Raw genomic sequence first — 72,089 nt, forward strand, 5'->3', positions numbered from 1 at the left:
GGTCTCTACATTTTTCTTTATAAGATGTCTTGATTTCGAAATGGTTAGAGGGAGCTTATGGAATATGTTGGTGTTGTTTCAGAGATCCTAACGAAGACGAATTTTGAGGATGCAATCTAGTTTAAGTGGGGGAGATTTGTAACATCCTCTTTCAAAAAGTCTCTTATTTAGGGATTTTGAACAATAAATGGATCAAGTAAAGGCCTTGGGCTTCAAGGGAATAGGGTTTAGACCCTATTGGAGATTGATAATATTGGTTATAACATCCAAGCCCCCGGTTTGTGTTTGGGAGTCAAATGGTAAAATGGGAAAAGTGATGTTTCGGACTTCTTTCATGAAATAAGGATTTTAGTTCGGTATGTTTTAAGTCAAAATTAATTAGATAGGATTGTAGGGCTCTTCAATAGCTTTCCGTTCATATAAAGAACGCCGAAAACGGAGTTGAAACGGAGAAGTTATGGTTGTTTGAAATTGAAGTGGAAATGGGGGCTTTTGATTACGCATGGCATAATTTAAAGTTACGCAAGGCATAACGACGGTTTAATGAATTACGCAGGGCGTAATCTGGGCATATCAAAACCCTAAATCTTCAGTTTTGAGCCCTATTTAAGGGCTCTAATTTATGGGAAACCCTCTCATTACCAGCCTCCATCACCTAAGATCATTCCTTGAAAACCCTAACCTCCTCTCACTTCTTTTTTAGTCTTGGCATCATTTATGAGCTTATTTCTCCATTGGAAGGTTGAATCTTGAAGATCAAGGTGGTGGCAAAGTGTATAGAAGAAGAGTTCAAGTATAGATCCAGCAAGATTACATCATTCCTGGACCATTGTGAGTCAAAAGTTTCTAACTTGCTCATTGGTTTCATAGATCTAGTCATTTGTCATATTTGCCACTTTTTGGTCATTTTAGTGCATAAAGTATGGATCTTGAAACTTTGTGACCTTGTTATGGACAAAGTTGGAAACTTTATCCATCTAAACATCATATTGATTCAGATCTGAAGGTTAGAGACTTGGACTTAATGGATTAAGTTAAGAAAGATGCATTTTTGGTCCCTTTGAGACTTAAAGACTAGATCTTGATTGTTTGGGCCATCCTAAAGGATAAAGTTGGAAACTTTATCCATTATTGAGCTATTAGTAACCTGACCTGAGCTTTGAGTGAAATGTATTAATGTAATAAGGACTTAAAAATGGATTTTGGCAACTGCTTGGTTACGCATGGCGTGACCTTGGATTACGCAGCGCGTAGCGTGACCTTGCCCCATTTTCTGTGGGAAAGCTCTAAGCATGGCATAGATCTAGAGTACACATGGTGTACGACCATAAGGTGTTATTGGTAATTTTTGAGCATTAGGTCAATTTGGGTGGGGTCCAGCCTTGGAAGGGTAAAATGGTATTTTACCCTAGAGGGAGTGTATGAAATGGACAGTGTTGTAAAACTCGCCGAGTTGGCCGAGTACTCGTTCGAGTACTCACTACTCGGCCCCTTACCGAGGCGAGTTACAAAATCCGAGTACTCCCCGATCGACCCCTTATTCAAGCGAGCACTGTTGTAAAACTCGGCCAACTCGGTGATTAATATGTATAGTATACTTAATGATTTATTATTTAACACACACATATGTGATTATTACTGCATATATATCTTAAATGTTCAATAATTATTCACGAAGCGGGACCATTGTGTGTTTTTTTAGTTTTTGTGTATTCACATGTATCTAATTTTGTTATATATCTCATTCAACTTATGGTTTTAACTTATGATTTTGACATATATAATTTCCCTAAAAATATTTCTATATGAATTACCAAATCCGAGTACTCCCCGAGTACTCCCGAGTACTCGCTACTTGGTAGTCAGCCGAGTAGGTACCGAATAGCGAGTTCTACAACCATGGAAATGGACCTTTGATTATGGATTATCATCTTAATTGTTAATTAGGGTTGTTTTGGATATGTTCAGTGTGAGGAGCGTTTGTAGCAGCAGTGAGTGTGAGATTTGGTTATCTTCGGATTGAGGTGAGTCTTCTCATTGTACTTGTGGGTCAAAGGCATCAATGCCGACCTACTAGATTATGTTATGTAGAATGTTATTTGTCATTGTGATACTTGCATGGAAGACCCAAGGGGTAGCCCGTGGCATTTGTATGAAAGACCATGGGGGTAGCCCATGGAAATTGTATGAAAGATCATAGGGGGTAGCCTATGGAACTTGGATGTTAGACCGTGGGGGTAGCCAATGGCATTCCAAGGAAAGACCATGGGGTAGCCCATGGAACTTGGTTGTAAGAACTTGGGGGTGTCTCATGACATACCTAGGAAAGACCATGGGAGTAGCCCATGACACTTGGTTGTAAGACTCTGGGCTTAGTCCATGGTATTCCAGGGAAAAGACCACGGGGTAGCCCATGGCAATTATATGTATGGTATGTGGTATTTTGGGGAACTTACTAAGCTTTGTGCTTATGGTTTATGTTTAAAATGTTTTGAGGTACTTCTGGTTCCAAAAGGAACGGTCCGACTTGATCGCACTGCAACCCTTGGAGATGTATTTTGCACTGAAAGTTACGAATTACTCTGATGTTTTGAGAATAATTTTATTCTGATTGTCTTTGAGATAATAAATGAATTGTTTTGACTTATTTAAAAATAAAAATTTTACTCGGTAATGGTTGTTTTGAGTTACAAATATTTACATTTACATATGAATAAGACTAAGGGGCAATTTGATTTGCTGTTAAACAGGTCCGGTGAGAAATTTTGGCTGACTCAGTCCGGGTCAGACTGTTTGATTCAGGTAGAGTCAAATGCAATTGTTGACTCGGTCAGCCAAATTTCTCAAATTTGGTCCACTTAAAAAATGACTTTGACTGGGAAAGTAGACCACTGTAACATACACGTTTAATTATCGTGTTTTGTAATTTTAAAAATGAATAATATTATGAAATATTATGTGAATTTGAGTATTGAGTTCTAACAGATAGTTTTACTTGAATTGAAGTAAAACTATGTTTAGAATCATTTAGAATGTTTTGGAAGTCTTATGAGATTACAAACAAAAGTCAAATATTGAAATTTAACAAAATATAAAATTTGAAATAAGTAAAATTTTACTATTGAAAATAGTAAAGAATCTCGTTAGAAACAATTAGGCGAAAACCTCATCGAAATTCGAGTTATAACGAAGAAGTTATGACTATTTGAAGTTTCGCGACAGAACCGGCACGACGCCGTATGACGTAAAATGTGAGTTTTCGATAAACTACTTTTTAGACCTTATGATCTAAATGAAAGTCATAGTATTCGTTAAACCGAGAATTTTCATAAAAAGAACGTCCAAATCTGACTTCGTATGAGGAAGTTATGATTTTTCCAAGATTCGGTATAGTAGTAGACGGCTAAAAACTCGAAATAAAGATTGAGTGATTCTTAGCCGATACAACTTAAACAAGAATCGAAGATCTCGTTAATAGTAGCACAATGGTAAAAAGACAGACGAAAACGGACATCGGATGAAGAAGTTGTGAATTTTTAACAGACTTTTCCTGTCCCGGCCTGTTAAAAATATCAGTTTAAAAAAAATATAGTCAAAGTTAGCCGACGGAGTCTAAACGAAAGTTGTAAAGTATCATCTCACCTACGCGTGGATATAAAGAACATCAAAAACGGAGCTCGTATGCAAAAGATACGAGTTTTTGAAGTTTGGAAATTTGTAGTACGCCCAGCGTACTCGTGTTCACGGTCCAAGATTGACCATGTCGCCCAAACCCTCGCATACGACACGTATCGTAGATAGATGACACGTCCGTAGCCACGTATCGGCGTACGCCCAGCGTACTCAGCGTACGCCCAGCGTACTGGGATTACGCCCAGCGTACGCGGGGTTTTCAGCCACTATAAATAGAAACTGAAGGCTTCCGAATTTGGTTTACAATTTCAATCTCTCTCACCCTTTTACTCTCTCTCAAACTCTCCTAACACCCTCCGAAGTCCTGGTATCATTCCCGAAACCCGAAGCAAGTCCCGACGCTTCAAAGACCCGAGAAAATAATATTTTCAAGTTGAAACTCTGCCCGCGCAAGGCCCAGTTTTCAACTAAAATCCTCGGTTTCGTCACAGAAAGTCATATTTAAAGTCGAAGTGTTGCCCAAATTAATACTTTAATCCCCAGTTATTTCACGGTGAGTTCAATATAGGGACAATTGTATGTTATGTGTTATATGTTCAATGTGCTTTCCCATGTTATTATGATAATGAGTTATTCCTTTGACCACGAAGTGTATGACATAAGCATCACTTGGGTACTGGTATGTAGCATTTGGCCATGAAGTGTATGACATAAGCATCACTTTGGCATTAGCATAATACAAAGACATGGCTGAAAGCCTGTGTATTCTAGCAAAATGATATTCTGAAATTATATTTTCTGCGCCACTTGGGCTGAAGTCTTATTGATGTATATCAAGTATTGAAATTGTTATGTCTCATTGATTATAAATCTTTGAATCTAATTATTCGTTGATATGGAAGCTTGTCATATGATACTCATTTGCTTTTCTTGTTCTTTGTCCCTCTTTGCTTCTGTCATATTGATATGTATATGGCATAATGTTATATTGTAACTGTTATTGAACTCACTAAGCGTCACCCGCTTATCCCTCTCAATGTTTAAACTATTGCAGGTGATAAGCATCCAGTATAGTTTTGTACTGGTAGAAGATGTAGAATAGATAATATTATAACTTTTGTATTGTATTCCTGGGAAAATATGTAATATATAAAACTTTGTAAAAATCTTAGTAGTCGGTTTGTATCCAGTCTATGTAAATAAACATTCAATGTAAAATATTGTTTTATGAATATGCATGTAGCATGTTTTGGAGTAACAATATTGTGAAGTATGAAAGTTTGGGTCTTTTAGAAAGAGGTTCTTTCAATCATGGTATCAGAGCAATAGTTTAAGTGAACCAAATATCACGGATTGGTATTTAGACTTAAACCGTTGGAAATTCAATATATGAACGGATTCATTAGGAGTATATGGATACAAACCATAGGAAAGATTTAAGTAAAGTATTAGGTAATAATAAACCCTAATATTCTAAAATATTATGTTGCTCCAAATTTTCAGAAGAATGGCTGAACAGGAAGGTAGCCATACACCAAAAGTGGGTGGAGATCCTAAACCTGGTGAAGTAAATACTCCAGTATCCCCTCGAGAGGAGCGACTCTTGGGTAAACTTACTGGTATTATTCGGCAGACTCTCGAAGAACACAAGAAGAATAATGATAAAGGCAAAGAGAAAGACACTGGAGAATCTTCAAAAGGGGAGGTGAAGCGTCCCTCGCTCAAAGATTTCAAGACTAGTGGTGCTACAGAGTTTTCAGGTGCCATTAATCCTATTGTTGTTCTAACTTGGATTCAGAACACAGAGAAAGTATTTCGTATTTCTCATGTGGATAATGAGGACAAGGTCAATTATGCTTCCGCAATGTTCACCGGAGAAGCCTTGGTCTGGTGGGAAGCAACATTTGAAGCTCTTAAAGAGTATGATCAGGAAAATTTATATTGGGGAATGTTCAAAACTCGCTTATTAGAAAATTATTGTCATGTAGATATGAGAAGAAGATTGGAGAAGGAGTTCCTTGAACTTAAACAAGGAGGAATGACCGTGAATGAATATGAAACACAATTCAATCAAAAAGCACGGTTTGCTACAAAGTATATTCCAACTGAAGACGAGAAAATTCAGTTATTCATGGAGGGACTACGATATGAAATCCACGATTTTGTAGCCAATCGGGATGTTCTGTCCTTTGACAAAGCTGTTGAGTATGCTCGAAAGCGCGAGCATGACTTAGAGATACGTGGTGCCACTCTTTCTGTTCCAAAGCATCCACGTATCGATCGAACTGTTCTTGTTTCCTCTATTCCACCAGCCCAATCTATTCGATCTGATTCCGATAAACAAGTGCAATCTCAAAATGCCTCTCGTGGCCGCGATAGGTCACAATCTTTTTCTCTTCAATCGCCATCGTGTCGAAATTGTGGAAAGAATCATCCACGAGAATGCAGACTAGAAAAAGAATCAGTGGTCTGTTTTGGATGTGGAGAAATAGGCCACAAGAAACCTGTTTGCCCAATGAAGGATGTTACATGTTTTGCTTGTGGTATTACTGGCCACAGGAAGCACTTCTGTCCTACTCTTACTAGTCAGGTGACGGGGAGTCAAGCTTTTGTTCAACAACCGGCGAGAAGTTAAGCTCCTATTCAACAACCAAAGAGTACTCCAACTAAAAAGGAGGAGGTGCCAAAAGCTAAGGGCCGTGCATTCCAGATTACCACAAAGGAGGCACGCGAGGACCCGAATGTTGTGACGGGTACATTTCTTGTCAACTCTAGACCTGCTCACATCTTATTTGATTCTGGTGCCTCATATTCTTTTGTGTCTCATGAATTTGTGCATTCTTTTCAAATTGCTTCCTATGCACTCGCGCAACCATTTCACGTAGATACTGCAGGAAGTATATCATTACTTGCTGATAAAATATATAGGAATTGTGTCGTAGAAATTCAAGGTTATAATTTTCTTGCTAACCCGATTCCTATCTCCTTGCCCAACTTTGATATTATTCTCAGCATGGATTGGTTGTCAAAGAACCATGCAGAACTCTTATGCTATGAAAAGATAGTACACATTCCTATTGAAGGGGAGAATCCTATTTATGTCTACGGTGAATAAAGAAACTTAAAAATAATCTCTTTCCTAAAAGCTCGTAAATTCATATCGAAGGGGTGTTCTATCTATCTGGCCTATATCGTCGATATCTCAAAAGAGGAGAAGAAAACGGTAAATGAAGTTCCTGTTGTTAATGAATATCTTGATGGTTTTCCCGATGATTTGCATGGACTTCCTCCGGACAGGCAAGTAGAATTCTGAATTGATCTTGTGCCTGGTGCTGCTCCGATTGCGAAGACTCCTTATCGTCTTGCGCCAGCTGAGATGAAAGAAATGATGATCCAACTGCAAGAATTACTTGACAAAGGCTTTATTCGACCGAGTACCTCTCCTTCGGGTGCTCCAGTGTTGTTTGTCAAGAAGAAGGACGGATCGATGCGAATATGTATTGATTACCGTGAGCTAAATAAGGTGACTATCAAGAACAAGTACCCACTACCTCGCATTGACGATTTATTTGATCAACTTCAGGGTTTTAGCTATTTCTTGAAAATTGATTTGAGATCTGGCTATCATCAGTTGAAAGTACACGAGCAGGATGTACCGAAGACAGCCTTTCGTACTCGTTATGGGCATTATGAATTCCTTGTCATGCCATTCGGTTTGACAAATGCTCCTGCCGTATTCATGGATATGATGAATCGTGTATGCTGTCCAATGCTCGATAAATCTGTCATAGTATTCATTGATGATATTCTAATCTATTCCAAGTCTGAATCTGATCACGCCATTCATATTCATGAAATATTAGAACTTCTTCGAAAGGAGAACTTATATCCTAAATTCTCGAAATATGAATTTTGGCTTCGCCAAGTTCAATTTCTCGGCCATGTGATTTCTGGTGACGGTATATCCATAGATCCTACCAAAATCGAAGCCATTCAGAATTGGGAAGCGCCTCGTAATGCTTCTGAAATTCGCAGTTTCTTGGGTCTCACGGGATATTGTCGGAGATTCATTAAATATTTTTCGCGTATAGCCATACCTCTCACGAGTCTTACACGAAAGGAAGCAAAGTTCGAATGGGGTGAAGTCCAAGAAAAAGCTTTCTCAACTCTAAAAGATCTTTTGACTCATGCTCCGATCTTATCACTTCCAGAAGGTGATAATGATTTTTCTGTATATAGCGATGCTTCAAGGTTAGGACTAGGTTGCGTGTTGATGCAGCGTAGTAAAGTGATAGCCTATGCCTCAAGACAACTGAAAGAGTATGAAAAGAATTATCCCACCCATGACCTCGAACTCGCTGCAGTGGTATTTGCCCTAAAACTTTGGTGACATTATCTTTTTGGTACAAAAGGCCAATTGTTTACCGACCACAAAAATCTCAAGTATATATTCAATCAGTAGACTTTGAATATGAGACAACAACGAGCCATGGAGATGATCAAAGATTATGACTGTGAAATCCTGTATCATCCTGGAAAGGCTAATGTAGTTGCTGATGCACTTAGCCGGAAGGTTTATCATGATAGTGTGTGTTATGTTATTTCCCACACTACCATAAGATTCACTATTCTTGATGAACTAGAGAAATGGCAAGTAGAGGCCTTAAAGCCAGAAAATGTGAAGAAGGAAGGGATGGTACATTATACTGATGTTTTACTTGATGATCCACGAGGATTGAAGGTATTTAAGAATCGACTATGGATTCCAAAGATTGGTGGATTAAGACTGAAGATTTTAGATGAAGCCCATAAGTCTAAGTTGTCAATACATCCTGGTACAAGTAAAATGTACTATGATGTTCGAGCTGATTATTGGTGGCCTGGATTGAAGAGAGACATTGGAAGATACGTGCAGGAATGCTTAGTGTGTTTACAAGTCAAAGCGGAACACCAAAAGTCGTATGGTAGTCAAAAAGGTAGTAATGTCCATATGTGGAAATAGGAGGAGCTGTCCATGGATTTTATTACCAAATTGCCAAAGACTGCTAGATAGCATGATAACATTTGGGTAATTGTCAACCATCTAACTAAAAGCGCCCATTTTCTTGCCATGCGTGAAACAGCCCCAATGGAGAAATATGCACAAGTATATTTAGATGAAATCATTATGAGACATGGCATGCCACTAAAGATTATTTCCGATCGTGATACTCGCTTTACTTCTCATTTATGGGCGAGTATGCAACGTGAATTGGGATCTCGGGTTGCTCTCAGCACAGCCTATCATCCCCAGATAGATGGTCAGACGGAGAGAACAATCCAAACAGTAGAAGATATGCTTCGTGCATGCGTCTTGGAGTTTGATGGTAACTGGGATAAGTATTTACCCCTTGTAGAATTTTCATATAATAACAGTTACCACGCTTCAATCAAAATGCCACCATATGAAGCATTATATGGTCGGAAATGCCGTACTCCATTATGTTGGCGTGATATAGGACAGAAAATCCTTGGAGGCCCTGAAATGATTCAAGACACCACTGATAAGATTCAAATTGTACGAGAAAGAATGAAAGCGGCCCAGGATCGACAGAAGTCCTATGCGGAAAAGAGAAGACGACCCATAGAATTCCAGGTGGGTGATTTCGTAATGCTGAAGATGTTCCCATGGAAGGGCATTATGCGATTTGGGAAGAAAGGAAAACTGAGTCCTAGATTTGTTGGTCCTTTCAAAATTATCCAGAGGGTTGGTAAACAAGCATACCGCTTAGAATTACCTGAATATTTGGCAGGTATTCATGATGTGTTTCATGTGAGTTATCTGCGAAAATGTTTAAGCATATATGATGAAGCGGTCCCGTTATCCGAGGTGAAACTGGATAATAAGTTAACATATGTAGAAGAGCCTGAAGAGATCGTAAACGAAAGAACGACTAATCTACGTAATAAACAAGTGGAGTTGGTGCTTGTCAAGTGGAAACACCATCGAGGCCCAAATTATACTAGCGAAAATAAGAATGAGATAAGAACGAAATATCCCCATTTGTTTAAATCGTTGTAATTTCGGGGACGAAATCCTCAAAAGGATGAGGTATTTTTGTAACATACACGTTTAATTATCGTGTTTTATAATTATAAAAATGAATAATATTATGAAATATTATGTGAATTTGAGTATTGAGTTCTAACAGATAGTTTTTACTTGAATTGAAATAAAACTATGTTTAGAATCATTTAGAATGTTTTGGAAGTCTTATGAGATTCCGAACAAAGTCAAATATTGAAATTTAACAAAAATATAAAATTGTAAATAAGTAAAATCTTACTATTGAAAATAGTAAACAATCTCGTTAGAAACATTTAGGCGAAAACCTCATCGAAATCCGAGTTATAACGAAGAAGTTATGATTATTTGAAGTTTCACGACAGAACCGGCACGACGTCGTATGACGTAAAAAGTGAGTTTTCGATAAACTACTTTTTAGTCCTTATGAACTAAATGAAAGTCGTAGTATTCGTTAAACCGATAATTTTCATAAAAAGAACGTCCAAATCTGACTTCGTATGAGGAAGTTATGATGAAGAAGTTGTGAATTTTTAACGTCATAGTATTCGTCGCAGTAGACGGCTAAAAACTCGAAATAAAGATCGAATGATTTTTAGCCAATACAACTTAAACGAGAATCGAAGATCTCGTTAATAGTATCACAACGGTAAAAAGACAGACGAAAACGGACATCAGATGAAGAAGTTGTGAATTTTTAACGTACTTTTCCTGTCCCGGCCTGTTAAAATATAACTTTAAAAAAAATAAATTCAAAGTTAGCCGACGGAGTCTAAACAAAAGTTGTAGAGTATCATCTCACCTACGCGTGGATATAAAGAACATCAAAAACGGAGCTCGTATGCAAAAGATACGAATTTTTGAAGTTTGGAAATTCGTAGGACGCCTAGCGTACTCGTGTTCACGGTCCAAGATTGGCCACGTCGCCCAAACCCTCGCATACGACACGTATCGTAGATAGATGACACATCCGGAGCAACGTATCAGAGTACGCCCAGCGTACTCGATGTACGCCCATCGTACTCAGCCGCAACACATACGCCCAGCGTACTGGGATTACGCCCAGCGTACGCGGGGTTTTCAGCTACTATAAATAGAAACCGAAGGCTTCCGAATTTGGTTTACAATTTCACTCTCTCTCACCCTTTTATTCTCTCTCAAACTCTCCTAACACCCTCCGAAGTCCTGGTATCATTCCCGACACCCGAAGCAAGTCCCAACGCCTCAAAGACCCAAGAAAATAATATTTTCAAGTTGAAACTCTGCCCGCGCAAGGCCCGGTTTTCAACTAAAATCCCCGGTTTCGTCACAGAAAATCATATTTAAAGTCGAAGTGTTGCCCAAATTAATACTTTAATCCCCAGTTATTTCACGGTGAGTTCAATATAGGGACAACTGTATGTTATGTGTTATATGTTCAATGTGCTTTCCCATGTTATTATGATAATGAGCTATTCCTTTGACCACGAAGTGTATGACATAAGCATCACTTGGGTACTGGTATGTAGCATTTGGCCATGAAGTGTATGACATAAGCATCACTTTGGCATTAGCAGAATACAAAGACAGGGCTGAAAGCCTGTGTATTCTAGCAAAATGATATTCTGAAATTATATTTTCTGCGCCACTTGGGCTGAAGTCTTATTGATGTATATCAAGTATTGAAATTGTTATGTCTCATTGATTATAAATCTTTGAATCTGATTATTCGTTGATATGGAAAGTCTGTCATATGATACTCATTTGCTTTTCTTGTTCTTTGTCCCTCTTTGCTTCTGTCATATTGATATGTATATGGCATAATGTTATATTGTAACTGTTATTGAACTCACTAAGCGTCACCCGCTTATCCCTCTCAATGTTTAAACTATTGCAGGTGATAAGCATTCAGTATAGTTTTGTACTGGTAGAAGATGTAGAATAGATAATGTTATAACTTTTGTATTGTATTCCAGGGAAAATATGTAATATATAAAACTTTGTAAAAATCTTAGTAGTCGGTTTGTATCCAGTCTATGTAAATAAACTATCAATGTAAAATATTGTTTTATGAATATGCATGTAGCATGTTTTGGAGTAATAATATTGTGAAGTATGAAAGTTTGGGTCTTTTAGAAAGAGGTTTTTTCAACCACATTGCCCCTTTGTAACCCGTACACTTCCATCCCTCTTCCTCAGTCGTCGGCCCCCGAAATAAGACCACCCAACATTCCTCAGCCACTCCTTCGTCAGCGCCAGGGATAGCACTCATTCTTCAATCGATTTCAATCTCAGGTCGCCGAATATTGCAGATTGAAATCATCTTGATGTCTTATTTTCCTTCTTCTGTCTGTGTTTTTTCTATAATGCGATATGATTCCAATTTCTAGGATTGATTAAATGACCATTCAAATCAGATTGTTTGGTAAGTTTTCCCTTATCTATCTCTGATTCTCTTTCATGATTCTTCTTTGATTATATGATTCACATTACACAAATCATCCATCGGCTTCAATATGTCGATATTTGTCTCATCAATTCTTCCAAAAAGCTTCATTTCTCTTTCTCTAATGAAGATCATAATGGACCTGATTTTGTTTTTGTTCCGATTCATTTGAGTTAAGATTAAGTACATACAATTTTGGACTGATCGGAGTATTAATTTTATGCAGATTTTTTCAGCATCTAGGATGGATATACCAGACTCATGGGGAACGTTTTTTTCTATGCTTTTCACATTCTTCTTTGCATTAGGTACGTTTTCTTCTTCTTCGTTCTCAATGAATCAAGTGAAAATTGATTGTTGATTTGTTAAAGTACAGTTAGAATTGGGTTATCCATTTTTTAAACATCGTGTACTTAATCTTTGTAACTTCATTATTGACGAATGATTGGCAGATAAATCTTAGTTTTTACCATTGTTTTTGCTCATAATCATTGATATATTGTCAACTTACAATGGGTACTGTTGGGAATAAATCTGAGATGACGAATGCGGAATACCAAGAACAATCAAGAATCAATCACCATCATATGCAAGTAATCTGATAAAGGTTTTTGTGTATATTGATTATCTCATGAACGTACAGAGAAAAACCCTAATTTGGTAAAAAGCTTTCTCCAAAAGCTAACCTAATGATTATTTATAGGGAACAATAAATATATACCATAAATATAAAATCTAAGCCTTAAAATAAAACCAATGCCTTAGAAGAGCTCGATTAAGAACTTCTATTGTAAAGGCACCGTAGGGAATCATAAAATGATTAACCCTAATAAGGCTTCCCTAAATAACCAAATATTCCAAATCAGTTTCAATATCTCAAATACTCAACAATCTCCCCCTAGATGTTGAAACTGATGAAGATCATGATTTCCGATCTTCTTGGCATTTCTCCCCCTAAATTGTGAGACTCATCAGCACATGGGGTCTTCAAAGCGAGATAAATAGAAATAATCTTCCAAATACGAACTCCCCCTTGAATAATCATCACTCCCCCTTGAATCTTCAACAAATGCGATGGAGAGAATCCGGAAAGTTAAGAAGAATCTCCAACAATCTTCAAAACCCGTCAGATTAGATGAAATAAATCCCTTTGAGAATAAACCCAATCTTCAAAAATTAAAACCGAAAAAATAATCCAAAAATTTTGAAAAGAATTTCCGATATGTGTTTAAATCTGTGAAGTCTGTAAACATTTGAAGACTGGAACAGTCAAAACGCTGAAGGTGCAGGGACCAAGAATGTAACTTGAGTCATTTTCTTCATTATAAACGTTGAACGTCATTCTTTGACTTAGGGGGTGTTTGGCTTATCTTTTGAGAGGCCAAAAGTCCTTTTAGGAAAAGATAAAAGGTAAAAGATGTTTGGTAAAAGCATTTTAAAAGCTCCTTTTGGATTTTGGATAGAAGGAAAACTGACTTTTTGGAAAAGTCAGGAAAACCTGACTTTTTGTAACTTTTCCAAAAAGGACTTTTGGCCTCTGAAAGGATAAGTCAAACGCCCCCTTAAAAAGTCAAAATCAAATCATCGCCGATCGAATCATCACTTCCCAGCGTTCCGATGACATCCAAATTCCGAACGATGATTGATGAATTCCAATATCTACACTTGTTAACATCTGGTTTTAGTGTTCTTCATTCTCATGACATCTGATTCTATGAATACGAACAGTGACATACGAGCCTACATCAACGAATGCTTGCAAGATCTGATTCCAATTTCAGTTTCGTTTTTGCTTCTGGATGATTATAGTTTCGCTTTTGTTGGGATCGCTTGCATCCAAGAAAATAGTTAACAACGCCCAAAATTTCAATTTCATGATTTCCGATTTTAATTGCGACACCAAATTTCAGATCGATTTCACATTTTGATTTTGATTTCCGATTTTAGTGTTTTGTGAAGTCGATTCCGAGTCTGCAAATGATCGATTTTGATTTTGAATTGGTTTGCAGAGCGAATCTGATTCCCTGACTTTCGCTTCTTGAGGTGAGATGCAAACCTTCGTTTCTTGATTTTCAGTTCGTTGCTACAATTCCACACGAACCTTCGTTTCCGACTATGAAAGTGAATCCAGATTCGTTCCTCTCGCTCCGATTTCAAATGGACATGGACCGAAAGCGAATCTCAGGTTCGCTTCAAATCAAATTGCATGTTCATTACGTCGATTACACAACCAAAAAGCGAACCCAAGCGAACGTTCGGTACCATTCGTTTCAGGTTGAGACTTTCGCTTATTGTGAGTTTCGTGTCTATAAGTTTCACTTCTATGAATTTTGCTGCCTGACTTTCGCTTCATTACCTTCCTTCCTGACTTTCGCTTTTGTTTGATGGGTTCGTTTCTTATCACTCTGTGAAGCAAACGTTCACTTATTTGACATTCGTGTCTTGATCGTTCTTGACTTTCGTTGCCAATGTTAATTGTTGATTGAGAATTAAAACTCCAAATGCGAACGAAGAGCGACAAAAATGGTGCTGCGTTCAATTGTAAAATTGAAATTTTATATCAAAGTTACGAATTTGGTCCCTAGAGAATCAGCGAAGTAACACATTCAGCCCTTTACATCTTCATTGTTAAGAACCGAAACCTCTATTGACAATAAATCCGAAAGCAACCCCTTTTGTTACAATAAACTGACATTTCCAGCTCACTTTATGCTGTAATGTCAGATTGCAGCCTTCTTTTTGCAGGAAAATCACTTTTTCACCCACTTTTTCAACCTTTTAAGCCTTTTGTCATTTCCAACAATTAAAAAATCAATAAAATTGACTTCTTCAACACACTTTCACATCTTTGACTAAATCTTCATAAGATTTCACCATATTTTGTCCCTTTTTCGTTTTTTTTATAAAGGACAAAACATTTTATGGGACTTTTGGTACCCATTTAAGGTTCAACATTGAAGTTCGTTTCTTGCAAACCCATTTATTTGAAGAAAATCTATCATCTTCTGAAAATAATACCCTCCTTTTAGTTGGAAAACAAAAATTTCCATAACTTTCATTGAACCAACCAAATTCTCTTTTCTTTTCCTTCCAACTTCTAACCATTTTATCTGAATAAAAATGAGAATTGAAGTTTCTTTGAACATGCTTGACTTCAACCTTCTCAACTTTTTCACAAGCATTGGGTACTTGTACCATGGGCATCCAAACCTTCTTTGTTTTACTCTTGTTCTTCTTCCTCTTCTTTCTTCTTTTCTGATTTCTAGGTTTCATAAACGAATTTCGGATCTGAACAACCTTTTCATCTTTCTGAATCTGAACATTTGAGGACTTTTGAACACAATCCTTAAGAGTTTGATAAATCTAAACATCTTGAATTATTGGCTTTTTGTAAGGAACCAATCCTTGAAAGACATCATCAACACACAAAAAATCATCTGTAGTTGTTCCAATAGAACAAAACTCCTTCACTTTCACGATTTCCGAAGATTTACTTTGAGATTCTTCTTCAGAACAACTAGATTCGGATTGTGAAGCTTCTGAAAAACTTGAAACACTTGACTCCCTATCAACAAGAAGATCTGGAGTCACTTTTTCTTCAGAAACTTGAAGAACATCATAACACCAAGAACACCTTCTTTTTCTTTTCTTTCTTTCTCTAAGTTCTGTTTGTATTCTCTGATTGGACTGGTCAGTTGTTCAATTCATAAACAATATATTACATTGACAGATCTAGTTCCATTTATTTTGCCCAATTGTTTTTTATCTATATTCATTCAGCCGATAAACTGTTCTTGAGCCAATTTTTTTTATTACTGTTCATTCGTTCCATTCATTGGGCTCATTGTGTTCGTTTATTGTTCATTGTTTAGCCCACATAGTTGTTGAAATTTGTAAGTTCTGAATCCGTAAGTCAAAGTCTTTTATTCAAACAAAGCGTTCAATCTCACGTCGATTACGAATTCTTATTGGATTTCATCATTCTCGATTTTTGTCGTTAGTCGCTTTGTTCTTGTTCGTGTGTTTTGTTCTTAACATCGATTTTGTTTAACGATTGATAATGATTTTTTTCTGAAAGTGAACCATCCCTGTAATCATCGACTGAGATTTTGAATCCAATATCGTTCTTTGATATTCTTATTGATAAATTGATATTCTTTTGGGAACCTGTGATGAACAAACGAAGAACAGAGGAAGTTTGTATTGTTTTTCGATTAAATGGAATGTTTGAAATGGAAATCTAGGATTGCACTCGTTCTTCTCCCACGATCGTTCGATTCGGAAGCGAACCTGTGATTGGGTTCGTGTTTGAAATTGATTCGCTTTGGGTGTACTTGGAACGAACGGTGGCATTATTGGACTCGGACACGAACATAAGGAAGAAAACGAAAGGGTCGATCGACGTTATTGGATGATCGGTATCGTATCTGTGGTTTCGCTTGTGACGATTCGTTTGAAATCATTCATTTAAGTCGCTGTGGGGAAGAAGATAACTCAAAGTTTCACACTTGGTCCCTTCAACTTCAAGAATTTGACGATCTGGTCCCAATACTTTTCATGCGTTGGCAGTTTTGGACCATTTCCAGATTTTGTTACAAATAAAGGGGTATATTGATGCAGAATTACCATTCCCGCCCCTGTCTTTCAGCAAGTGACAGTTTCTGCCCAATATTCAGAAAAGTTTACAAATTTGAGGGCTGGTGAACCGTTTTGAATTCTTTAATGCATATATTTTTTTGTGAACAGCAAAATAAAGATTCCATCAAGTCTTGGCGGTTCGGAAAGTCATTTTTCGTGATAACGACAAATTTTCACGACTTTTTCGAATTTTATACTTCATTGTGTATATCATTTTGTCACGGGGGAGCACAGTAATTATTTATCCATTCAAGATCATTCTCATGACCATTTGAAGGCTTTATAATCACGTTTTTTATTATAAATCGGGGGAGAATTTGGTATGGCCATTCGAAATTGGATGTGTGACTTTTCAAATTTGAAGATATTTGATAAAGCTTGTGGTAGAATTATGAAGGTAGCTTTTACAGTAGCAGTTCTTCATCAAGCTCTTCTAAAGCTTTTGTAGAGAAGTATCATTTACAGTAGCAGTTCTTCATCGAGCTCTTCTAAGGACTTTTTATATCTCCGACTTCTAGTATTTTATCGATCAAGTGGCGTTACGAATCTTAAAATTTGGGTTGTTACATGATAATTTTTGGTGGCTTATATCATTATCTTATTTGAAGATCATTGTGACTTGGAGGGGGAGCTCTTCAAAGACAAGAAGTGATTTGGTTTCTAAATTCTGAAATGGGTTTTTATGGAAGGTTTGGCTTTATTGAAGATCTTTGTGATTACATCAGAAAATGAAGTTTAAAAACATTACTTCAGTGCTTGGTTTTTATATATCCTAGAACCCGCGGTTGAAGTCTATTGAAGAATCAAGATTCGTGGATTGCTTCAAATATTCCTCCTTGCGAGATCATTTCTTATTTGCTAGATGCTTGTTTTGGAAGTTGAAGCCTTATTATCTATTCCATACTTTGAGGGGGAGATTGTAGGGTTTCAAAGTACTCCATGGATGATGGCAATGGGCCCCCTTGATGAAGTGTAGGTTAAAAGCCCAATACTTGTCTTTTCCCTATGAATAGTCATGTATTATTCATTATTAGGGTTAATAGTGAGGCAAAATGTAGCCGCCATGTTGTGAGGTTTCTTGTAGAGTTAGATTCTTATTCTTAAAGTGTAATCTGTTCCTCATAATTGAATAAATCGAGTGATCATTCGACATATCTTCATATTTGTGTTTGTTCTTATTTTCCGCATCTTGATCATCAAATCACAATTAGGGTTTTAATCCCAACGGGTACTTTATTAGGAGCATTGATTGGGGCTTTGATAGGCGATGAAACTATCGTTATATCTTGAGTAATTGTCATCTGGAGTATAGATGACTTGATAACAGGTGAAAGTTCCAACTTGGATTGGGGTTTGTTTCTTGAAAAATGTGTGTATATTTGTGTAAAAATAGAATATAGAAACGAAGAAGAATGATTTTTATATGCTATGAATTTCTCATAAAAACAAATTTGATATTTCCACATGAAAACAGATGAATGGTTTGTGTGTATATTTTTGTGTATGCCTAATTTATTATGTTTTAAAAGATATATTTAACGTTTGGAGAAACAAGGATGGTGAAATGTTTTTATAAAAAAATGTTGCGTGAGGGGGTTTTTTCCGAACAAAAGTTATAAGTCTTTAATTTCTTTATTTTTTTACTATAAGTTGAATGTTTTTATAAAAAATATTGTTTGAGGGTAATATATTCATTTTGCACAGTCAGTTAGATGCAAAATCAAACAAGAAGTCTCAGTTAGAAGTAAACTCAGTCGGAACTTCTAATCCAGTCAGCTCTAACCCAATTAGCAACTATCAAACAACCCCTAAATTCACATATATGAAAATTTCACTTGAATTTTATTTTACTATTTCAATATTTTAATCATACAAAAATTGAAACTCACAAGTAATTTACTTAAATTCCCATGTGAAGAATCAAAAATTGTTGAAAAATTGAATACATATATCATTTAAATGTAAATTAATGTGACAATTTGATGAAATGTTGGTTTGACTAGGTAATTTGATCAATTTAAGTGAGTACGATGACGAAGATGTCATAAAATGTGGTGGAGAAGGACCATATGTGAAACATTCTTGTGTCTAGATAGACGTTAGGAGATATGTTATCAATTTTGCTAAACTTAAAACTTTTGTGGCCAAAGTTGGAATAAAACAAATAAAGACCCATTGGTCACGAAATCCATTTTTTCTCTCATAATCGATGTGGAAAATATTATGGAGCTCATATGATGATTTCAAGCTAGTTTTGCAATTAAAGTTGAATCTAAAGTGTTTAGGGAAGATTAAGGCTAAATTGGAAGAGTATTAGGTGTTTTTGTTTTTTCTGGGTCAAAATGTTTGCAGTCTGCGGACCACATCTGTAAACCTCTGCAGTAGAAGAGGTGGACCAAACGTCTGCAGTCTGAAAAAAAAATATTGTTTGTTTTTTTAACATCTGCAGGCTACTAAAATAAACTAAAATCTAAATAAACTAATTTTTTCTAACTTCAAAGTGATTTTTTAATATTTTTATGACTTTGTTATAAATAATCAAAAAATCTAGATCAACTTTTATGTATAATTGTATAAAAAATAAAAGTAAAATGGTACGAATTAATATATATATATATATATATATATATATATATATATATATATATATAATAAAAACAAACAAATTTGGTCGTAAAAATATACCTAAACCTTGTAATTAGAAATCAAAGAATTTGATACATAAATGGATGGAAATAAACTTTGATTTTGTCAATTAAATCAATTAAAAACGTATCAGAAATATTTTTCCAAGAAATTGATGATATTGTATTAATAATGTTTTAAAAAATTTGGCATAAAAAATATAAGAATATATTATGATTTTTTTTCATTTTTATATAAACAACTTCAACGACCATTATTGTAATAAATATGGTCCACATCTGTGCCAAGAAGATGGCGCGCGGAAATTTTTTGGTCTGCAGTCTTCAAAAAAACAAACAGTCTGTGAAAACTAATGTTTGCTCGTGGTCTGTACGGCGCAGACAGAAAAGGCCAAGAAGATCTGCAGACAAAAAACAAACAACACCTTAGCAAGTTGAGGTACAAATCTATCTTCAAAAACTTCCTTGAAATCAGTTTGGATTCAGTATAAGGATCAAATCCGAATTTTATACGTATAATTGTTTTATATTCAAATTTATATAGTGTGGTTTTGTTAATTTCTAATCATTAATTTAAATATATGTGACATCGTTAAAGTTTATAGCATGTGGTTTAGTGTTGGCAATTAACGATACGACACGAAACGAAATTGAGACAAAACTGAAATTTGAATTCGTGTTTGTATCAAGTATAAAAAACACGATGTCGTGTCGTATTCGTGTTCAAAATTCGACACGAAACAGACACGATTTAACATTTGTTGCTCATGTTGTGCATGCTTAAGTATTATTTAATTAAACTAATAATTATTTTATGTTATCTTTGCCGTGTCGTATCGTGTTTGTCATTTTTTAATTAGTTCGTTTTTGTGCTAGTAATTAAAAAAACCAGATATCATGTTGTGTTATATAAAACTTTGTAGTGTCGTATGGTGTTAGAAAAAAACACGACACGATTACTTGATTTGATACCTCTGATATGGTTTGATTGTATTGAAAATTCGTTAAAATTTGTTAAAAACTAGCATTTCGTACTCCGTGCGTTGCAACAGATAACTCATTTGCAAAGTGGACCACAAAAGACAATTAATTAAGAAATCATAAAAATAAAAATTTATATATATAATAAAAACGAAAACTATAAAAACAAATTGTATAAGGGACAAAAAACGTAACTTTAAATTATAATAACATATTAAAATCATAAATTATAAAATATCAATAATTTAACTTTATTACGAACTAAAACAAAATTACTTGAGAAAAAAATATAAATATAAAAATTGTTATAACCAATCACAAAATAACTATTTTAGAAAAAATATTTATTTGTGAGTAATGTATGAAATGATTTTAAAGTTGTAACCGGGTATCTTTTAGCAATTTTAGTTCTCGAAATAAGAAATCTAAAATAAATCTCACAAAGCTTTTTTGCATATATATATATATATATATATATATATATATATATATATATATATATATATATATATATATATATATATATATATATATATATATATATTATAAAACATATTAGTCATATCTTGAAATTTAAGAGTTACAAGTTATAAAACTTTTTGTACAAATCAATTATGCATAAATAAATCATTAATACTTACCAAAAGTTTGAAGACTTGAATTAAGGAAGATTATTAAAAAATTTAATTTGGAGCAAAATGACAATTTTAAAATATTAAATTTATATATATATATAAATTAATTTATATTTCATAAACTAGATATCGATATTAATTAATTTACATCAAATATATAAAAAGGCAATATAAATATAATGTCGAAAAATAAATATTTTATTTAAAAGTGGTAATTTTTTTATAACATAATAACCAACAATAAAACTTAATAATTATTTCTCTGTAAGAAAGTATTCACCAAAAGAGCTATTTATCACCATTGTTTTGCGCGGGTACACATCTAGTATATATATATATATATATATATATATATATATATATATATATATATATATATATATATATATATATATATATATATATAACCATAAGATGATAACATAACCACAGGTTCACATCTTTTCCCCAAGAAGTCGTGCTTGAAGAATTTTCATTCACCATAAGCCGTTTGAAGTTAATAGACAATACCCTCCTTATAAAATGGCCATCCTTATGCCCTGCATCACTCAAGCAAAGAAAATTCTTAAACGGTCATTCTCAAATGGAAGTAGCACAACAAAATCTATGGATATCCCAAAAGTCAGTTTAGTGGTTTATGTTGGTGAGCAAGAGAAGAAGAGATTTGTAGTTCCCGTATGGTTCTTAATGCAACCTACTTTTCAAGAACTGCTAGATCAGGCTGAGGAAGAATTTGGATATAGTCATCCAATGGGCGGCCTGACTATTCCATGTAGTGAATATACGTTCACGGATATAGCTTCTCGTTTGGGCGCATTATGACTTGTATACAACATTCTTAGTTATCATGAGTAGGTGACTTACCGATAGAATTTTTTATCATTTGTAATTAGAGACAATTATCCCATTTTTGTAAGAAACTTGAACCATAACTATTTAGAGTTTATTGGATTTTGTTTAGCGTTATGAGATAAGAAATGCAGAAAATTGCATCATCCACTATTTTGGCTATAATAATTTCTCATACCTTGATGTGTGTCCCTAAGAAAAGATAAAATCACGTCCTAAAACCGATATGCAAAATGATAAAATGAATTAAGAAAAGTGTATATGAGAACGGATCATGACCTTTGTCGCGATCCATCTTCCTGCATGTAATAAATGTATATTTTTGTATTCAAAGGGCATACCATATAGATACACATATCGTGAAACAACTCTAAAAAAGTATGCTGAGCATAAAAAGTAATAAATATAGTAGTAGATGGGAATGGGACTTTAGTTTACACATATCATGAAATAACTCGAAAAAAGTATGATGACGCCTATGGAGCTCACACATTTGTAACTTGATGTTCATTGGAAGAGAACTAAAGGATCTGGTACAATTTGATAGCTATTACCAGAGGAACACAAACTTATTTAATAAAAATTATTACAAGAAAAATACCTTAATGACACGCATTGTGTGCCATAAAATGGTACACATAACACGCAAATGCGTGTCAAGGAAGGCCTGTCATAAAGGAAGACGACATGCATTTGTGTATTGTAACCTTACGACGCACATTTACGACACGCATTTACGACACACAATGTGTGTCAAGGAAGGCCCTGTCATAAAGAAGATGACACACATTCGCTTGTCGTAGCCTTACGACGCACATTTACGACTTGCATTGCGTATCACTAAAGCCCCTATCATAAAGAAAGATGACACACATTTTGTGTGTCATACAGTTTAAATGTTTTAAAATATATATTTTTTAATAGTTTACTACTTTTCAAATTAGATAACACATCTAATACAAAATAAAATACCATAAATAAGAAAGATAACTCATTGCACTAATATGTCAAATACAAATAATCATTCCAATAGTAAGTAAATGTAATACATTGCTACTATTGCATAATATTTATTATAGAAAAACAAACCATATACAACATTAAAAGGAACCCGTGAGTTATTTCTCCTTTGACAATCTCCATGGCAACTTTAATCCTTGCAACTTCACCACTTGAAGATGCATCAACCCAACTATTGTCAACTCTTCACCACTTGAATACACATCTCTCAAATGAGATGAACCAGAATTGTGTATCTTCACCATATCAACACAACCAACCATATGTAAAAGCTTATAAATAAATCAACATAAAATAATAAATAATACCACACATCAAAATTAGAACAAGAAATCCATGCACCACCATTAGGGAAAACCGGTCACGGTTGACCAAGTCAAACCAAAAACCTGCATCCACCATATCATATATATATATATATATATATATATATATATATATATATATATATATATATATATATATATATAATAGTTAATAAAGGATTGGAATTGTTAATTCCATTGAAATGAAAGTAATCATACCTGAGTGAAAAATGATGGTATTTCAACTCGTGATAAACCCGCTTGTGCAAAAACATTAACCAGCTCCGGGATCCGGAACTAGAGGAGCAATCTGTTTAAAATAAAACAAAACTTTAGTGGCCAAATCGGAATAAACAATAGTTTAGGGGCTAAACCGTAAATAAACAATTAAATACTACATGTAGGTTTGATGTTAGAACAAGGCTGCAAATGCAGCTGTAAACAGGCATGGATTCTTAATGGTCTTCTTTTAAAGGAAGAACCTTGACAAAAACAGGGAGTACCTACAAATATTTAAATAAATAAATACAAGTTAATTTCATTTATTTATTTTGTTTATTATGTGTGTGTGTGTGTATATATATATATATATATATATATATATATATATATATATATATATATATATATATATATATATATATATATATATATATATATATGAACCTAGTTTATTGGAATGGAATCCTGTTGTGCCATAATCATTCTTGCAATTGCTCCAGCAGCATTCTCTCTTACTGCTCTGATTCTTAAAACTGCTCTGATTCTCCAAATATTGGATAAAGGCCTCTTAACACATCACCAAAGTATCTGATTTATTCATAAGAGACAAATATAATAAGTCATTACAAAACATTGTTTAAACATCATTTATGAAGAAAGTAGAAGAATAAATACTTGAGACTGGTGACACCACCATTTTTGCACAACTCCCCAACACAAAATGCAGCATTTCTCCTATTAGTTACATCTGATGAACCTAATTCTTTAAGTACCAAGGGCATTATGGTCTGAAACATGAAATGAAATATTCATTTGATAAGGCATGTGAAAAGTATATAAAATGACAAGAAAGATTAAAGAAAGTACATCGACATAAGCAGCAATTGGAGCACCCATAACCTGAGCAACTTCAGCAAGGCATGCAACCACCATTTTCCGATCTTGTAATGGTCGTGATCCCTTCTGCAAGACAATAATTTAAATGACCAAAATACCCTCGTCATGTCTATATACTAAATAGATACATATAATAAAGTTCACAGCGAATTTCATTAAAGGCTCAAAAAGAGTGGAAAAGATTGGTGCAAAGTGGGACCCCATGGCTTTAGCAAATGCAGGAAGAAGATTTGAAACGACATTCATAAGCACATCATCATGGCCAGTATCATCATCATCAACATCACTATCTGATTCTATTTGTTGACAAACTTATTTCTGTTATTAATTGAAAAATAAAAAATTTACCAGTGACAGTGAATACAGATAGCAAAGAAAAACCAATGTTAGTTTCCATAAATAAATTATGTTTGTTTCTTATGGTGACGCTTTCTAACTAAGTTTCTCTTCAAGATCTTTCAACTATTCCAAGTAACTCAAGTATAAAGAATATAAATATTACTCATTTTCTTTTTCTTTTTTTTCCACTTATTTTATTTAAAATGATACATCTCCAACCTGACACCACCCATTTGTTCACTAATCCACCCTGCACTTTTTAACTTTGCATCCATTCTTGCAGCTGCAATGTCATGCCCAATGCCCCTTAATTGATCTTTTTCGATTGTCTCCTCTGATAAAGATGCATCCGTCTCAATATTTCCAGCATTTTCTGTTTTGTGTCATCACCAGGTCATTTGCTTCATCTCCTCCATCACATTGTCTCTCATAAATGACTTTGTGCATTGGATACTGTGTGACTGAAAAAAAGATTATTAAAAACAAAACTTTACAAAACAATTTTACTATTAAATAAATTCAGAAAACCATATATAGTAGGGGAGTCCAATACCATAACCAAACAAATATTAACTTTATGAAACATAATTCTCAAAATGGATACTAATTTGTGTAAGATGTAAAGAACAAAGATAATATTACCTTGTAACATAGAAGGGAACAATAACAAGTCTTACATCGAGGGCATGTATATTGGGAAGTTTCTGATCCTACACTATTTGAAATAAGATCCTGCATTTTATGAAGAAGGTAAAATGAGAAAAAAGAAACTAATAATCTCATTATAGGCATGAGGGGTATCACCGTAATTTGCAATACATACAAGCCAAATAAACCAAAAAGCTTCTCATCTTTGTGATCTTGTTGCATAACATAACAGGGATTTGATGGGTAGTGAAGAAACTTAAGAATTAAGACAACTTAGACATATTTACAAGTGTGTCACTGACTAGTTTTATGTAGATTGTGTTAAGAGAATGAGCGATTAATATTGCTTTATTGATTAAATCCACGGGGCCTGTATCTTCTTCCACTTCTGGATCTGATAAGATGGCTTCTAGAACCTTCAGGACAACAGGAAGGGCTGCTCTTACTTGCTCAAATGGTCTTCTCTTGAGGGGCTCAAACACTGGGAATAAAGAAAAATGAATAAGAAACTTGTAAATCTTAGTTTCAAAGTAGTCTGACAGGCGTGCCATCTTTGCGGACATTTCTGCATTGTTTGAAAAATAGGCACGCACATTTGATAGCATCAATGTGATGTCATGCTTCATGACTTCAAAGCTTCTATAGTAATAGTTGTTTATCTTGAGCTCAATCATCTCTAGAGTCAATGGAACCGGAAACCTAAAATCAAAATATATCAATTAAATTTATCTTAGATGAAAATGTATGTTTGGATTTGAGGAGCATAACCGTTACCTATTTATGAAGTCTATTCTCTGTGAAATCTGTTTTAACTTGATGATCCCAAATTGGTCCTGCAATGAAATGCCATGTATTAGATATTGGCTTTGTGCGATCAAAAGAAACAAGATTTAGCAGGTAGGTACCTGATTACCCCTCCTAGCTGAAGCTGAGTGGTGTAGCTTAGAAAGCAAATAGAGCATTGTCTTCTTGATGTTAGGATGAAGGCCGGGGGTGGTTGTTCCCATTGGCTGGTAGTGGTATCTTTATGAGGATGAAGCTCCCATGAACTATGCGATTAGGCTCAACATCATCAGCTTCATCTGCATACTTAACAACAAATCTTTCCCATGGACTCCCCGGAAACTCAACACTCTTATCACCCTCTGAAACAACTTCACCATCCCACCAACTTCCACCTCCCTATGAATTTCTCCACCATACATGTAACACCCAGAATTTAGAGGGGTAATTATGGAAATAAAACATCAATTCTAAAGGTCAACTCACCGAGTTTAAGGAAAAAACTCGAGGAGTAGGAAATATGGGACATGCGCGTTTTGGAAGATCAACTCGACGAGTTGGCGCTGGAAGATGAAACCCTAATTTTAAGGGTTTTGTACCCTATTTAAACACTTTAACCTCTATAGGCTGGCCTCATTTGTACCCTATTTAAACACTTTAACCTCTATAGGTTGGCCTCATTTCCAGCCTCCAAGTCCCAAACCCTAGATCTCGAAACCCTAATGCATTGTGTGAGCATATGAGCCATTTTTTAGGGAAATCTTGTGTATGTGAAGCTTGAGGAAGAAGGGGAAGCTTGAGGACTCAAGAAGGAGATTATAGATCCAGAAGCTCCACTCCATTTGCAGCATTTTCTGGTAAGCAAGTCTCAAACTTGCTTAATAATTACTTAGATCTATTCACTTTCACTTTTATTGGGTTTTGGTCCAAATAGCATGGTCCTTGGGAAATGGACGTCCCAAGTGAGTATACTTCTAGATCTAGGACCTTAAAGGGCTTTCATGGCATAAAGGTGCAAACTTTATGGCCATTGAAGCCCCATGCAAGCTTTAGGATGCCATTTTGGCCTTTTAAGCTCCAAAAGGCCATGCATGGAGAGAAAGTCAGAGACTTTATGTGATCATGTAGTATCTAGGGTCTAGATCTCAGTTTGTATGCCTTAGCTTGATGTGTTAATGGCTTTTGGATCAAGATCTAATTCTTAAAGAGTTAAGGTTTGAGCTAAATCCATTAAGGAAGGGTATTAACGGGTAAAGTTGGAAACTTTACCCTTAAAAGGACATTTTCAGTATGAATATGAAGTATGGAGCTTAGATCTGAAGTATAGGAGCTAAGTCCATTAAGAAGGGCTTAACAGACTAAAGAACTCGACGAGTTCATGAGAAAACTCGACGAGTTGTTCTTGAAATGTCCCGATTCTGAAAAGGAAAAACTCGACGAGTTATGGGAGGACTCGACGAGTTGATGCGAAAAGTCACGATTTTGAGATTCATGAGAACTCGGCGAGTTGAAGAGCAAACTTGATGAGTTGAGTCAACTCGGAGCGTTGACTTCGACTTTGACTTGGACCATTTGGACTAGAGAAGCATTATTGGGTCCTAGGTTGAGGCCCATGCGAAGGGATGGGCCCAATTGGAAATTGGGCCATATATTGGGCTTTTATGGATATTATGGTTTTGGACCTTATTGGTTTTGGGCTTGGGCAATTATGGGTCTTGTTGGGCTAGGGGTAAAATGGTCATTTTACCCCAAGTAAGGATTATTGATCATGGTTTGGAACCCAATTTCACATTGGGTGATGTTTTGGTATTGATAGCCCAGGTAGTTGCCAGGACAGCAGCTAAGAATTTCCTGCAATGGACTTCAGCAGTGTGAGGTGAGTTACCTTCCAGTAGTAGTGGGTCTAAGGCACCAATGTCGGCCCACTAGTAGGTGATTATAGTACAGATGATTTTCTTTGTGATAATTGTATGGTATGCCACTATCTGTTATGCTTTATGTGCTAGTATGCTATGATATTATGTGATAGTGGTAGGAGGGGTGGGATAGCCCCGTTACCGGTCTAAAGGACCGAAGGCGTAGGCCAGCACCCAGATATGCTAGGCAGTAGGTGACTTATGTGTTTATGTATTGGAATTATATATGGTAGTAATAGGGGGTGAAATAGTCCCCGTTACCGGTCGAATGGACCGAAGGGGTAGGCCAGCACCCAAATATGCTAGGCAGTATGTGATTATGCGTTTATAGGCTACGATGTTATGTGGTAGTGGTAGGGGTGAAATAGTCCCCGTAACCGGTTTAAAGAGACCGAAGGGGTAGGCCAGCACCCAGATATGCTAGGCGGTTACCAGTTGAAAGAGACCGAAGGGGTAGGCCAGCACCCAGATATGCTAGGCGGTTACCGGTTGAAAGAGACCGAAGGGGTAGGCCAACACCGAGATATGATAGGCGGTTACCGATTAAAAGAGACCGAAGGGGTAGTTCGGGCACCCAGATATGCCTGACAGTATGTTATTTGTATGGTATGTGGTATGATGGGGGAACTCACTAAGCTTCGTGCTTACGGTTTTCAGTGTTGGTTTCAGGTACTTCTTTTTCAAAAGGAAAGGAGTCGGCAGGATCGCAGCGCATCACACTATGATTTCCGCATTATGAGATCTTTGGGAGTTGTACTCTGATAATACTTTTCTATGACATGTTTTAGTTATTTGAAATACTGGTTTTTGATTATGAAATGAGTTAACACTATAGATGTTTCAGACTACTAGTTTTATACTTATTTAAAAATGAAATTTTTGGCTATGAATTTTGGGATGTTACAATTTGGTATCAGAGCCTTGGTTTGGGGAATTCAGACACACCTTCGGGAGTGTCTGGAGTCAAATCAAGGGTTGAAAGACTTTTACAAGAAAATAATTTATTTCTAAAATTAAAATACAGAGTTTTTAATAAAGAAAAAGGAGTGTGATGCGTGCAATCAGCCGAGCTCAAGTAAGTTTTCCCCAAGATACCCATACATGTTATGTTATGTTATGTTATGATATGAGAACTGCATGCCTGATTAGGGCTAAGGATCTAGGAAGGATGCCTTATATGCCTATTGTATGTGTGTGTAGACCTGCATGCTAGTACTGATCAGTCAGTGATAGGATGGCATGTTTAGGTTATGCCAGATTGTATGAACCTTAGAATCTCATGCCAGTATAGATTCCTGATAAGAGGATAGAATGGTTTGATTGAAGTATGTTGGTTAGATTTTTCCATTGTCTGAATGCTTCTTGCTTTGTGCTTTGTGGGACTCTTAGCAATGTGAGCTAGCTACTAAGTGAGTATGGTAAGTCACATGTGGCACAGGCTGGATAATCTCAGAGTGATGGACTTGGCCCTATTGCGCATCTCTCGTCTGATTCCAACCGTTCTACGATTGAGTGTTTTACTCGAAGGATTATCTTATCTCTGTTGCATGTGGCTATATTCATGAGGTAGCTAGTTGACATTACTCGGAATCTTTCAGCAGTTGAGGACTGGGTGGGTTCGGGAACCTAGGAAAGCCTAGGATATGCTTCAGTGGGTTAGAAGTGAGGTTTAATGAGACTTGGGTGCATCAGTTGAGGAAGTGACTTAGAGGATTCAGGAGAATTGTTGAGGAAAGTATGGATAGGTGTGGAAGGTAGTATTGGGCCCGTACTACTGAAAGCACAGGATCCATACTCGAATTAGTGAGAGTCTTGGAGAATCTGAGAAGCTTCGGGGAGGAGAATCTGTGACATCCCCATTTTCACGGCCAGAAAAGACCGATTTTGTTTATGCTTTGTTTAAAAATCAGAGTAATATTTTAAAGAAAAGAGTTGCGGAATTTGTTCCCAAAATAAAATATGATAAAGATTTATCAAAGCATTTCTGAAGAAATGTATTTCATTAAAAACCTCGGGATGTCATGTTCGATACAGATCAAAAGCATAAACAGTACAATATAAGCCTTACTACATTTATTCATATCTACAGGCCTATATCCGTAATCCCTCATCCAAAACATCACATCTATGCTCGAGTGCCACTACCTGTAATATAAGAAACTGAGTGGGTCAGGCTTGGGAGCCTGGTGAGCACATAAGGTTTTCAACCCACAATAAATAAGTTTATTAATTTCATCAACCAACAATAACCCGATTACCCGTTCCCGTTATCCTTACTTTATGTCCCTAAAACACCTATTATAAGGGACCTAGCCTAAGGATCATCATCGGGATGGACACTACTGCTAAGGGGATTACTCAGCAATAAATGTCCTTAAGGCAACCATGAGGGGGATGGAGTACACCGGTGAACACATCGTTCACAAACACATACAGGTTGCGAGCCTGCTAGCGTTCCACTGGACTGTCTAGAAGAGTCTGTGGTCGTCATCTATACTCCGCTAGATGACTGGATCAACATCAACATCGAGGCCTCTCATCATTTTATTTCATCACACCCAACTATTACATCCACCCATGTTTTACCCAACACATTTTGTAGATATAAAATACATATACAGTTTAAATCATTTAAAACATGTATAAAATCGTTCATCCAGCATAGATACCAAGTATACAGATAATATGCACACGTAGCACGTAATTTATATAAAATACTTCATATCTATGTGTAAGAGGAAAGTAACTATGCACTCACTTGTTACAGTGATGATTCTGAACTCAGACTGCGTTTCGCTTCTATTAATTTACTTTCTTTCGACGAAACCTAGTATCATTATCACTAGATTTTAGTCTAATATTCATTGCCACTAATTATTAGTCTAGATTCATCATTAACTCAGAGTCTACTTTCATGATCTATCAAGTAAGGAACAACCAGGTAGGATCATATCGGAGGTAGGGTCCGTTTGGTATACGAAGTATACTGTTTGGAAATCCCACTTTAAACACCTCACTAAATCACAGCCTAGACATCATTCCCGTAAGTAGATCAATCAGTATAACGACTTTGAATGTCACACCCCACCAAAGCGGAAACACGAGGCGTGGCAGTATAAAGGGTTTCATAGCAAAAGTTAAAAGACAACACCAACCATAGTATTAAAAATCATTACAAATTTACAATGGGTTTGAACAACTTTTAAAAGAAATTACAATGTAAATTGAAATACAACACATGCGAATGCTCCTAAAAGTGATGTGTCCCTAAGTGCCACTTACTCGATGATTCCTGAAAAAGCATGTAAAACGAGCGTCAACTATAAAAATAGTTGGTGAGTACTCACAAGTTTAACAAAATAATATTGGTTCATGAATTGAAATCAAAGTTTTGATAAAAGTTTCCAATAATAAAAGTATATTGTTAAAATGAGTAAATAAGTTTGTAAAAACAAAGTTCTTTGTCATCATGAGAGATAAAGTATGTTGCCCAAATAAGATGCAACATTCATATTCTCATGGAAGATAAAGTTCGTTACTCAAACGAGTAAACAAGTTTCATTGCTAAAATGAGCAATCAATTTCGTTGCTACAAGGAGCAAACAGTTTCATTGCTAAAACATGTATATAAGTTTTCAGTAATAAAAGTTCGTTGTTGTAATGAGAAACAAAGTTCATTGCTATAATTAATAACAAGTTTATTGCTATAACAAGAAACGAGTTTGTATGTGTATGAGCAAACAATGAGTCTCAACCAAACCTATGACTGAAGCCCTATCAAGATCTATGCTTATCGTTCCATAGATGAATATGGTATCATGCACTCCAGCAATAGGGCGAGTGAGGAGTTGTCAATTCCTAATAGCGCTATCCATAATGACCATTGGCTCAAAGAGTTAATGGTTAGAGATAAGGGAAGGGCCTTAGTACGATAAGTTCTCATGTTCCGTGTTGCATAGACATACATAGAGAGACATAGCAATAAAATAGCAATCATGTTTGATACAAATCAATTTAAATACAACATTCAAATAATAGTTTTTCGGGACATGCTTTTCCACCCCAAAACATAAAAACCGAAAATAGGGGAGTGCGTGAATACTCACAATATGCAAAATATAGTAATCAAGTTTATACGAGTCAACTAAATATAACGAACATAAATAGTTTAGGACATGCTTTTCCACCCCAAAACATAAAAACCGAAAATAGGAGAGTGCGTGAATACTCACAATATGCAAAATATAGTAATCAAGTTTATACGAGTCAACTAAATATAACGAACATAAATAGTTTAGGACATGCTTTCCCACCCCAAAACATAAAAACCGAAAATAGGGGAGTGCGTGAATACTCACAATGCATTTAGATGATGCAAATGGTGCCTTGAACTACGTTCCACGTGTACCACTACCGATTCCTACAATAATGGTATTCGCTAGTGAGTCTCTAATCGAAATCTAACACTAGTATACTTACTACTACAATAGAATTATGCCAATAATGTGTCAAAATTTAATATTGATAAGTTACAAACATTTTTCTGTGGAAATTAAGTTTCAAAGAATCAATTGTTATATAATCAATTTAAGTGGAAAATTTCCATTATTGATATGTTAATATTTAACATTTTAGAGGTGTTCCAATGATTAAATATTCAAAACTAAATCAATTTAGTTCTAAACTTTCCCAAACTTTGCATTTAAGTTTTAATTGAAGTCAAAGACCTCAAGATAAATTTTCTTGAATTTTTGATTTGTCTAACTATTTTTCACCATTTTAGTTTCTTGAATAACCATAAAATCATGAAAAATACTAAACAATTAATAAAAATTACCAAACTTCAGATTTTGGTTCTAAATATGTTAAAAGACTTCTAGATAAATTTTCATGGATTATGGATATGCATAACCATTTTTCATATATTTAATTCTCTAAATATATAAAAATTCATGAAAAATAGAAATCGGTTAAGAAAATGCCCCAAACTTTTTATAGTAATGTCATTACACGTACTTAACCTGGAAAAAATATAAAAATAGATTTCCAGACAATTTAACCCAATTTTATGATTTTTGAGCATTTATTCTAATAAAAATTGAAATAAATAGAAAATAGTTTCCAAAATTGCCCAAAATTTTTGTAACACTGTTATTAGTCATTATTAAGCTAGGAAAAATATAAAAATGAATTTCTAAACTGTTTATCCCAATTTTATGATTTTTGTGTATGTATTCTAATAAAAATTGGGTTTAAGTGTATTTAATCTTGGGAAAATAGAAAAAAAATAGTATACAGAAGAGAAAAATCATCAAAATTTTTATGTAGCATCCTAATGTACTACAAGGTGTTCTGGTAATTTTTCATAATTTTTGGATGAGTAAAACTATTTTTCCTGTTTTTTGTCATTATAAATACAAAAATCGGAGAAAAATAGGGATACATTATGAAAACTTCTGGAAATATTTTTCTAAGTCTTCCACAGAGAGTATAAGCTGCGAAAATTATTAGATACCATTTTTATATTCCCTAATGTGGTTTTATGATTTATTAGAGCTAAACAAAAAGAAAATTCAAAACCATATTAAACAGTAACAAAAATCGATGAAACTTAATGGAAGATGTTTATTAACTTAAAGGATCATCCAAGAATTTTTCCAGAATTTATTTACTAGTTTAAGTATTTTATATGATTTAACACTTTATTTTCTTATTATTTTCATGTAAAAATAAAGAAAATATATATTGAGCTGAAAATTTCCAGAACACATCTTCATACAATTTAATAACAATGAAAAATTGTTTTCTTATTTTTGATGTCGAAAAACATGCCTAAAGGCTAAATAAATTATAGAGAAAACTTGGTTCTTGTGATTTTGGTAAAGATTATTGATGTTACTTTGAGGATTTTTGCAACATGTTCCAAAGACTTTTAAATCAAGATCTTTTTGTACCTCTTAATATATGATGTTAAGAGTTCAAAATGATTTTTAGTGATGAATAAGTCCTTTGAACATGCAACACAAAACAAATGTTCATAAGGAAAGTGCTGTTTGAGCAACAGTTTTGTAAAAATTGGTAAAACTCGAAATATTGGAACTTTTTAGTGAGGTCAGATGGGTTTGAAAGCTAACTCAAAATATTATATTTCAGAAAAAGAATCACGAATTTTGGCTAAGAAATGAGTGAGATATGACAGTTTAAAGTCAGGTAAAGAAATCTGGTAAATTGCATGCATGATGATTGGTTAGAAAAGTGGGTTTTCATCATTTCCTTGAGTAAATCTTTTGAAGTATTTTAAATATATCATGATAACCTCATATTTTGGTCATGTTTCCAGAGATCAAAAGATTAAAACTTATCAAAATGTATACATGCATTTATGAAGAAAATTTTGTTTCTCAAACACTCTTAACTTGAGTTTGATGTTTTAATCCTTAAAATCGATTTTTGCACTAAGATCATGAACATGCAACCTTGTTTATCATACATGCATGGTGTTAAAACACATCCATCATGTTCTAAAAACCATTTTAACAAAAAGAAAACAAGTTTGAAGAAGATGAAGAAGGAGAAAGTGTAAGAAAAAGAGCAAAACTTGAAGGAAAAGTGAAGTAGAAATCGATTTTACCTTCAAGAATACCACAAGATGATGAAGATTTCGAGTTTGAGGAGTGTTCTTGGGTTTGTTTTCTGGAATATTTCTTGGTTCTTAGAGGGAGGAAGAGAGAATGGAGTGGTGTTTGGAGAGAAAAAGTAGAGAGAAGGTAGAGAGAGTTTTCTAGAGAGAGAAAGAAGAGAGATGTGTGTGTTTGGAGAATGAGAGTGTGAGAGAGAGATATGGGGAGAGAGGGATCCGATTCTAGGGGAGGAGAGGCTCTCTCTCTCTTGTTTCTTTTATAAAAATTCAAATCTTTTATAAAAATATCCAACTTTTTATAAAATGTGCACCTTAACCTAGTTTTTATGCATAAAACTCTTGATTTTTGACTTATAAATCAAGGGTAAATGTTAATAACTAAATCTTTATTTTTCATTGAATTGTATTTCATAATAATTATTATGATAAGATAATATTATAAGGTTCATAATTGTTTTTATAGGATTTTTAAGGTTAAAGTTTTATAAATATGAGTTTTTAGGGCTTTTAGGGTTTTGGAGTTTCATAAACTTTGAATATCAAAATAAATAGAATATTTGAGACTTTAAATTATCTTATGGTATTATAACTCTTTTATAGTTATAAATAATGTTTGTAATTTATTTTTATCGGTTTATTGGCATTCGTGTAGTGATTCCGAGATTCAAGCGAAATTGAGGAATCGAGTATACTAGTCCTAGTCTTCAACTTTGACTTAAGTTTCTATGAGACTTTGACCTAATTTTTACTACTAGGTCAAGTGCATGATGTGTGTATATGATTTATGAAATGTTGTTCGAGTCAAAGAGTGACCCAAATATGGATAGTCACTACAGCTCAGTAGATGTAGAATTCACATATCAATGTGAAATCTAAGTACACTATCCATTGATTCTAATTGTTTCCAAGTTTCTAGTAGGTTATAACTTAGCTTCTAATTACTAAGTCTAATATGTGTTGTGCCTATATGTGCAACTAAGTCTAGTCAATTCTAGAACCGACTCGAATTTTGACGGTTGTCACAGTCTCCCCCGGTTGAAAGAATTTCGTCCCGAAATTCAATTCGTGACGAATTCTATTAGAACTCAACCGGATGCAATTGTATCGTTCGGGAGGTGGTGACTTGAAGTGTTCTTTGATTATTTTGGGTTAATTCCTCAAGGGAAAAGCCCAATTCTTTTAGCTATCAACAATTTAGTGTTTCCTTAATTCGAGTTCTACAGCCTAGATTGCGAGAAATTAGGAACATGGAAATCATGATCCGACCATGGCGACCTAGTTGAAAAGATTATCTAGTTAGATATTATCTGAATTAAGAGAGCGGTATAAGTTTCGATGATGCACCAACTGCACTGAGCGTTAAATCTGCATTGATCTTTAAGTTGCATTCTAAATTAGCACTAAGTGTAACTTCGCCGCTTAAAAAAAGAGAAGAGATTAGGAACAATTTGTTCACTTTCGGGTTGGCTACTATATCTGGAAAAGATATATTCTGAAATAAGAAGGGGTATCACGAATGAAAGGGAAGCGATCGAGGTTAAGTTCCTAAAAATGCGTTCTAAGGGTAGGCAACGAAGTTTTGGTACATCTCCAATGTAAAGGCTATTTAAGTGTCGTATACAAAATAAGTTACGAAATGATTGAGGATCTCCGAGGCTATAATTACTACTACGGTTACTCTTACAATAATAAAACCTTATTCGAAGAATAAATATATTTAGAGAGTCATTGGTGCAAATGGAGGCGATGAAAATTTATTAAATCACATTGTGTATATAGCATTTTAAGTGTTTAGAAGTGATTAAAAATCTCATTGTTATCAAAATGTGTGTTTAGAAATGATAATTAATCTCACTATTATCAAAATGTGTAATAATTCCAAGATAATGAAGATACATGTGTGGCGATCCAACAAAGTAGTAAAATAATATAAAGATTAATTAAGGTTAAAGGTTTAAGTCGTCATTAAAGGAATTTGTATAGAAATATTTGTATTAAACTTTTGGGAAATTGTCCAATTGTCTAAGTCAGGACAAATTCAAGCTTATGAGTCAGAATATTTATGAAAACAAAGTTGAGAGTTTAGGAACTCACTGAAAATTACAAACTAGAATGCTATTTTAAGAAACGTGTAAAAATATCGATAATTGAAAATAGTGGATTCTTAATTTAGTGTTTCTACAAAAACAATCATTTAGAGAATATGTAATAGTAAAATTCAAGACTTTTGATGTATTTAAAGAAAAGAAGAAGCATAAGAATACATATCCTCAACATATATTTTTCGGATATAGAAAAATTATAAGCATAAGAGTATTCATCTTGTGTATTAATTATAAGGAAAAATACAATGAAAATTGCATTTTATATCATGTTTTTGAATTTAGAACGAAAGAGCAAATGTAAATAAGGATCACTTGTTTATAGTAGATTTCAAAACAAAAACAAGATGTATATGATAAAAGGCGTAATTGAACATATCAAAGTTGACTAAACTTAAAGTATGCCTCATGACTATACACGTATTAATCGCTCAAAACGAAAGGGTAGACTTCTAGTCTATATGTATACGAACATGATACCAGGAGAAGCAAAATAGACAGAAACAAAGTTAGACAATGTATTATGTTAATATTATGGCGTTCGAGATCTAAAATCAGAAGGAGAGCGAGAAATAAAGTTCGGGGGAAAGAAAAAAGGAAGATAGCGGCGGCAATGATTGCTATTGTTAAAATTATAAGAACAATACCTATAGGTAGATTTAAAACCAGGTTGAGATATATTTCAAACTTAAATATTTGATGTATGTTGATGATTAAATAGACATGTGGGAGTTTTAAAGTGTTGGCTAAGGATTGCTAAAAATTTATAAGTTACTTATTAAGTTAAACTCCATTTGTGAAAAAAAAGAAACACTAAAACTCGTAATTGAAAATTTGACAGTTTTGATCTTTTGACTGGGGTCCAACAATGGTTAAAATGGATAAGGTAAAGACTCAATATATTTAGAAGAATAATTGTGCATTGTCGAAAGTGCGTCTCTGGAATTTTAAAAGTGAGCACTTAGTTTTTAAATTCTTTAAATTTTAGAAACTTTACAAATTATAAAACTAATTTGAAATAAAATAAAAAAAAATGAGGTATGTTGGAAATGTAGGAATTAGAGATTTCTTATAAACATGTTTAAATTAGAAAGTTGTAAAAATACCGTGTTGGGTTTCAAGAAAACACATTTAAGTAAAGTACAATGCCTAAATGAGAAGGTAGTCAAAAGTCTTAAAACAAAAGTGGTTTGAAGATCCGATGAAGCTTTTACTCATAATATGAACTTTAACGTCATATGTTGAAGTTTTATAGCATAAAGTTTAAACACTTTTATAAAAGAAAATGTTTCTAAGTTTTTCGAAAACGTGCCAAAATGGTAAGCAAGGTTGAATATGGTTTATATGCCCTTAAAAGCACATCTATCCATTGAAATGTATTTGAAATGAAATTAAAATAGCAAGGTTAAAACCAATATTGGTTAAATTGAGTTTTGAAGAAAAGTGTTAAGTTAAAGCAAGTTGTCAAAAGATTTTTGTGAGTTAAATAAAACCGATGAAGTGAAATATCTTTTTGATGGAAGATTAAGAAGTAAGAAATAAGTATGTTAGTGTAGCTGCTCGTACCTAAATACTAAGGCGAGTATAAGACGAGTACCGATGTCTTTTTCCCTAAGATAAAGGGCAAGAAAATTATTTGAAAAACGTTTTATGGTGTCAATGCAGTTTACGACCTTTAATAGAGGTCAAAGGGACATCTTATGTTAAGTTTTAAGCTCAAGGTGGAAACAACGTAGAGCTAAATCGTAGCGTAGTAATAAGGTCTCACGTATGCGTTAAACCTCCGTGTCTCCTTGTGAGTCGAATCCGGAATGCCCACCAATGGTATCCAAGTGATTACTTAGAAACGACTCATCTATCTCCTTACGCGATGCTCCAATTTTCATCCGTGTCAGTATCGGAACGTTTTCCTAGTTGTAACTCTAGTACGAAGACGATGAAGAGGTATTGAGGAATAATTGGTATAGGTTTCGACTTAAGATTATTACTAGTGTATATCTAGCTACTAACCTTACATCTAAAGTCAATAGCTACCGAGGAATACCCATTATCAGTACTAAGTACATTGCTCCTAGAGTGGCTAGTGATACAACCTAAGTGGTTAACCTATCACTTGATAGGGGATAAGAGTATTTCTAAATAAAGGCATTGTTATAAAAGTGCACTTAGTTTCTAAGTGTATCTAGATGAATGCCTATAATATGCAATGCCCGTACGCACACCGAAAAAATTTGTTTTTCAATAGTTTAAGTTGAAAATTGTTTTGAACATAATTCTACTATAACCGTTTCCAGCCTCGCATTAATTTTCCTTAATTAAGCATAGTTGGCCAGGTTATACTTAATTAAAGTCCAATAATGCGTGCTCGAATTAGTTATACTAGTAGTATGTTCAGTATTTTAAAAACGTTTTGAAAATTTTTGGCTATAGTTGTGGTTTTCCAAAGGAAAACCGGTATTCTCTATAACCTTCGGCTCTGATACCATTTCCTGTCACACCCCGCTAAAGCGGAAACACGAGGCGTGGCAGTATAAAGGGTTTCATAGCAAAAGTTAAAAGACAACACCAACCATAGTATTAAAAATCATTACAAATTTACAATGGGTTTGAACAACTTTTAAAAGAAATTACAATGTAAATTGAAATACAACACATGCGAATGCTCCTAAAAGTGATGTGTCCCTAAGTGCCACTTACTCGATGATTCCTGAAAAAGCATGTAAAACGAGCGTCAACTATAAAAATAGTTGGTGAGTACTCACAAGTTTAACAAAATAATATTGGTTCATGAATTGAAATCAAAGTTTTGATAAAAGTTTCCAATAATAAAAGTATATTGTTAAAATGAGTAAATAAGTTTGTAAAAACAAAGTTCTTTGTCATCATGAGAGATAAAGTATGTTGCCCAAATAAGATGCAACATTCATATTCTCATGGAAGATAAAGTTCGTTACTCAAACGAGTAAACAAGTTTCATTGCTAAAATGAGCAATCAATTTCGTTGCTACAAGGAGCAAACAGTTTCATTGCTAAAACATGTATATAAGTTTTCAGTAATAAAAGTTCGTTGTTGTAATGAGAAACAAAGTTCATTGCTATAATTAATAACAAGTTTATTGCTATAACGAGAAACGAGTTTGTATGTGTATGAGCAAACAATGAGTCTCAACCAAACCTATGACTGAAGCCCTATCAAGATCTATGCTTATCGTTCCATAGATGAATATGGTATCATGCACTCCAGCAATAGGGCGAGTGAGGAGTTGTCAATTCCTAATAGCGCTATCCATAATGACCATTGGCTCAAAGAGTTAATGGTTAGAGATAAGGGAAGGGCCTTAGTACGATAAGTTCTCATGTTCCGTGTTGCATAGACATACATAGAGAGACATAGCAATAAAATAGCAATCATGTTTGATACAAATCAATTTAAATACAACATTCAAATAATAGTTTTTCGGGACATGCTTTTCCACCCCAAAACATAAAAACCGAAAATAGGGGAGTGCGTGAATACTCACAATATGCAAAATATAGTAATCAAGTTTATACGAGTCAACTAAATATAACGAACATAAATAGTTTAGGACATGCTTTTCCACCCCAAAACATAAAAACCGAAAATAGGGGAGTGCGTGAATACTCACAATATGCAAAATATAGTAATCAAGTTTATACGAGTCAACTAAATATAACGAACATAAATAGTTTAGGACATGCTTTCCCACCCCAAAACATAAAAACCGAAAATAGGGGAGTGCGTGAATACTCACAATGCATTTAGATGATGCAAATGGTGCCTTGAACTACGTTCCACGTGTACCACTACCGATTCCTACAATAATGGTATTCGCTAGTGAGTCTCTAATCGAAATCTAACACTAGTATACTTACTACTACAATAGAATTATGCCAATAATGTGTCAAAATTTAATATTGATAAGTTACAAACATTTTTCTGTGGAAATTAAGTTTCAAAGAATCAATTGTTATATAATCAATTTAAGTGGAAAATTTCCATTATTGAAATGTTAATATTTAACATTTTAGAGGTGTTCCAATGATTAAATATTCAAAACTAAATCAATTTAGTTCTAAACTTTCCCAAACTTTGCATTTAAGTTTTAATTGAAGTCAAAGACCTCAAGATAAATTTTCTTGAATTTTTGATTTGTCTAACTATTTTTCACCATTTTAGTTTCTTGAATAACCATAAAATCATGAAAAATACTAAACAATTAATAAAAATTACCAAACTTCAGATTTTGGTTCTAAATATGTTAAAAGACTTCTAGATAAATTTTCATGGATTATGGATATGCATAACCATTTTTCATATATTTAATTCTCTAAATATATAAAAATTCATGAAAAATAGAAATCGGTTAAGAAAATGCCCCAAACTTTTTATAGTAATGTCATTACACGTACTTAACCTGGGAAAAATATAAAAATAGATTTCCAGACAATTTAACCCAATTTTATGATTTTTGAGCATTTATTCTAATAAAAATTGAAATAAATAGAAAATAGTTTCCAAAATTGCCCAAAATTTTTGTAACACTGTTATTAGTCATTATTAAGCTAGGAAAAATATAAAAATGAATTTCTAAACTGTTTATCCCAATTTTATGATTTTTGTGTATGTATTCTAATAAAAATTGGGTTTAAGTGTATTTAATCTTGGGAAAATAGAAGAAAAATAGTATACAGAAGAGAAAAATCATCAAAATTTTTATGTAGCATTCTAATGTACTACAAGGTGTTCTGGTAATTTTTCATAATTTTTGGATGAGTAAAACTATTTTTTCTGTTTTTAGTCATTATAAATAAAAAAATCGGAGAAAAATAGGGATACATTATGAAAAATTCTGGAAATATTTTTCTAAGTCTTCCACAGAGAGTATAAGCTGCGAAAATTATTAGATACCATTTTTATATTCCCTAATGTGGTTTTATGATTTATTAGAGCTAAACAAAAAGAAAATTCAAAACCATATTAAACAGTAACAAAAATCGATGAAACTTAATGGAAGATGTTTATTAACTTAAAGGATCATCCAAGAATTTTTCCAGAATTTATTTACTAGTTTAAGTATTTTATATGATTTAACACTTTATTTTCTTATTATTTTCATGTAAAAATAAAGAAAATATATATTGAGCTGAAAATTTCCAGAACACATCTTCATACAATTTAATAACAATGAAAAATTGTTTTCTTATTTTTGATGTCGAAAAACATGCCTAAAGGCTCAATAAATTATAGAGAAAACTTGGTTCTTGTGATTTTGGTAAAGATTATTGATGTTACTTTGAGGATTTTTGCAACATGTTCCAAAGACTTTTAAATCAAGATCTTTTTGTACCTCTTAATATATGATGTTAAGAGTTCAAAATGATTTTTAGTGATGAATAAGTCCTTTGAACATGCAACACAAAACAAATGTTCATAAGGAAAGTGCTGTTTGAGCAACAGTTTTGTAAAAATTGGTAAAACTCGAAATATTGGAACTTTTTAGTGAGGTCAGATGGGTTTGAAAGCTAACTCAAAATATTATATTTCAGAAAAAGAATCACGAATTTTGGCTAAGAAATGAGTGAGATATGACAGTTTAAAGTCAGGTAAAGAAATCTGGTAAATTGCATGCATGATGATTGGTTAGAAAAGTGGGTTTTCATCATTTCCTTGAGTAAATCTTTTGAAGTATTTTAAATATATCATGATAACCTCATATTTTGGTCATGTTTCCAGAGATCAAAAGATTAAAACTTATCAAAATGTATACATGCATTTATGAAGAAAATTTTGTTTCTCAAACACTCTTAACTTGAGTTTGATGTTTTAATCCTTAAAATCGATTTTTGCACTAAGATCATGAACATGCAACCTTGTTTATCATACATGCATGGTGTTAAAACACATCCATCATGTTCTAAAAACCATTTTAACAAAAAGAAAACAAGTTTGAAGAAGATGAAGAAGGAGAAAGTGTAAGAAAAAGAGCAAAACTTGAAGGAAAAGTGAAGTAGAAATCGATTTTACCTTCAAGAATACCACAAGATGATGAAGATTTCGAGTTTGAGGAGTGTTCTTGGGTTTGTTTTCTGGAATATTTCTTGGTTCTTAGAGGGAGGAAGAGAGAATGGAGTGGTGTTTGGAGAGAAAAAGTAGAGAGAAGGTAGAGAGAGTTTTCTAGAGAGAGAAAGAAGAGAGATGTGTGTGTTTGGAGAATGAGAGTGTGAGAGAGAGATATGGGGAGAGAGGGATCCGATTCTAGGGGAGGAGAGGCTCTCTCTCTCTTGTTTCTTTTATAAAAATTCAAATCTTTTATAAAAATATCCAACTTTTTATAAAATGTGCACCTTAACCTAGTTTTTATGCATAAAACTCTTGATTTTTGACTTATAAATCAAGGGTAAATGTTAATAACTAAATCTTTATTTTTCATTGAATTATATTTCATAATAATTATTATGATAAGATAATATTATAAGGTTCATAATTGTTTTTATAGGATTTTTAAGGTTAAAGTTTTATAAATATGAGTTTTTAGGGCTTTTAGGGTTTTGGAGTTTCATAAACTTTGAATATCAAAATAAATAGAATATTTGAGACTTTAAATTATCTTATGGTATTATAACTCTTTTATAGTTATAAATAATGTTTGTAATTTATTTTTATCGGTTTATTGGCATTCTATGTAGTGATTCCGAGATTCAAGCGAAATTGAGGAATCGAGTATACTAGTCCTAGTCTTCAACTTTGACTTAAGTTTCTATGAGACTTTGACCTAATTTTTACTACTAGGTCAAGTGCATGATGTGTGTATATGATTTATGAAATGTTGTTCGAGTCAAAGAGTGACCCAAATATGGATAGTCACTACAGCTCAGTAGATGTAGAATTCACATATCAATGTGAAATCTAAGTACACTATCCATTGATTCTAATTGTTTCCAAGTTTCTAGTAGGTTATAACTTAGCTTCTAATTACTAAGTCTAATATGTGTTGTGCCTATATGTGCAACTAAGTCTAGTCAATTCTAGAACCGACTCGAATTTTGACGGTTGTCACATTGAATCACTAATAAATCTTATTTATAGGTTCATAATAACGATATTATATTTAAATATAAGCTATATTTAAAGTACCGTAGGCGTATCTCGCTTACAGCGGGTTTTTATTAAAAATCGGGCTTCGCTGGAGCAGTGTTTCCGAACCGAAAAGCTCTTTTCCCGGAGCCTTCGGGAGCCTCGGGGCTTCCTTCGGGTGCTTGGGGGTTTTCCTAGGATTTAGGGGGCTTAAGGAGAGCTAGAGAGAGGTTCTAGAAAGAGAAAGAAGGCTTGAGAGGTGTGAAGAAATGGCAATGCCCGACACCTCTATTTATAGGTTGCCAGGCTGATGGACTCGCCGAATTGGGTTACTGAATCACCGAGTCAGTGTCATGTGTCATTATCTGATGTCTTGCCTTGGAGAGAAAGCAACGGCTATGATCGCGCCACGTCACCTAAACTCGCACAACAGCCTCCCGACTTAGAAAATCATAACTTCCACACATAGGTAAAAACAAGATCTACAACTTTCATTTAGACTCCGTCGGCTAATTCTCGACCGATCTTAAATTTAACAGTACGAGGAGATTATACAGTTAAATGTCCGCGTAAAATTCATAACTTCTACATACGGACTCCGTTTTCGACTGTCTTTTTACCGTTGGATTCCTATTAATGAGATCTTCAATTCTCATTTAGGCCGCGTAGGCCAAAAACCGCTCGATCTAAAATTAGAGTTTCGGGCTGTGCACTGCTAACCCAAATCTTAGAAAATTCATAACTTCCTCATACGAAGTCAGATTTGGGCGTTCATTTTATGGACGCTCTCGGTTTAACATATTATATGACTTTAGTTTGGATTACTAAGGCTAAAAAGGCCTCTATCATAAATTCACTATTTATATTTCCCGGTGTCGTGCCGGTTTTGCCGCGAAACTTCGACATGCCATAACTTCTTCGTTATAACTCGGATTTCGGCGTTCCTTATATATCCGGAATCCTTGTTTTGACCACTACAGCTTTATGTAAAGATATCGGGTTTATCTCACACTGTAATTTTGACCCTTATTTTTTATTCTTTATTTATTATACCTTTATAATTAAGTATAAAGCACATAAATTCACACAATGCACATAGTACTCAAATAATTCATCTTTATTACTTCAAAAAGATTTACAATAGTTGACCTAGACTATTACATCATCTACTAATGCTTAGCCCCAAAACACGGGCGTTACATAATCCTTGAGTATGTTTTGACCATTGGTTTTGTGGTTTATCAATCTGGAGATGTGTACTCAGGGAGGCGGTTCTGGTTCAGGATTAGGTCTCAGCTCAGGTGGTGAGCCATTCGGGGGAAGGACTGCCAAGATTTTGAGTTCGCATTGAATTGGGGAAGGTGTATTCCGCATTAGTCCCTACCCCATAGGAGCTGAGGTTCGGTTCGCCTTGGATCTCATGTATCGTGCGGCAAGGAGTTGTTGGGAATTGATTGGGCGATCTATTACGCTTTCTGAGTTAAATACTATGTCTTAGAAGGAGTTTGTGACCCGGTTTAGGGCAAAGAATGTTCCAGCTGTTGCAGTTCAGTCAGTGGCAAGTGAGCTGGTGAGCGTGACTGGGTGTCAGACCCTGAAGGATAAGACTTCCTGAGTCCGAGGGTGCGAGATCGATTTGGAGCACGTTGGGAAGAGAGGGTCATTCCAGGTGCGTATAGTAGAGGGTCCCAGGAAGAGACTCAAGACTTCTAATCACCAGGTAAAAGGCCAGCAGGGCCGGAGCCAGTGCAGCACGTGCGGGAAAGTGCACAAAGGAGTTTTTCGCTCCAAGTATTTAGGTTGCCACAAGTGTGGCAGGGTTGATCCCGTTAGCAGGGATTGTCCTCAGGGGGCAAGTCCATTGTGTTTTCTCTGCGATAGGGTGGGTCACAAGAAGGCCAATTGTCCGACGACGAGGGGAGGATCAGTGAGCGCGTCTTCCCCAGATACTTTGAGGATCACCGATGGACGAGAGAGTATAGCCGGAGCTCCAGCAGAGAGGAGTCGGACTTTGCAGTGACATGCAGGAGAAGATCAAGATTCTAGCAGGCGAAGTTGTGGGTATGTACCTTTTGGTCTTTTCGGTTCTATCCGTATTTTGTGGTTGTTTTCTTGCCTCGGATTAGAGTAAGTGTATCTATGGGGTCAGCTCTCTGCTTGTGCTTGGATTATATTTTCAAGAAATGTCATATGCCAATTGCATACCGTGAATTACTAAGTAGTTAGTGAAAGGTCGTTTCCCTTTGGCTAGATCGAGGTGTTCAGTGTTCACTCGGTTCGTAGTAGAAATCGGTCAGGGGTATTATGTGGAAGGCTTGTGGTTAGCTTCATCAGGGTTAGTCCCCCTGTATCGATGGGGTACATTGGTTTCATCATCCGTTCTGGTATGATCGGCAGTGGCCTATGGGATAACTTCTGGGTTCTAGCACTACCTTCGCTAGGAGAGGAGTGGTAGCAGAAGGATGCGTGTAATTCCCGTGTTTCTAGGCTAGGCATTAATATTGACATTATAGTCTAGGTTAACCTTTGTAACTCATTTTGAAGAAATGAAAAGGAATTATGTGAATATTATGTGAATTATGCTTAATTATTAGGGTTTAATTAATGAAGAATAAAAATGAGCGTCAAAAATAAATATTAGATAAAGTCGATATCTATTAGGAAACTTGTAGTGGGCGTGACAAGGATTACGGATATATAAAGAATACCGAAATCCAAGTTATAACGAAGAAGTTATGACCTATCGAAGTTTCGCGACAAAACCGGCACGGGGCCGAATGTCGTAAAAAGTGAGTTTTTGATAAACTACTTTTTATCCTTAGTGATCTAAACAAAACTCGTAGTGTTCGTTAAACCGAGAGTATGTATAAAAAGAACGCCAAAATCTGACTTCGTATGAGGAAGTTATGATTTTTCGAAGTTTCAGCTTAGCAGTAGACAACTAAAAACTCGAATTTTAGATCGAGTTATTTTTAGCCGACTCGACCTAAATGAGAATCGAAGGTCTCGTCAATAGTAGCGCAACGGTAAAAAGACAGACGAAAACAGACGTCGGATGAAGAAGTTATGAATTTTTAACGGATTTCCTGTCCCGGTCTGTTAAAAATAATAATTTAAAAATTAAATTCAAAATTACCCGACGAAGTCTAAATGAAAGTTGTAGAGCGTAATTTTACCTAAGCGTGCATATAAAGAACGTCAAAAACGGAGCTCGTATGCGAAAGTTATGGATATTAGAAGTTTTGGCGCGAAAATCGAGAAAAGTCCCCAAAACCGAGAAATCTCGCATAGGTGGACTTCGGCCACGTGTCCTCGCCTGGCATCCGACACGTGTCCGAATTATTGCTTAGTCATCTGAGCTGCTGAGTCATCCGAAGTGGTCCAATGGGTGTCCGACGCGTGCCCTTTATCACGTGTCCGAGCCTTCGCAGTGAGCCACGGACCCCCCTATCTCGGACCCTAAACCTCGGTCCACTAAGAAGCTGCCAGCAGCCCCTTCGCATGCGCAACCCATGTGCTCCTTGCTCCGGATCTGCAACGCGTGGAGGCTTCTCAGCCCTCGAATCAGGAGCTTCGGCCCCTATAAATAGGAGGGTGCGAGACCTCCCGGGGATACTTTGAAAACTTGTCAATTTTAGCCCCTTTTTCAATATTTCTTTAATTCCAACTTCCCCCAAAGCCCCGGTATTATACCAAACACTCGGAATACGCCCCGAAGTGCCCAAGAAGCCCGGAAAATTTATCTTTTCGGTTTCGAAACCCGACCCTCGCAGAGCCCGGTTTCTGAATAAAACTCCCGGTTTTATTAGAAACGAACGTTTTAGGAAACGAATTGCTGCCCGATTTTCATCAAATCATGTGAGTGTATAGTCACCTTCATCTTACAACTAGATATGAAGTATTTTATATGAAATACGTGCTACGTGTAATTATATTAATTGTTTAACTGAGGTGACTGTTGAATTGATGTTTTATACAAGTTTTAAACTGTATATGTACTTTTATCTACAAATATGTTGGGTAAAACATGGGTAGATAGTTGATGTGTGATGAGATAAAATGATGAGAGGCCTCGATGTGATTTGTGATCCAGTCATCTAGCGGAGTTTGGATGACGACCACGGACTTTCTATACAGTCCAGTGGAAACGCTAGCAGGCCCGCAACCTGTAGGTGTTAATGAACTTGGGTGTTCATTCGTTGTACTCCATCCCCCTCATGGTTGCCTTTAGGACATGTATGGCTGAGGAAACCCCTTAGCAGTAGTGTTCATCCCGATGATATTCTTTAGGCTAGGTCCCTTGTGATAAGTGTTTAGGGACGTAAAGTGAGGATAACGGGAAATGGGTAATCAGGGTTATTGTTGATTGATGAACTTAATAAGTTTATTATTACTGTGGGTTGAAAACCCTATATGCTCACCAGGCTCCCAAGCCTGACCCACTCAGCTTTTTATGTTACAGGTAGTGGACCCCGAGCATAGTCGGAGGACGATGAGAGATTTTTGGATTATAGGCCAGTAGTTGTAAATAACTGTTGAAAGACTTATAATGTCTTGTTTATGCTTTTAATCTGTATCGGAACATGTAACGCCCGGGTTTCGGGGCTAAGCATTTTAGACGATGTAATAGTCTAGGTCAACTATTGTAACTCTTTTGATGTAATAAAGATGAAATATTTGAGTATTTTGTGAATTATGTGAATTTATATGCTTATTGTTTAATTATAAATGTATAATTAATAAAGAATAAAAATAAGCGTCAAAAATAAAGTATGAGATAAGCCCGATATCTTTACATAAAGTTGTAGTGGTCGAAACAAGGATTTCGGGGATATAAAGAACGCCGAAATCCGAGTTATAACGAAGAAGTTATGACTCGTCGAAGTTTCGTGATGGAACCAGCACGGCACCGGGAAGCGTAAATAGTGAATTTACGATAAAGCGACTCTTAGCCTTAGCGATCTAAACGAAAGTCGTAGAAAACGTTAAACCGATAGCGTCCATAAAAAGATTGCCCAAATCTGACTTCGTATGAGGAAGTTATGATTTTTCGAAGTTTCGGCTTAGCAGTGTACAGCCCGAAGTTCGAATATTAGATCGAGCAGTTTTTAGCCGACACAACCTAAACAAGAATCGAAGATCTCGTTAATAGTAGCATAACGATAAAAAGACAAACGAAAACGGATGCCGGATGAAGAAGTTATGAATTTTTAACGGACCAATCCTATCCCGGCCTGTTAAAAATATAACTTTTAAAATAAAGTCAAAATTAGCCGACGGAGTCTAAACGAAAGTTGTAGAGTACGTTCCCGCCTACGCGTGGATATAAAGAACGTCGAAAACGGAGCTCGTACGCGAAAGTTACGAATTTTTAAAATTTGTAGTCGAATTTGCGAAACTGCGATGACGTGGCCAAATCTCAGTCGTCGCTTGCTGAGCACGGTTTTGCTTCGGATGAAGGACACGTCGCCTCGCATTACGCCCCGCGTCCGAAGCTGGGTACGCCCGGCGTACTTGATCTTGTCCGGTTCCGAGAGTGGGCGCGAGCCAGCTGGTGCGAGTTGGCATCCTTATCCGATCTACGCGCCGCGTAGCCAAGGATTACGCCCATCGTAGTCCGAGGCCTCGCAGGCTATAAAAGGGGGCGAGGGTTTCCGGATTTTTCACACCAATTCTCATTCTCTCTCTAGCTCCCCAAACCACCCCTAAGCCCTAAGAAAAATCCCTAGCACCTAAAGGAAGCCCCGAGGCTCCCGGAGTCCCGAGAAAAAGGGTCTTTCGGTTCGGAAACGCTGCTCCGAGCAAGACCCGGTTTTCTTTAAAATCCGATGTAAGTGAGCTACGCCTACGCAATTTTTAATATAACTTTTAAATAATTATAGTAATGCTATTAGGTCCTTAAAATAATTATTTGGGCTATTATTCTGAGTTATATTGAGTGTTATTTAACGATTATATAATAATAATAATAGCTAGACTATAAATTAGTCGCGGTTAACGTTAAAACTAAACTCTAGTGGTATTAATATTAGGTTTTGGTCAAGGAAAAATTGTTTTGAGATAACGAAGTGCTGTTCAAGTACCGAGTCACCACCTAATCAGGTGAGTGCATAGTTACTTTCATCTTACACATAGATATGAAGTATTTTATAAATTACGTGCTATGTGTGCATATTATCTGAATACTTGCTGCCTATGTTGATGAAAGATTTTTATACACGTTTTAAATAATTTAAACTGTATATGTACTTTATATCTACAAAAATGTTGGGGTAAAACATGGGTAGATGTAATAAGACGATGTGTGATAAAATGATGAGAGGCCTCGATGTTGTTGTTGTTGATTCTGTCATCTAGCGGAGTATGGATGACGACCACGGACTCTTCTAGACAGTCCAGTGGAATGCTAGCAGGCTCGCAACATGTAGGTGTTTGTGAACGATGTGTTCACCGGTGTACTCCATCCCCCTCATGGTTGCCTTTAGGACATTTATTGCTGAGGAACCCCCTTAGCAGTAGTGTCCATCCCGATGATGATCCTTAGGCTAGGTCCCTTATGATAGGTGTTTAGGGACGTAAAGTGAGGATAACGGGAACGGGTAATCGGGTTATTGTTGGTTGATGAAATTAATAAACTTATTTATTGTGGGTTGAAAACCCTATGTGCTCACCAAGCTCCCAAGCCTGACCCACTCAGTTTCATGTATTACAGGTAGTGGCGCTCAAGCATAGATGTGATGTTTTGGACGAGGGATTACAGATATAGGCCTGTAGATATGAAATAATGTAGTAAGGCTTATATTGTACTGTTTATGCTTTTGATCTGTATCGAACATGACATCCCGAGTCTTTAAATGAAATACATTTCCTTGGAAATGCTTTTGATAAATCTTTATCGTATTTTGTTTTGGGACAAATTCCGCAACACTTTTATTTAAAATATTACTCTGATTTTCAAACAAGCATAAACAAAATCGGTCTTTTCTGGCCGTGAAAATGAGGATGTCACAGAACATGACATCCCGAGGTTTTGATATGAAATGAAATTATATATTTCTTTAAGAAAGGTTTTGACAAACTTTTATCATATTTTGTATTGGGGACCAATTCCGCAACATCTTTTAAAAAGATTTCTCTGATTTTATTTTAAAAAGCATAAATTAAATCGGTCTTTTCTGGCCGAGAAATTAGGGATGTCACAATACGGGTGTAGTCGAATAGGTTGTTTGACCATTGGATGTTCCAAGGGAATTGTATTTTTTGCATGGGCTGTGTTTGATTAAGAGTTCAGTAGTTCTACGAGGATTCATCAGCCAGAGTAAAGGTTAAGGTTTCTAGTCGCCAGCATGGGGACTTAAGGAGTTGGTATAGTATCATGGGAGGAGGATTGAGGTATCAGACTGGACCAGATTTCAAGAGTACTCTTCAAAATTTCCGAGGATGGGCGATCTTAGGGTTGACTGGTAATCGATCACTAGCATTGGTAAGCGTAGACTGTCAACAGTTGGATTTTAGAGGGTAAAAAGGATTGGGAATCCATCAATTCTCATGTGGCGTGAAGACTTAGTCGAACCTAAGTGGGGGAGAATCGATCAGGTATTCGGGAGCAGAATAGGTGTGAAACTAGGATGAGTTTCGCATCCCCGTCAGGGAGGAAAGCGGTCGAGTGGCCGTCCAGGTTGAGGATTGTGTGAGTTGGGAGTTCAGAAAACGTTCCAATGTTTGGTCCACGCTTTCCCTTGGCATCAGACAACAGGCTCCGGGAAAAAGGTTAGGGATCCAGTTAGGACTCGGGTTCAGTTGAGTCTTAGGTCGAGTGCGTGTTCGACTTAGGATGGGTATAGATGGATTGGCGGTAGGACCAAGTGTAACCACCGGTTATTTCGAGTCAATAAAAGTCAAAGCAAGTAAATAAAAGTCAATTGTTATAACAAAAATCAAAAAGGTTAAGATTTAAGATTGAATTATATCCCACTTTTGTGTTTTAGGTTTTTGGAATCACAAACCACTTAGGCCGAAATCACTTTTGTGAAAGAAATAGGACCGAAATCCAACCCCACCGAAAACCTTCGGACCGCAAACCCCCACCGAAAACCATGTGAGACAGAAATCCTCATGCGAGGTCCCACCCCTTTTGCACCGAAAACTCATTTGACCGCAAACCTCCTAGACCGAGAACCCTTAGTTCTCGGTTGGACCTTTTGACCGAAATCCTAGATCTCGGTTTGAAAACATAGGCCGAGAACACCCTTTTAATCGGTGGCACACATTTCAATTAGGTAAAATACACTTCCCTATGCACATGTCAAATCATTTTATTCCTAATATATATATATATATATATATATATATATATATATATATATATATATATATATATATATATATATATATATATATATATATATATATATATATTCAAAGTAATTATTGTGTTATTGTATGCATAAATGTGGGCCAATCATTTTACTTATTTTAATAAAGTGATTAATAGATACTATTGAATTAAATATAATTGAAAAATATCATCTAATTTAACTAGAAGGGTATTTTAGTCAATTAATATAGATTTAATAAAGGAAATTTGCATATTTTATGGGATCATAGATTCTATTAATTTTAAAAATCCGATTTTACGAATTATAAGGTTTTTAATTCGGACATTCTGACAGAATATGTTTGAGTATGTTCAAAAATAAAAATATTCTAGAACCATAGAATAATAAAAATATTCTTGATCATGACTTTAAAAATTTCTTGTAGAATATAAAATTCTTATAGAATATATGTAACAATTGCTAATAATTACATTTATTGTTAAAGAATAAAACTAAAAAACTTTCAAATCGGGAAAAAAAACATCAAAATCTAACAAATACACTAATTCATTCTAAAAGAATAATGTTGCTAAGAAACACTTTCAATTTTGTTGTTCGTTCTTCAAGCATCAACTTCTTCTAGCATCAACTTCTGTGAAAACAAATCCAATTGTAGTTTAGAATCCAATAACGCATTAGCAAATGATAAATAAAAAACTATATTCGTTTGGAAAAATATGCGGACTTGTTAATTGCACCAAAACCAATAACAAAAAATTGTAGAACATGTATAATCAATGAGAAAATATTCATATTCCATTCAAACAGAATTGGAATTCGTGTTTCCATTCCGATAGAATTTGAATTCGTGATTTCATTCCAATAGAATTGGAATTGTATAAAATACACAAACCAATAAGGGATTACTAGAAAGTGGTTTCATAACTTGATGGACAAATATATGAATCATACACAGAAAGATGGATACCGTAAATATTCTCCCGGAAATGGATAAATATATGAATCATACACAGAAAGATGGATCTCATCAGAAATGGACAAAAAATTTCTTTCAGCGATTTCAGCGAACAGTTGGCGGGCAAGGATTGCTACACAAAGAATGAAAGAAAAAAAAACTATAAATACCAATAATCTTGCAAAATTGATAGGTTAGATGAAGCTTACATGTAATCGATGCTAGGCGACTGCTGCCTCGAAGTAAATCATTCTCGTTACAACAAAGAAGCAAACGAGTATTGAGTTCTCCAAAATAAAAACATTTAAACATGACTGAAATATAGTTTATTAATTAACAAGATACTCTAAATGAATAAAATCCACTTTAAGCAACTACATTTATAAATGATCTTCCTGTTTGACGATTTGCAAGAGGTCCATGGCATCCAAAAAGCTGCAAAATAATTATTAAATATAGTTTTGTAAAAGTTACCAATTTCATAGAAGAGGTGAAAACATCAAACCTTTTAAATGTCCGGTAAATGTCCACTAAAGTCACAGACCACTTTTTTGTTTTTCCATTTTCTAAATACATGAAAGTCACGCTATCATAGAATAATTAGAAGAGAGGGACTTCGAATTATTCCAATGCCCACGTTAGTACGCAATGGCGGCCATAACTTAAAATGGCGGTTGGAGATCGGCGGCAACAACGAACGATGGTGGTGGCGGCAACAACAAACGATGGTGGTGGCGACTGGAGATCTTAGTCTATTCCAATTTTGCAGATCGGCCAAGATTTGGTTTTTAGATAAAGAGGGGAACGAATCTACATATAAACCTGGAGAAATTAGGTTAAAAATCAATACCATAATTACAGGGATTATTTTTGGAAGTTACTAAACAAATTACTAAATTACCCTTATTTATATATTTAATTATCTAATTTTTTATTTAATTTTGATTGGCCCACATTTATGCATACAATAACACAATAATTACTTTAAATACCTCAACCTATATATATATATATATATATATATATATATATATATATATATCAACCGAAAACTCATCCTCATTTACACATTTACGTCCCAAAAATCCCACAATACCCTCTCAAAATTCATAAGACAATCTTCATATCTTCATATCCTTGCTAGTAGATCTTCAAATCTTCATAAGAACAACTTCAAACATTCAAACCATTTCCCAGGAACTCCTTCACACCTTGTAAGTAACCTTACACAAATTAGTGTTATTTAACATTTAAATGGTTAGTTTATCTAATTTACGTATATATTACGTGTTAAATACTAATAGGATACGATTATTTTTGCATGTTCTAACACGAAGAACATCACTGCCACATCGTAACCAACCAAGAACATGCACTTGAGGTGAATTAATACCCCTACGGTTTTCATGATTTTTATATGTTTAGGGGGGAATACAAGTAAAACACAAGATAAATTGTGTTAATATACAAACCGTTACGTTTATGTTTTTATTAAATATAAATATACACATGGGTACAAATTTGATACAGTAAAACTTTAACCCTTTTGTAACATGTCGAGCAAAAAATGTATAATTATATAAACGAGCATATATAATTATTTTATTCCAACTTATTATCATGTCAAATTTAATAATAATATACAAAGAATTCGTATTTCACCGAAACATTTATATAAACTATAATAGGTATAGTTTATGCAACATACACACTATTTTACCCGGTTGAGGGCACAGAAAATAATTATTTAAAAAGAATGATTATTTTCATACTACGTAAACATTTACTTACAAACATTTCGTGAAAAAAGAGTTTCATTACACTACACGTAAACCATTAATATAGCTTTGTGAGACATTATCTTCAAGTACTTACCTAAGTACCATCAAAAGTCATGTATTATAACCAGAGTCTCCTGGAGGGAGAGTGTGACAATTATGTATAGATCTATACGGGACTGACAATCCTACACCTAAGCTGCTTGCAACAGCTAGACCGGCAGGTCTGGGGTGACAAATGTCGTAACATTCTGACACCTGAAGAACGTCGTAGCAGGCCAACAGTCGCTAAGTATGGTCATAATAACCTCACAAAGCTCTTTTGCATATATATATATATATATATATATATATATATATATATATATATATATATATATATATATATACTCGAAATAGAAACTTTAAATCATATATTATATGTGTACCCGCGCAAAGGGGCGGCGATAAATAGCTCTTTTGGTGAATAGTTTCTTACAGAGAAATAATTATTAAGTTTTATTGTTGGTTATTATGTAATAAAAAAATTACCACTTTGAAATAAAATATTTATTTTTCGACCTTATATTTATATTGCCTTTTTATATATTTGATGTAAATTAATTAATATCGATATCTAGTTTATGAAATATAAATTAATTTATATATATATGAATTTAATATTTTAAAATTGTCATTTTGCTCCAAATTAATTTTTTTTAATAATCTTCCTTAATTCAAGTCTTCAAACTTTTGGTAAGTATTAATGATTTATTTATAATTGATTTGTACAAAAAGTTTTATAATTTGTAACTCTTAAATTTCAAGATATGACTTATATGTTTTATGATATAGTATATATATATATATATATATATATATATATATATATATATATATATATATATATATATATATATATATATATATGCAAAAAAGCTTTGTGAGGTTTATTCTATTTCCAAAACTAAAATTGCTAAAAGATATCCGGTTACAACTTTAAAATCATTTCATACATTACTCACAAATAAATATTTTTTCTAAAATAGTTATTTTGTGATTGGTTATAACAATTTTCATATTTATATTTTTTTTCTCAAGTAATTTTGTTTTAGTTCCTAATAAAGTTAAATTATTAATATTTTATAATTTATGATTTTAATCTTTTATTATAATTTAAAGTTACTTTTTGTCCCTTATACAATTTGTTTTTATTGTTTTCGTTTTTATTATATATATAAATTTTTATTTTTATGATTTCTTAATTAATTTTCTTTTGTGGTCCACTTTGCAAATGAGTTATTTGTTGCAACGCGCGGGGTACTAAATACTAGTTTTTAACAAATTTTAACGAATTTTCAATATCAATCAAACCACATTAGGGGTATCAAATCGAGTAATCGTGTCGTGTTTTTTTCTAACACCATACGACACTACAAAGTTTTATATAACACGAAAACGAACTAATTAAAAAATGACAAACACGATACGACACGGCAAATATAACATAAAATAATTATTAGTTTAATTAAATAATACTTAAGCATGCACAACATGAGCAACAAATGTTAAATTGTGTTTGTTTCGTGTTGAATTTTGAACACGAATACGACACGGCGTCATGTTTTTTATACTTGATACAAACACGAATTCAAATTTCAGTTTTGTCTCAATTTCGTTTCGTGTCGTATCGTTATATATATATATATATATATATATATATATATATATATATATATATATATATATATATATATATATATATATATATATATATATATATAATGAGATACCATGGTGTGAGACTGTGGGCTAAAGCCATTGGGCTAAGGAAGTTATATGATGGGGTAAAAGTCGTTGGGTTTAATATTTTTTTTTCTGTTATTTATTAATTATTTACTTTAACGAGTATGTAATAATGTATACCCTTGAAGTTTTAACAATTCCACATTCTACCCAATTTAAAGAGGTTTTCGGTATTATAAGATTCTTGAATTGTCATTTTAGCCCGTGCATTTCTATTTAAGAATAAAATGTTAACTTAAACTCAACTGCTAAAATCTAAAAAGTTACGGAAATACCCTTAGGACTTATAATATGATATGTTGGCTGATTTTTATTTATATATTTTCGGAATTTACCGAAACACCCCTAGACTATATAAATATTATGTTATATTTTAAAATCAACTTTGATTGTTCTATTTTTTTTTTTTTGAAAGATAGTTTAATACATATCGATGGAAGGCAAACGGGCAACAAGCTGCGCCGCTAGCCTTTTCTGGATGGCAAAACCAATTCTTTTGAAAACAACATTTGTGGATCTAGGAGATATGACATTAGAATGCATGACCCGTTGGACTCTATTGAGGAGCTCCACCGCCTCTGGTGCGAGAAACTCAAATGTATCGAATGCAAAAGGTACAAACACATGTTGATTTTCTATACATGTATTCTCGTGCTTTACCACTTTACGCAGCGGCTTTCAAAGCGGCATTCCCTGCTGTGAAACCCCCGCTCCACAAACCAACGAGAGGAGAGACCCCAGTAAGATCCACGCATGCATGCTTCCCTCCTATCCATCCAAAGACCAAAATGTCAGCCGGTCTAAGTTTCTTGAATTGTCATTTTAGCCCGTGCATTTCTATTTAAGAATAAAATGTTAACTTAAACTCAACTGCTAAAATCTAAAAAGTTACGGAAATACCCTTAGGACTTATAATATGATATGTTGGCTGATTTTTATTTATATATTTTCGGAATTTACCGAAACACCCCTAGACTATATAAATATTATGTTATATTTTAAAATCAACTTTGATTGTTCTATTTTTTTTTTTTTGAAAGATAGTTTAATACATATCGATGGAAGGCAAACGGGTAACAAACTGCGCCGCTAGCCTTTTCTGGATGGCAAAACCAATTCTTTTGAAAACAACATTTGTGGATCTAGGAGATATGACATTAGAATGCATGACCCGTTGGACTCTATTGAGGAGCTCCACCGCCTCTGGTGCGAGAAACTCAAATGTATCGAATGCAAAAGGTACAAACACATGTTGATTTTCTATACATGCATTCTCGTGCTTTACCACTTTACGCAGCGGCTTTCAAAGCGGCATGCCCTGCTGTGAAACCCCCGCTCCACAAACCAACGAGAGGAGAGACCCCAGTAAGATCCACGCATGCATGCTTCCCTCCTATCCATCCAAAGACCAAAATGTCAGCCGGTCTAAGTGTGGACCTACCATCCTGCGGGTCCGTCAAAAAGTTCACTGGGGCTTCTTTCTTCACAGAAATATCAGCACGCCGAAAAGCATCAAAGAGAACATCCTGAACCATATCATGTCTGTACTTGAAACCAGGGAGCTCTCTACAATGAACCGCGTGTTCCCCAAAGGTATCCAAACATGCCTTGCGGCAAACTGGGCAAATAGTTATTGGAAATTTTGTGATTTGGTATATGGACTTACAAATAGTTTTATCCGTATGGGCTCAAATTATATGAAATTGTCATTGATATCTAATGAATACTTGGATTATCGAGAAAGTCTACGGCTGAAAAGTAGCTTTAATCTCGGTATTGGTAATACACTAATACCTGAGACAAATCGGTTAGTCATATATCGAGTTGAAATTCGAAAATACACTCTGATCATTAAGCAGAAATGATTGTAAACAACGAGAGACTTTTAAGGTATTTAGAACCTGACATGTTTAATATCTTTTCACATATATTTAAAGGCGGTCAACACCTTTGGATTAAGGTAATGATTTATTAGAATATTCATATCCAATTAATGATTCCTTAGAATTTGGGACAGACCCACTTTAACATTATATATATATATATATATATATATATATATATATATATATATATATATATATATATATATATATATATATATATATATATATATACGTGTGTGTGACAAAATTTTATAATTGGTTCATGTGGTTTGCAAAATATCTCACTTTGAAGACTTTCAAGAAAAACGTCATGCCAGTGGTCCTGTGGTGCGCAAAATTACATGAAAGGTCTTCCTCCAGTTAAATCTAGCTTTTCAGTTGTTAAATTTTAATGAAAAAAATACTATTTTACCCTTGTACCAAATTTGCAACATACTACAAACCTAAAGGACCAATTATGTATTTTTGTAAATTTGAAATTTTATATATATATAAATTATAAATATAAATTTTGTGTATATATAAGTTATAAATATAAATTTTATATGTATGTATATATATATAATTTCAACAATTTGATAACTTTTTTTTAATCTTTTTGATATTTTGTTTTCTATTTTTATTTTATAATTTTAGTTATTTATGATTTTTTTAATGTTTTTATTTATTTTGATTCAAGTAAACAAACTTAAATTCGATAAACCATGTCAAAATCGTTTTCTCTTTAATTTTTCTTATTTGCGAATTGAAGCATTATTGTTTTTTTTTTAATTTTATGTCGTTACGGTTCATGTTTTTTATTTGGATGGTTCATAGTTAATATCGTCAATAATTTTATGTTTGCATTTATCATTATCACTAGGTTAATACCCATGGACACCACGAGTGAGAAAAAAAAACATTATTGGTAATTTCAAATCATAATGACTAATCAATGATTTGTAAAGAATTATTAATTTACAAAGTTTGACGTTTTGTTTGTAAGTTTAAAATGATTAGTTAAAATTAATATATACCGGTATGAATATCCGATCGACATTAAACGTGTATAAATGTAAAATTGCTTACCTTCGAAATTTTGAAATAGTCGTTTAAGCCTGAATAAAGAATGACCTAACACAATAATTAAGACATTAAAACAACTTTAAAACTTAATAGGCATGATAATAATTAATATTGGATTTGCAAACAGTTAATAATAATTAATGTTAGAATGTTTTGGAAAAAATAACAGATTTAGGTAGGTTGGTTTTATAATTATATAAAAATAGAAATATATGATGCGTTTGATTTAAAATAATATAAAACTATTGTCTTTCACTAATATAATTAAGACATTAGTTGATTTAAAATAAGACTATTACCTTTCACGTTCGGTCAATCTGTATGCAATCCATCATATGCTTGCTTTAGGGATTTACGACAAAGTTAGTATATATGGCTTTGGTAAATGAGATTCATCTAATCTTCATAATGACAATGTTAGCTTCTTTTACACATGTTACTCAATTCTCACTCTTGTTTTCAGTTATTTCTATATGAAACATTTTAATTGTTTAGAGATAAAACATATGTAAATATTAAATTACTTATAATAATTGAAATGTCCTTTTACGTCGAAATACACCAGACTATCCCTATTCCATAGGCTCTAAATTCCAATCCTTCTAGAAAAGACAAAAAAAAAAAACTTTTATCCACATCAAATAACACGAGCATCAGCATCAGCAGGATCAGGTTCTTCATACAAAACATCTTGTTCTTCAAACTTCACTCCAACCAAAAACCTTATAATAACCTTCAAACCCAAAAAGAACAAATGGTTAACGATAACCATTTTACCCTTGATTAAAAAAGTACATATACTCTTAAAACTAACAACAATTACCTGTTTAGGATCATAAACAACATACTCATTATATTCATGAGGACCCTCTTTATGCTCAGTTTCTACCAGATAGCCAATACAGATCCTAAAACAGAAGAGTGCGATGGAACTCAAAGACATGTTACGCTCATTACTGAATTTGAACTATTACACCCAATATTCTATATAATCCAAGAAACACGAAAATGATATTTACTAAGAAAAAAACCCATCAAATTAACAAATTAACAATAAAAATGGAGAAACCCACGAATAACCCCTTCAGAGTATAATGTAAAAAAGTGTAATATTGAATTATATTTAACCTTTTGGCGGTGACTACACACTTCACATCCACGAATAACCCCTTCATAGATCTGATTGTTTGAAGTTTAGTTATACATTAATACCATACAATCAATAAACATCATATAGACACTATTAATAAATTTAACTGATTAAAAACAATATTTTAATACAAACCTTTTCAAATGTAGAAGCATCTTGTGAATTGTTATCAATTAGCCATAGTTTATCCAAGGTCTAGGCCTAACAGGCATCTTAATCTTTTCATCATCACTTTTCTCAATCCATGCTTCGTTCTTGACTGGATGTTGGATGTTGTTCAAAAATACTCATAGGGACAAGAACTTTGTTATCTTTAACTATTTTTAAAGTAAAGGATGTAAGAGATTCAAACCCTGGTCGAATTGATGGAATATCAATGTTTTTTCTTTGACATCATTCCTGTCCCCATCATGAAATTATTTTCACAAAAATTATAGCTCGATATTATTTAATTTTTTAAATACTTTATCTGCATCATAATCAAGTTCAAGCATATGGCGTAATTTGCCAATTAGTAACACAGAAAAGTACCATGGATTGGATCGATGGTTGATATATACATATACATAGATGATAAAAAAGTTCAAAGAACATGAATATTGATTACCCCAAAAGAGAGATGCAGTCTTCATTGGTCAAATGTAGGCCCAGATGTTATATATGGTTTTAAATTTAAATGAAACCTAATAATTCAATATAAATAAAGATGATTAAGAATTTACTTTAAAGGAATTGCTTTCAGATCCTTGTTTGCGTAAAAAAAGTATCATGTTAATGGAACCATAAGAAGTAAGAGGAGTTTTCTAACAAAAGGGATATCAAATTTATCATCACCTTGAGCTTGAGTAGCTGATGCAAATGCTGTTTATAGATTTCTTTATAGCCCAAAATAAAATCAATACACCAAACTAATCGTAACTACACTAACAATTTTCTTTCAAGCATTTCATCAAGCATGTGGTGTGCATCTTCAAACCTGCCAACTTAATCGTGACTACATTTATCAGGACTTAAAATGCATGTCAATTAAGGTTTTCCTATGATCGTCATGAACAATAAAGTTATATTCGCTATAAATTAAAAGTATAATTACTTTGCACTGACAACCCTCCTCGTTCTCCTATTTCCCTCTCTGTTCCTTCTGTTGGCAACCCTCACCCCTGTCGATGACCCTCATGTTCCAGTCCCGATCTCCTTCTCCACAACCTAAATCACAGAAACTAAAAATCGAATCAATCCAGGTCACTCATGAAGGTCGCTTCTTGGAAATACCCTCCCCAAAATCGAAGCACGAGTCTCCTTTTGGAAATACCCTCTTCAAAATCCACCCAAACTTACAGTGATTTATTCCATAATAGTTGTTGGTGATACATTAAACAATCTTAATCTAACATACGAATGGAGCTATGGTGGAAGAAGAAGAGGAGGAGAGACAAAGACATTACCACGGAGAGTTAGATTTGATCTGGTTTGAACGACAACAAAAACGCAACCATTCAATTGCGTTCCTCAAATCATGGGATGTTCGTAATCAGATCACAAATTTTCCGTGATTACATAGTTGATTTCTCGGAATAAAAAAAACTGGAAACTCTTAATCAGTTACAATCTTGTGCCATAAAGTAGGATTTCATTTTGAAATTTGACATTATTCATCCACGGATTCACTTTCCTAATCCTAATCTACGTGAGTTTTAAGCATCAAAAGGGCAAAATAGGAACATCACATCGGAAAATTGCGGGAAAAAAAATTGGAGAAAGGCTGAGCAATTGGCACGTGTCATATTGGTACTGTTTTATTAGGATAGAAGATTATGTCACCTTTTGTTTTCTATTTTTTTTAGTTATTTATTATTCTTCTATTGTTTTTATTTATTTTGATTCAAGTAATGAAAAATAGAAAAACAAAAATCAACTCAAACACCAAAATTGTAATATATTGTAATATATTCATACATTTTACACTTTTTGGAAAATGTCAAAAAAAAAGCTATCAAAATGATGAAAAACAAACGAGACAACGAAAAAATTTAATATAGGAAAAAATTAAAAAATAATACGAAAAAAAATAAAAAAAAAATAATACGAAAAAATCGAAAAAATATGAAAAAACCAAAAAATTATGAAAAGTGTAAAATGTGTTAATATATTAGAGTATATTACAATTTTGGTGTTTGAGTTTTTTTTTTTTGTATTTTTTATTATTTGAATCAAAATAAATAAAAACAATGGAATAATAATAAATAACTAAAATTATAAAAAAAAAATAGAAAACAAAATGTGAAATAATGATAATGATGATTGCAAATATAAAGTTGTTAACCATATTAACTATGAAGCATCTAAGTAAAAAAAAAGATAAACTATAACGACATAAAATGAAAAAAAAAAAAAAAAAAAAAAAAAAAACATTAACGCTTCAACTCACAAAAAAAAAATTAAGAAAAAACGGTTCCAACATTGTTTATCGAATTTAAGTTTATTTACTTGAATCCAAATAAATAAAAACATTAAAAAAAACCATAAATAACTAAAATTATAAAAGAAAATAGAAAACAAAATGTCAAAAAAGATAAAAAAAAGTTATTGTTGAAATTATATATATATATATATATATATATATATATATATATATATATAATTCATATTTATAATTTATATACATACAAAATCTATATTTATAATTTATATATATACAAAATTACACAAATGGTCCTTGAGGTTTGTAGTATATTTCAAATTTGGTACAAGGATAAAATAGTCTTTTCCATTAAAATCTAACAACTGAAAATGTTAGATTTAACGGCAAAATGACCTTTCATGTAATTTTACAAACTATAGGGACCAGTGGCGTGACGTTTTCCTTGAAAGTCTTCAAAGTGAGATATTTTGCAAACGATGGGACCAATTATGAAATTCTCTCTCTCTCTCTCTCTCTCTCTCTCTCTCTCTCTCTCTCTCTCTCTCTCTCTCTCTCTCTCTCTCTCTCTCTCTCTCTCTATATATATATATATATATATATATATATATATATATATATATATATATATATATATATATATATATATATAATGAGGTTTTATAGACATTAACAAATAACCAAGGAACCAATCGTGAGCGTCGAAATTTAAAGTGATCAACGGTCAAGGAAAATGATGTACACTTATACATTGGACGTACATACACCAGATTATACCATAAAAGTCACCTATTTACCAAAAAATTCACCTCTTTTTTCGTTAATTTTTTTAAGCCACGTTTTTATCGAAAAAAAAACTGAATATACCGTTATTCACGATTTTTCATATTCATTTCATAGAGATCCATTGATATATAAAAAACAAACTTTAAAAAAAAACTTATTTCGTTTTATTATTTTTTTCAATATTTAAGTTTATTTTTATCAAAAAAACTAATTATACCAAAAATTTCAATTTTTTGTCATCTATTAATAAACATCATCAACGACTAAAAGAAAAAAAAAACTATTAATATACATATGAAAAGCATAACATGAATTGGCCTATACAAAAATGGTCCCTAGATTTTGTTGAATTTGACACTTTTGGTCTCATTTTTTATTTTTTTATATATATTAAAGATTTTTGTGAGGGAATTGGCTTAATTTAAATAAATGGTCCCTGAATTGGCTTAATTTACATAAAAAGTCCCTTTATTTTGTTGAACTTGATACTTTTGGTCCCATTTTTGTTTTTTATATATATTAAAGATGTTTGTGAGGGAATTGGCTTAAATTAAATAAATGGTCCCTAGATTTTGTTGAACTCGCCACTTTTGGTCCCATTTTTGTTTTAAAAAAAATGCTTTGCCCGGGATCACCTACTAGTTAGTTTAGATTCACATTGTGAATCTAAACTATAAATATTTTAATTTTAACATTCACAATGTGAATCTAACTCACTATTATTCACATTGTGAATCTGCTTGTAACATCTATTTTTCAGATTTTCGTTTTAACCCTTGATTTGTGCTTTAGTTGCAAGTTTAATCCCCAGTGGCAGTTTCGTAATTTCGAAGTCAGCTGAAGTATGTGGGGGCGTGGGGCGTACACCTTCGTACACAGAGCGTACTTCGGATCGCATTAGTACGCTGAGCGTACGCAGCTAGGGTGCAAACCCTACTTTTTAGGGTTTGGACCCTATTTAAACACATTTATGACCACATGCACCTTCTTATCTACAACCTCCTTCCTCATTTCGAAACCCTAAAGAGTGTTTGTGCATTGTGAAGCTTGTTGAGCCATTTTGTGTGTCATTTGGAGCTTTTGGAGTAGAAGGAAGAGTATTGAGGTGGTGGTGTTTCACTCAAGACTTTGGATCCAACATCTTGTACCCCTTGTGCACCTTGTGGAGGTAAAAAGCTTTAACCTTGGTGTAGAAATCTTATGGATCTAGTTTTAGCTCAAAGTTGTTCCCTTTTTGGTCCCAAACTTGGTCTTTGTGAGTAGAAGGTACTCCGAGGCATGTGAGTTGTCCTTTCAGAGGTTTTAAGGGGTGTTAAGTCATAAAAGTTGGGTTTTTAGTCACTAGTTTTTCTCCATGCAAGTGCTAGATGGTCTTAATGGGTTAAGAGACTAGGGTTTGTGGATTTAAGGCCTTAATAGCCATACAAAACCATAAATTTGGAAACTTTATTGTTAAGAACGATTTTGTTGTCTATATCTGAAGTTTGGACGTAAGTGCTTAAAGGATTAAGCACTTAATAAGAGGGGTGGTGTGCAGCCGCATACGTTGGGCGTACCGAGGGGTACGTTGCGTGTATGTGGTCATCTCCCTGATCCTCGGTCAACTGTGAAGTACACCCCGCATAAACAAGGAGTACGCCCCGCGTACTGACTGAATCAACCCCGTTAACTCAGTTGACTTTGACCTGGATTTTGACTAGGGTTTGACCTAGGGGTATTTTAGGTATTTGAATGACAGTCTTAGTTTTGGTTACTATTATTCGTAAATGTGGCCTATAGCGTGGGTTTCAGAGCACCGTGTCATTTCAACTTTTCGTCTGTCTGTGAGGTGAGTTTTCTTACCACCTTAATTGGGCCGAAGGCACCAAGGTCGACTCACTGTATTGTATGAGTAAAAATTGTATGCTATCGTATGATTTTGTATGACGTAATTGAATGATTTATGTATTGAGCTAGTATGGGCTCAGAGTCATTATGGACTCGGGGTTGATACAGACCCAGGGTTGATTTGGACCGACACAGCTACTGGTTATTTTGGGTTGATACGGATCTGACACAGCCACGTGTTGTTATATTATATGTATGTTGTATGTGGTATTTTGGGAAGCTCACTAAGCTATATGCTTACGGTTTATGTTTACAATTTTAGGTGCTTTCAGTTCAAAAGGGAAGGGCTCAGCGTGTTGGCACAACATCCTCCCCATACGATTTTCGCACTTGATATATTTGTACTCTGATGTTTTGGAATACTGTAATGATTGATGGTTTTGGTACAATCAATGAATGAAATTAATAATTTTTAAATGAAAATTTTCAGTATTGTTTTTAGGTCGTTACAAGTTGGTATCAGAGCCTTGGTTTGAGGGATTCGGGCATACTCTCGGGTGTGTCAGAACTCAAACTGGGGACATTTTTGCTCAGGTTATTTGCGGAGGTTATGGTTCAGGTTCTGGCTCAGGCACAAAACCGATTGATGAGTCTCTACACGAGTTCATTTCGGCTCAGGTTACTCGTGGTATCCTGGACGCTACCCTTGTGTTGTCCGGTACCATCAAGGATGGGATTTTGAAGCTGATGGATGAGAGGCTTTGGACTTTTTCGAGCCGAGATTACGGCGGGTCAGATTGGAGCTCGAACTCCCGTATTTTGGGAGTTCAAGGCTTGTGGAGCTCCTGAGTTCTTCGGGGTTAAGGACCCCATCGCTAGCCGTCGCTAGATCGCTGATATGGAGAATGCTCAATGGACGAGCTTTTGCCCTGAGGGGGTAAAGGTGGGATTTTCATCCTGTTTGCTGAGAGACAGAATATGAGATTAGTGGGAGGAGGTTACCTGAGCTGTTGGGACGGCGGCAGTGGTAGTGATGACCTGTGAGGATTTTGTTCAGAGATTCCAGCGGGAGTTTGCACAGTCTATCAAGGTGCAGCAGCTGGATAGGGAGTTCCAAGACCTTCGCCAGACTACCGAGACTATGGCGGAGATTACCGCCAAGTTCCGAGAAAGGGCTCTATTGGTTCCGCAGTACGTTGCGGATGAGGAGATGAAGAAGACGAAGTATCATGTAACATCCCCGTGCGGCACGTATCATAATATTGTCCGATTTGGGCCACTCAGCACACAAGACTTCCTAGGGGGTCACCCATCCCGATACTACTCTCGCCCGAGCACGATTAACTGCATAGTTCTTATGGGATCTGTTGCCCTCACGACTTTAAAACGCGTTGTGACAAAGAAGGTATCCACATCCTTGTAAGGAATGCTTAGTTTTCCTTCCCAGCCGATGTGGGATCAGGTGCAACCAACATGCCCGCCTTCACCCCCCATTATAGGTTTCGACGTCCCTGTCGAAAATATCGAACCGTGTCCTGGATCTGATACCATTTGTAACATCCCCATCTGGAACGTATCACAATATTGTCCGATTTAGGCTCCCGACGCGAAAACTTCACGGGGGTCACCCATCCCTGAATTGCTCTCGCCCAGGCACGCTTAACTGCATAATTCTTATGGTATTTGCTTCCCTCACGACCTTAAAACGCGTTGTGATAGAGAAGGTATCTACACCATTTTAAGGAATGTTTAATTCTCCTTACCAGTCGATATAGGATCAGGTGCAGCTAACTTGCCCGCCTTCACCCCCCCCCCCCTTTATAGGTTTCGACGTTCCCGTCGAACACATCGACCCGTGCTCTGGCTCTGATACCATTTGTAACATCCCCTCTGGCACGTATCACAATATTGTCCACTTTGGGCCACTTGGCACGAGGACTTCCTTGGGGGTCACCCATCCTGGTACTACTCTCGCCCGAGCACGCTTAACTGCAGAGTTCTTATGGGACTTGTTGCCCTCACAGATTTAAAACGCGTTGTGACAGAGAAGGTATCAGCATCCTTTTAGGGAATTCTTAGTTCTCCTTCCCATCCGATGTGGGATCAAGTCCAGCCAACCTACCCGCCTGGGTTAAGGACCCCATCGCTAGCCATCGATGGATCGCTGACATGGAGAATGTTCAGCAGAAGCTTTCGCCAGGAATAACCAGTTCTCCCCCACTTGGAGTTCGAACTCTACAGTTAAGCTTTCCCGGGCGAGAGCAATTCAGGGATGGGTGCCCCCCTGGGAAGTTTTAGGTATTTGAATGATAGTTTGAATTTTGGTTACTATTATTCGTAAAGGTGACCAGTAGCATAGGTTTCAGAACAGCATGTCATTCCAGATTTTCGTCTGTCTGTGAGGTGAGTCTTCTTACCACCTTAAGTGGGCCGAAGGCACCAAGGCCGACCCACTGTATTGTATGAGTGAAAATTGTATGTTATCGTATGATTTTGTATGATGTGATTGTATGATTTATGTATTCATCTAGTTTGGGCTCGGAGTCATTATGGACTCGGGGTTGATACGGACCTGGGGGTTGATTCGGACCCGACACAGCTACTTGTTGTTATTTTTGGTTGATACAGACCTGGGGGTTGATACAGACCTAACACAGCCGCGTATTGTTATACTATATATATGATGTATGTGGTATTTTGAGAATCTCACTAAGTTATATGCTTACATTTTATGTTTACGGTTTAAGGTACTTCCAGTTCAAAGGGGAAGGGCCCGACGTGATGGCACAACATACTTCTCATATGATTTCCACACTTTATATATTTGTACTCTGATGTTTTCGAATACTGTAATGATTGATGGTTTTTGGTACAATCAATGAATGAAATTAATAGTTTTTAAATGAAAAAGTTTTGTATTGTTTTTGGGTCGTTACACTGCTCAGATTCACAATGTGACGTTGTACTAAAATTTCATTTTTTTACATCAATATGAATCTATATTTAAAGGGAACCAAAAAATATGAATTTTGATACATTTATTAAATTTTTTCGATAAAAATAGACCTTAACTTGTCAAAAACAAAGAAATGAAGTGGGCTTTTTTGAAAAACAAAATCATTTTTTGTATATTAATATGGATCTCTATGGAAAAATGACGAAAAATCATGAAACAATAGTATATTCAGTTTTTTTTTTCGATAAAAAACATGGCCTAAATAAATTAAGCGAAAATAAAAGGAAGTGGGTTTTGTTATAATCTGGTGCATGTGCGTCCATTGTAAAAGTCTACAACTCTTCCTTTTTCCGTTGATCACTTTAAATTCCGACTCTTTAGATTGGTTCTTTGGTTCCTTGATTTATAATGATTCTCTATTGAACTTTCTCTCTCTCTCTCTCTCTCTCTCTCTATATATATATATATATATATATATATATATATATATATATATATATATATATACGTGTAGTATAAATAATTTGCTTGTTGACACATTGTTTCGTACTTTACACGCCAAGCATTACGAAAGTATTTCTAGGTAACACTCGTTTCCCGAATCAGGTTGGCCAAGACTCAAGGAATAAAAAAAATAAGGTATTTGGAGAAAACCCGTTGCCATGACGTGGGGCATGGATGCCCACGACGTGACGTGAGATTTAATGAAACACATGTTTTGGAGATGCCACAACGTGGCATAAGGAAGGCCAAGACGTGGCAGCCACTGCAGCTCAAATCCGGGATTTTTAGGGTTTCCCTCATATATAAACACCTTAAATCGCATTCTGGGTCATCTTTTGCAGCCTCCACCTTCCCATCTCGAAACCCTAACCTCCATGCATGCTTGAGAGTCCATTTCCTTGATTTTGAGCATTGTTCTTGGGTTTTTGGTGGATCTTTTTAAGAGGGAAGTTCACAAGGAATCAAGGAAACAAGAAGCAAGTTTAGATCCAACATTCTTTTTCAGTTTTCTGAGTTGTTGAAGGTATAAAGCTCATACATTAACAACTTTTCTTCTAGATTCAAGTTCTAGGTCATACATGGGTGGTTTTGGTCCCTTCTTGGAAGTTCTTGGAGTTTGAATAACTCCATAACTTGTGGTGGATTTCCTAGGTCCTTAGACTTCTGATGATTTATAAAAAGGACCAAGTTTGTAGTATTTTGCGTCCAAACTCAAATTATAGCCTCGTTAAGGACTTAATGGACTTAGAATGCTAAATCTAGCCTTGGTATGGAGTCCTAATGGATAAAGTTGGAAACTTTATCCATTAAATCAGTGTAGAAGAGTAGATCTGGGAGTATGAGATTTGATCTGAAAGGATTAAACTCTTAATGAGAGAAATGGCTTTCTGCTAGTGGCCACTACGTGACAATGAGTAGCCACGATGTGGCAAAGTTTAAAATCATAACTATCTTGTCCTGGCATTGCCACTATGTGGCCAAGGAGGGCCCATAACGTGGCAATTTTCGGCATGTTTACCATTTCACTTTTCATTCCCACGACGTGGCCAAGAAGGGCCCACGACATGGCATTGACTTTGACCAAGTTGGTCGTTGACTTTTTGAGTAGTTTGAATTAAGGTCAATCTTGGAAGTTTTGGGATGGTGATTAAGTTTCTACCATGTTTTGGTGCTAGTAAGTTTGTGGGAGCAATCATTGCAAAAAGGGAGTGTGTCGCACTATTTCTGGGTTCTCCTATTCAGGTGAGTTTTCCTCATTGAATTAAGTGCCGACCCACTAGATTCTATTAAGTATCTTTGAGTATCGGATGTTGTTGTGTTGTAGTGATCTACTATATATATATATATCGTAGTTTGTTAGGATGTAGGAGTAGTAATATGTTGGTTAGAGTACCAATATACTGGTTATCATTTAGTGGAGTGCCCTAAGGGTTGTATATAGCCATATAGGATAGCCTCAGAACTCTTGATCTAGGATTTATTGCATGTTCCTTGTTTGGTTGTGGCTCTAAAGTAGGACCATATTTTCGGGTGTCTATCTTACCTTTGGTTACACATGGCTATGCATTCCTCGGAGATTCGTTGGTAGAGGAGCGGTGTTTGTGAGGGGCCTAGTAGGCAGTAGTGAACTGTTCGACATGTAGATTCATAGTTGCATGGTGGTGGGTTAGGTTGAGGCGATCCTGCTTTGTGTTGTAGGCCAATATAGCAGGTGCGGGCCGACTGTGAGTCGTTGGCACGAAGGCTCAGGAGGAGCGGTTGGGTTGAGGCAACATGCCAACATACCCGTGGCAATCCAGTCCGATGATTGTGGATCCAATATGCATGCTTGTATGATTTGTTGTGTGGGGTATTTTGGGGGAACTCGCTAAGATCTGTGCTTACCCAGCTGTTATTGTTTTTCAGGTATAGTTGGTTATTGTGGGAGGGCGAAGACGTGATTGTACACATTCATCAGCAGCAATGAAGATTATGCGTCATCTATATTACTCTGATTTTAAACAATGTACTTTGGAACAAATGGTTTTCTTAACTTGTATTCTAAATATGAGAATTTTATCTTAATTAAAAATGAAAAATATTAATATGAAAATGGGACGTTACAAGTTGGTACCAGAGCCCTGGTTTGAGAGATTTGAAGGAACGCTTGTGTGAATCCAAACTCAAACTAGGATCCGGGAATTTTTCACAAAAGGCTTTTGAAAAAGAAATTTGTAATAAAATGATTGGGTAGGGGACATGGGATCGGTCTCTTCTCATGTTCTTGTTTGATTGTTGGTTTGGGATCAGGGACGTGGGCCTCTGTCTTAACCTTGGTTTTATAGGAAGATGTGATGTGTACAGTCGACCAGAGCCCGAACAGGGAAGTGATTCCCAAAACACCCATATGTATGATATATGTTGAAGATATGTGAATTATGCATGCTAGTGGATAGAATAAGGACTTTTTCAGGAACTGTATGATAGCATTGACAGTTTATGTGATGCCTTATAGCATATGTAATACCTTGTTATATGATATTTGATTATGTGATTTGCTAGGTGTATGTTGTATAGTTGTATACGGTTAGGATTATATAGCCTTAGAATGATTGACTTAGCCTTATTTCTTATTCCTTGTTTGGTTGTGGACTTAGGATAGAGTCAGTTATTCGACTGTCTACCTGATCCTATATTTTGTGCAACTAGCATGTACAAGGCAACATGCGGTGCGGAAGCGTGATTGAGGACAGTCCTAGGGGGAGTGCCTAGGAAGTTAGTTGCGGTTCTTAGGAGCATGTGGGTGTTAGCACCCCTAGGAT

General features: G+C 34.7%; 2 pseudogenes; one reads left to right on the forward strand and one right to left on the reverse strand.

Moving 5' to 3' along the window:
- Positions 1-21,543: 21,543 nt before the first annotated feature.
- On the forward strand, positions 21,544-21,843 carry LOC145131220 (auxin-responsive protein SAUR19 pseudogene; annotated as a pseudogene).
- Positions 21,844-22,988: 1,145 nt separating this feature from the next.
- LOC145131221 (putative importin subunit beta-4) lies at positions 22,989-25,852 on the reverse strand (annotated as a pseudogene).
- Positions 25,853-72,089: the final 46,237 nt, after the last annotated feature.

This window comes from Lactuca virosa, chromosome 8, assembly GCF_052849685.1.
Source record: "Lactuca virosa cultivar CGN04683 chromosome 8, Lactuca_virosa_CGN04683_v6, whole genome shotgun sequence".
In the NCBI taxonomy this organism is placed as follows: Eukaryota; Viridiplantae; Streptophyta; class Magnoliopsida; order Asterales; family Asteraceae; genus Lactuca; species Lactuca virosa.